A 72,089-nucleotide genomic window follows, 5' to 3' on the forward strand; every position below is an offset into this window, starting at 1 on the left:
ACTACACATACTGGACGACATGCAAGGTGACAGAACTTACGTAGACTCAATTTTCGCACTTAATCACTTCGGGAATTAAATCTAAACATCAAACTTAACTAACAACTCAGATCGAACAACTTCAAATGAAATCATGCTTCCAACACTTAGAAACAACCGCAACAACTAGATCTAAGCTACCTAGGCAGAATGAAACAGATTCAAACCGAAAAGAGATGCATAAAAACAACTTCATTGCATAAAACGTTTGGATCTAAACGAAATACTTCAAAAGATAAACGAGAACTAAGTTATGCAACAAATCCAACGAAAGAAAACAAGTAAAGGTTAACTAAGAAAGCGAATAAAGATTGTTTTGCCACTCCGGGCGATGGAACTGCTACGACTACGAAATAGACTGGCTGGAACGATGGAAGGCGAATCTCCGGCGAACTGATGGAACTTCAGGTGACCATGGCTGTGGCGAGGAATGAGAAAACGTAGGGCAATGCTGAAGGAACTGATCTACCGAGAGAGGATACTCTAACTAAGTGTGGATGTTGATTTTTTCTTCTTCTCTCCAAGTGGCTTCCTTTTATAGGGAGGCCCGCCCTTAATTTTTAGGGTAGACTCTCTTCGTGAAATGACTCTTTTGCCCTTGTTTGTGGTTGATCCTTCCCAACAATCATTCTTCTCCATCTCGAGCCTTTTTGGCATGCATCCTGGTCAGTATTGCACCCCCCTGGCGCTCTTTTCACCTGAGTTATCCGAACCTTTTCATACTGACTAGAACCCTTTCCGTGCACACTTTAGCAACTGTTTTGCAGATATAATCCAATTAAGCACGTTATACTGACCAGTAACCAAGGCCTAGAATTCAGATGCGGCCCGACTTGGCGTTGCGAGCATTCGGGCCGGACCCAGACCCCAATTCAAACTTTTTTTTAATTCAAAATTTTCTTATAAATATCATCTCATTCCACGCTATTTTCATTTCTATTTTACTTCATTTCTATCCCTCTTATACCAAATCACCCAAATAGTTTGTAGTTTGGGTGATTTTATGTTTTAATGTATTTATCTATATTTGTAATTTTCAATTTTCGAACGAAGAATGAGTTTTCCGTGTTATAATTGCTGAACGTTTTCTATTTTTACGAGTAAAATAGTTTATGGTTGTGAATAGTGCAATTTAATAGTTGGGGCCTACAGAATTGTACTAAGAATTATAGCTTGGCGCAGAAAATGAGGGTAATGATATAACAGAGGATGGGGGTTGATGATGCTCTAATCACACGTAGTCTTGCCAATATGTTGCCCTTTGAAGTGTGATTTGGGCTAGCAGTTGCAGAACTTGTACAAATCTGTTAGGTGGGTTCCACGTTGGTTGTTGGGCTTAGGTTGGAGTTGGGCTTGCATTTATAACACCAGCACATTCACATAGATGCATATACTTCCTATAATTCTTTAATTCTTTTGGGAGCTATAACTTGGGACTGTAACAGTAAGATATTAATCCATGCTCCCTCCGTCTCATAAAAATATGGACAATGTGTATGACATAGGAATTAAGATAAAATTGATAAAGAAAGAGAAAGGAAGAGAACGGTATGGTAAAGTAAGAGAGCCGAGGAGAATAATACTGTAGTTAAATTAGTGTTAGTAGATAGTGTTAATTATGGAGCCTAAAATATCTCCTACCATGTTTAGGATTTGTTTCCTTGAAGTATATTTCCTTGTGATAGATTTATTCCTTAAAAGATATTTCCTTATGGAATATGTTTCCTAGTTTGACTAGAATTAGGGCTCTCTAGTTACTTATAAATAGAGGTGCTCCCTCATTGTTAAATCATCCTGAAATTATATAGTGAAATCCCTGGCTTGGCATCGCCCCCAGACGTAGATACACATTGTATCGAACTGGGTAAACAACATCTTGTGTTCATTCTCTTTCATATTCGTGATTGCCTGTGTTTATTTCCCAACAACTGGTATCAAGAGCCTAGGGTTTAAGAGGCAGAAATCACGATGGGGTTGACGAGAAAATTGCTGTAGAGAAGTTCGATGGATCTGATTTCGGATTTTGGAAGATGCAGATTGAGGATTACCTGTACGGTAAAGATCTCTGGAAGCCTTTAAAAACCAAACCCGAAAAGATGGAACATGAGGAGTGGGAGCTGCTGGACAGAAAAGCGATGAGCGCGATTAGGCTATCGTTGTCCAAGGATGTGGCTTATCACACGACTGCAGCAAAGTCGACAAAGGAGATGATAAAGATCTTGGAGGACATGTATCAGAAACCATCAACGGCAAACAAGGTACATCTGATTAGACGATTGTTTAATTTTAGAATGCAAGAGGGAAAGCTGGTGCAACAACATCTCAACGAGTTCAACATGATTACTTCGCAACTGAACTCGGTTAATATAAAATTCGATGATGAAATTCGTGCCCTGATTTTGCTATCGTCTCTGCCTGAGAGTTGGGCTGGCACAGTGACAGCAGTTACTGCTGCAGAGACAAAACTAACAGTTGACAGAGTAAGAGATCTGATGATTGGTGAGGAAGTATCAAATTCCAGAGGAAGGAGTCAATCCAAGAAGGATTTGGATAAAGTTAAATGCTGGAATTGTGATGAGTTTGGGCATTTTAGAAATCAATGTGAGGCACCGAAGAAGTATAAGAATAAGGATCAGAAGGACAAGAAGACAGCAAACGCTACCATGTCTGATGACGATGGCGAGGCGTTGGTCTTGAGCGTCAGTAGTCCGATGGAATCGTGGGTATTGGATTCTGGGGCGTCGTTTCACTCCTGCAGCAATGTGGAGATAATGGAAGACTACGTTTCTGGCGATTTTGGGAAGGTACATCTGGCTGATGACGAGCCCTTAGATATCGTGGGAAAGGGAAACGTGAAGGTAGTGACGTCCAATGGATCCGTAATAAAACTGAATGGAGTCAGACACATTCCTGGATTGCAGAGAAGTTTGATTTCGATTGGGCAGCTTGATGCAGAAGGGTACACCGTGACGTTTGGCTGCAACAATTGGAAGATTACCAAGGGAGCTATGATAGTAGCTCGAGGTAAGAAGGAGGGTACGTTGTATACCACAACTAACTCCAAAGATTGCATTGATATTGCAAGTGAGACAAATAATGCAGATTTGTGGCACTGTCGTCTTGGCCACATGAGCGAGAAAGGGATGAAGATAATGTGCTCAAGAGGTTTACTGCCTGGCTTGAAAACTGTTGAAGTTGTCCTGTGCGAGGATTGCGTGTTTGGGAAACAGAAAAGGGTGAGTTTCTCAAGAGGAGGCAGAAAATTGAAGACACAGAAGTTGGAGATGGTCCACACTGATCTATGGGGACCAGCACCTGTGAAGTCCCTAGGAGGCTCTGAATATTATATGACTTTCATCGACGACTCTACTCGAAAGCTATGGGTTTATTTTCTGAAGAGTAAATCCGATGCGTTTGACGCTTTCAGTAAATGGAAAGCCCTTGTTGAAACTGAAACCGGGATGAAGGTGAAGTGTCTAAGATCCGATAATGGAGGAGAATATGAACTTGCAAAGTTCAAGGAATTCTGCGCCGAGAATGGAATCCGCATGGAGAAAACTGTGAAAGGAACTCCACAGCAGAATGGAATCGCAGAGCGCATGAACAGAACGTTGAATGAGCGAGCAAGATGCATGAGGTTGAAAAGTGGATTGCCAAAGAGTTTTTGGGCAGATGCAGTCAACACAGCTGCATTTCTAATTAATAGAGGTCCATCAGTTCCCTTGGAGTTTCGGATACCCGAGGAGGTTTGGACAGGAAAAGAGGTAAATCTATCTTTCCTACGCATCTTTGGTTGTGTTGCTTATGCTCATGTTAGTTCCGTTGAGAGAAGTAAGTTGGATGCTAAATCTATTAAGTGTACGTTCATTGGTTATGGAGGCGATGAGTTCGGTTATAGACTCTGGGATGAGCAGAACCGTAAGGTTATTCGCAGTAGAGATGTCATCTTCAATGAACAGGTATTGTACAAGGATAGATTGGAGGCGTCAAGTCCCAGCAGTTCTGAGCCACAAGTGGTCGAGCTAGACATCTCAAACTCGAGTGGGAGCAAGGAGAGTCAGAATGCTGAAGAGGTGCTTGAAGAAGAACCAAGCACTCCACCACCGACTATTCCGCTGCCTAAATCGACTAGAGAGCGACGTGCACCTGATAGGTACTCGCCCTCTAATTTCTATTTGTTACTTACTGATGGTGGTGAGCCCGAGTGTTATGCAGAGGCAGGAGAAGGCCCTGATAAACGAAGGTGGAAAATTGCCATGGATGACGAATTTGCCTCTCTTCTCCTAAATGGCACATGGGAGCTTGTGGAACTTCCTAAAGGGAAAAAGGCATTGCATTGCAAGTGGGTCTATCGAATCAAAGGTGAAGCTGATGGTAGCAAGCGCTACAAGGCTAGGCTGGTTGTCAAGGGATTTGAGCAACGATACGGTATTGATTATACAGATGTGTTCACTCCTGTTGTGAAACTAACTACTATTCGTTTAGTGTTGAGTATGGTAGTTGCAGAAAATCTATTGTTACATCAGATGGATGTAAAGACGGCATTCCTTCATGGTGATTTGGAGGATGAGTTGTACATGACACAGCCTGAAGGATTCATAGTAAAAGGAATGGAAAACCTTGTATGCAAGTTGAAGAAGAGCTTGTATGGTTTAAAGCAAGCTCCAAAGCAGTGGTACAAGAAGTTTGATGGATTCATGATGGAGATTGGCTATAAAAGATGCTACGCTGACCATTGTTGTTACTACAAGAGGTTTGACACGAGCTATCTTATTCTGTTATTATATGTTGATGATATGTTGATCGCAGGAGGTGATCAAAAGGAGATGGATAAGTTGAAAAGGCAATTGTCTGAACAATTCTCCATGAAAGATCTTGGAGAGGCTAATCAAATTTTGGGCATGAGAATCGAGCGTGACAAGGCGGCAGGAAAATTGTATCTTTCGCAAGCTGCTTACATTGGTAAGGTATTGGAAAGATTCAACATGGATAATTCGAAGCCAGTAAGTGTGCCTTTGGGCAGTCACTTTAAGCTGTCGAAGAAGGAGTCGCCGAGTACAAAAGAAGAACGTGCTGAAATGAAGAAAATTCCTTATGCTTCAGAAATTGGCAGTATTATGTATGCAATGGTGTGTACGAGGCCTGATATTACACAAGCAGTGGGAGTAGTGAGCCGGTTCATGGGTGATCCGGGCAAGCAACATTGGGAAGCAGTTAAATGGATCATTCGATACTTGAGAGGTACTACAGAAAGCGTCTTATGTTTCAATGGCAAGAATGTCGAGCTGGCAGGTTATGTGGATGCAGACTTGGCGTCCAATAATCTTGATGGGAGAAGAAGCACAACCGGGTATGTATTTACTTATGGTGGTACTGCTATTTCATGGACTTCTAAGTTGCAGAAGACTGTTGCTTTGTCTACTACGGAGGCTGAATATGTAGCTGCGACATAGGCAAGCAAGGAGATGGTGTGGTTGCAGAGTTTCTTAGATGAACTTGGGAAGGAGAACAAGAGTAGCATACTCTACAGTGATAGTCAGAGTGCTATTTTCTTGGCGAAGAATCCAGCGTTTCATTCTAGGACAAAGCATGTGGAGTTGAAATATCATTACATCCGACACCTAGTGGAGATGAAAATCCTGCAACTTGTGAAGATACTTGGAAGTGAGAATCCTGCAGACATGTTTACTAAGGTGGTGACCTTAGAGAAATTGAAGCTATGCATAGCTTCAATTGGCCTTGGAACTTGAAGAGAAGGTTAGGCGATGCTAAGCGGATGAAGGGATGAGATCACGAGGAAATGGTTGTTTAGGAGTTGTTAGTCTCCAAGTGGGAGATTGTTAATTATGGAGCCTAAAATATCTCCTACCATGTTTAGGATTTGTTTCCTTGAAGTATATTTCCTTGTGATAGATTTATTCCTTAAAAGATATTTCCTTATGGAATATGTTTCCTAGTTTGACTAGAATTAGGGCTCTCTAGTTACTTATAAATAGAGGTGCTCCCTCATTGTTCAATCATCCTGAAATTATATAGTGAAATCCCTAGCTTGGCATCGCCCCCAGACGTAGATACACATTGTATCGAACTGGGTAAACAACTTCTTGTGTTAATTCTCTTTTATATTCGTGATTGCCTGTGTTTATTTCACAACAGATAGTGAGACCTACATTATTAAATTGATATAGCTTTCCAAAAATAGAATGCACATATTTTTATGGGATGGAGGGAGTATTTGTTTAAGTGGATCTTTAAAAGATTGAGCCACATATAGAACTGCCCAACTAAAGAATAAAAATTTTAACATTAAATTGATTGAATTTGGGTATTTTCTACTTTTTACGGTATAATGCAATTATCAATATTTAATCAAATTTGGGTATTTTTCTACTTTTTACGGTATAATGCAATTATCAATATTTAATCAAATTTGGGTATTTTCTGCTTTTTACGGTATAATGCAATTATCAATATTTAATCGAATTTGGGTATTTTCTGCTTTTTACGGTGTAATGGATTGATTGCGTACATGGTCAACTATCAATCTAAACTTGTTCAAACCATAGCTTGATAAATCGACACGAATAATAGTGGCTCTAGTTAAAAATCAACCTTGGGATGTATGTTTGGTAGTGTTTGATCACAATAAAATTAATTTTAAATGCAGAACTCTGAACCAAAACAGAGTAGGCCATTGTTATAACAAGAAGTTCATAATTAGTGAGTTTTTAGTTCATTAATATTTTTTAAATGAACTAAAAACAAATTAATAATGAACTTTGTGTCTCCTAACAATAACAATGACCTTCACGTAATTGTTCTATGTTGTGTATTTACACTAATTTTGCATATAATACAACCGTATATTTAGCTACCCACAAAGTTAACCCCTTCTTTAACGTGTTTATGTTAGCAACATAGAGTATTTTCCACGTCTCAATCTATTAGAATGATTTGATAATTCAAAATTTCGATCTCATGTCTAATGTATTAGGAGCGACAACTTCTCATATTGCTTGTTCATTTTATAGTTCAAATCACTTTTTGTTACACAACATTATTTTAGGCCATCATATCTTCAAATCTAATGATCAGTACTCCATCCATCCCTAAAAAAATGAACTTTCTAATTTTAGATTAGTTAAATAACACATTATCCTTACACATCATTTTTACAAGTTATACTATTACACTACACTACTAATGATGTGGAGCACACTATTACAAATCAAAGATAAAACGAACGCAACTCAGTTGATGAGAAGATAGGCATCGACGAGAGTGCAGAGAGTAACGACAAGAGGAACATAGAGTTGAGGAGGAGGAGAAAGAATAGTAGCTTTCTCATACTCAAAGCTCCATTTTGCCAAACCATCATTCACACTAAGAGTCGCCTTAAAACTCTTATACACTTGCAGAAGATCTCCTTCCAAAGTCGAAAATGTCATGATTTTTGCAGCAGCATCTATTGCCTCTGTCAAAACCTTGGCAGTTGTTGGAATTGCTCCTGTCATCAAATAAATATAGTACTATGCATCAAACTATATAATATCCACCAAAAAATATGATTTAATTTGTGGAACATTTTATACCAACAATATAGTGCCAGATCTTGATGGAGCCAACGGCGCCCTCCTTGGATGAGCTCAACTCCGGTGAAGGCGGCCGGGAAAATCTTGACAATGTCGCTCATGTTGAACTTGAAGAAATTGTAGAATTTATCAGCTGGGCATTTGATTGCAGCGCTAGCAACTAGGGTTTCTACCTTGTTTGCCATTTTGTAATGTAGTTTAGTGTGTTTGGACTTGCAAGACTATTATCTTCTGAATTTATATTGCTGTGGCAACATTATTTAAATAGTATTGGTTTGTATCATTCATCTAATCCACACCTAAAAAATCTTATAATTAGTGGCCCACTTTGAAATCGTAGAAGATATCTTAGCTAACGATTCATGATAGTGATTATTGGGATAAATAATTAGTGGATTGAGATAATAACTGAGTAGTTATACTTCAAATTTAATAAGTCAATTTTAACTAATGAAAGTTGATAGTTTTTTTATGCATGTATGATCCATCACTCTTAGTTTTTCATGCATGCATGAGTTATGGATGTGACTTAACTCTTAACCGATATATTATACTCAGGTAAGTCCGTCGATATTTGTCACTATTTTCATTTTTGGTCCGTGCGCCAATACATGTCGCAGTTATCTTTTTCTACTTTTGGTAGTAAACTTCATATTTCACTAACTCATTTTCACTCGCATTTTATTATATTCCATGAAAGTATGACATATATTCCACTAACCTTTTCAACTCACTTTCTATTACATTTCTTAAAATCGATGCCGAATGAAAGCGTAACAATTAATGACGGACGGAGGGAGTACTATAATTATTGATGCTAGCCCACTACCACAATCCACTCACATACATTTAAAATCTCGTCTTTAAAGATTTAACACTACAAAAAACACGCTAATTACCAATGGATTTACTGAGAATACAATATCCGTAGGCATTTACCAATGGATTACCAAGGGATCTATTATTGATAATTTACCGACGTCATTTCCAACGTATCTGTGACGGAGTTTGGCAGTTTAATTTACCAACGGCCGATTCCGTGGGTAAACCTATTATATTTTTAAAATAATTATTTTATAAATAAATTACCTAGGATTTTGCCGTCGGAAAACTTAAAGTTATTATATTTAATAATTATTAATTTATAATTCAATTACTAAGGGATTTTGACGTCGGGAAACTTAAATTGTATATGTAGTATATATTTCACCTCTCTACTTCTTTTTTAACCCTAGCCCTCTTTTCACTGCCGTTCGTCTCCGATCTGTGAAGTCGAAGCCCACCGGAAAATTGCTCCGTTCAATCTCTCCAATCCGAGAAATCAAAGTCGACCGGGAAATTGCTATGTTCTGTCTCTCCAATTTGCGAAATCCGACCGGAAAATTGCTGAAAAATCAAAGACTATTGCTGTACTACTCCTCTGTAAGTTAATCACAAGCATTAATGCATGTCTATAAAATGGACAAGTATACTAATTTACTAAATTACTTCTGAATTTTCAATCGCAAGTATTTTCTGAGCCACTACCACAGTCACTACTCCGGCCGCCGCAGTTTGCATCGGCGTCGGCGACGATTCGCTCGGTGTCCCAACAGTTGTGTAACTTCTTTTTGACTAATTCAAATACGATTTAGCTTTCAAAATGTAGTAAATCTTTTATACTCCTTGCTACTTGCAATTCATCATTAGGGATTGCATTTACATATATAGATATTAAGATATGGTGATACTTCACAGTGCTAATCCGATTGGGAATTCACGGAGAGCGCTCAGAAAATTTTACAGTGACTCCAGTAATTTGGCTTTACTAACACGATGCTGTCTATGCTCTCTCTCCAGAATTAGGATTTTTGGCACTCAAAAGAGATAAAATTCTGTAAATTAGCTAAGTGTGTTTATGAAGTTTTTAGGGTAAGTTGAGTTGCTATCTGGGTTAGATATAGTTTATGTACTCATACTGAATGCAAGAAGTTTGGCATACTCATATACAGGGTAAGATATACTTGCTGATGTGGTGTGGAGATGTTTGTGAAAAAATATACAGTATGTTTTTTTAACTCATCCATTGTTTTTCATTATGCCAAATCAAACCTTTGTTTTTTGCCAAAATAAAAGCTGATAATTAAAAGCTCTTTCTGTGCTGGCAATTAGATAATGAGGATTTTACTTTATATGCTTAGTCATTACATATTTATTCATATTGCTTTGGTGAAGGAATTTAAAAACACGTCTATTGACATAAATACTTGTAAATTATTATAAATTATTTTTTTCTTTTGTTCAATGGATAACTCATATTAAAGTCTTTTGAAGCTATGTATCAACGTCCTTCTATCTTACAGGGCATTGTAGGATTTATATGTGCTGAGGAAGAGCTAGACAGTTCGGGGTTTAACTCTTCAGCAGATGCAGGTGTCTTCTGCTTCCATACATATTTCATGTCTGCTAATCTGATTGTTTCTAGCTAGACAAATAAATCATTCCCACAATCACTATTAAATTGAAAATTTTCACCATGGGTACATTACACTTGTTTACTGAAAAGTAAACACTATTAAATTGAAAATCATGTCTACTCTTTCTGCTACTATATATCATCAAAAGTATGCATTACTATGAGGTACACTTGTTTACTGAAATCTTCCCAAGATTGGGGAGCAAGGGCCATTGATTGAAGTTTCCTTGGTTTACTGAAATCAGGAATTATTACTCATTTTATAATTTCATCATCATTTTCAAAAGTTGGCAGTCAAATAAGAATCTACATCAGGACGGCGTGTGGAGATGTTAGTGTTGTTTTGGTAACTATTGCTTTTATTTGACTTATTGATTTTGCCAATTAGCAATGCTTAGTTCTTGTGTCATGAGTTTGTATTGCCAAGACACAAGAACTTAATATGAGACTTATTTGTTTGACCGTAAAATATATCAAGGGAGCTTAGCTTTCACAAATCTGTTGACTTGCAGCATTGAATACGAGATGAACTGCGCCAAGAGTTGTGGCGCGAAATGCATCCAAAACTATGCGAGTAAAAACGGGAGATGAAAGAAATGATGAAGTAGTATGACGTCCAAGCAACCCCAACAATCAAGTCACACTCCTGATTATGATGATGAGTTGATATATCTCATGCACTCACTTGAAATCTTGACACTTTGTTTATTTTTGCTTTGTATGTTGGTTGTATTTTGACTAATACTTTTGAGGTTTATCAATGATGATTTTCATTTTGTTGGTCATTATTTATTTGTTATTGATTGCATGGTGAAGCTAGAACATGATATGGTGTACAGGTTCACAGAGAAAAATTAAAATGGTTCAAATATAGATTTGAAAGATTACCAACGGAGAAAACTCGTTGGTAAAATTGTAAAAAAAATCCAGAATTTCCAACGGCAATTTCCGTTGGCAATTAACCAAAACTTTAATAGACAATTACCCACAGATTTTTCCGTTGGGAATTTTCCAATGGCTAATATCCCTTGGTAAAAAAAATTAGCGTCGTGGCTTTTACGTATGGCTAGTATCCCTTGGTAATGACATTCTCCGACGGATATATTGATTTTACCCACGGATATTTCCGTTGGTAATTTGCTTGTTTTTTGTAGTGTAATCTAATAATAAATCAACTTGAAATATTTAACAGAGGCTTAAACTCATCAAAACCTATATGTGGATTTGGGTGGATATTGTAAAACAGACGAGACTAAATATAAAATCCTGTAAATAAAATTTTTTTAACTCGTAAAAATGTACTATTTTGATCACTAATGATATTCGTATGATTTATCCTAGTTAATTATTAACAATATATTTATTGTGATCTAAATTATTGTGTTTGAAAATATAATCGACACAACAAAACATGTGTCGCCGTCAATGCTGTCACGGTTTCACCTATACATATAGTATTTGATTATCGATGAGGAGTGCAATTTGACTATTATAAGTTCGCTTACTTAATCTCCGGGAAAATAAAAGGTTTTCGTACTTGAAATAGTAGCGCATATATATAGGGGTGCACTATGGTCAATAAGTTAAATCCTGTTAAATATCAAAGTAAATCTCAACCCTTGAATCCTTAGATTGGATGGTTGTGATAATAATATCCGAGCTATATTATTACACTAAAAGCGTTATATTATTAGCAGAGCTACATTATTAGACTACACAATCTACATTATTAGAATAAAACGCGTTACATTATTAGCCGAGCTACATTATTATACTACATAATCTACATTATTAGATGACACGTGACATTCATCTAACGGTTACATCAAAAGATCCAATGACTGAGATTCGCTTTGATTTTTGACAGAATTTCACTTATTGATCTGATCACACCCCTACAAATGTATATGTATAGAAGCAACAAATAATCCTAAAACCTTTATGCTATATATTCGTATTAGTATTAAACCTTCATTGCAATAAATACGATTTCACTTTCACATGTTCAACCGTTTTTTGTTTGAAACTTTATTATACGAATACAACAATAATTATTAAAGTTTGATCTTAATTCTATCTTACACTCCGTCGTTAAAAAAAAATTTCTCTAATAAACATTATAATTCTAGAATAGGAAACCTATCTCTCAATTAATTTAGAAACTAAGTACATTATTTTTCTCAAATATATAAATCTATTAGTCTTAAGTAACGTGAATCACGAAATGGGCGTAGTATTTGGTAGTGAAAAATAATTTTGTATTGTAGTGATCTACTCACCAGTTACCTACCCATCAACTAATGCTAACTCAGCGATGAAGAACTGATGTTTTTATTTGTAGCTTGTGATGGATCAATATCACAGCTGCGATAAGTCTAGAGCTTAATCGAGCTCCTTAATACGGCTGTGTTCAGTAGTCGTCCGATTGGGATTAGTTGGGAGCTTTTAATCTCAGCCGTTGGTAGATAGATAGCCGTTATGTTTGAATACATGTATAAGTAGTTTGTTTGAGCTTCAGTTAGCTCACGATTTGTATTCCCAAATTGATCTGCAGATAATAAGAGTTTCTCGTTTCTCAAATCTCCATCTTCTTCGAATTCCTTCACTGATTCTAACAATTGGCGCCGTCTGTGGGAACCAAAGTTGCCCCATTGAGTGAGAAGTCAGTCGATATTGTTTCTGTTGGAATCGGATCCGCGACGCGAAAATGGCATCAAGATTTGAAGCTGAAAAGTTCACAGGCAAGAATGATTTTGCCTTGTGGAGGATGAAGATCCGTGCTCTACTTACGCAGCAAGGATTGTCTTCGGCCTTGACGAAAGGGACGAAGGAGGGGAAGGAGGCAGGGGCGGCCTCGGATGCGAAATCTGCTGCGAAAGATGATGAGATCGAAGCAAAGGCATTCAGTACGATCGTTCTATGCCTCGGAGATAAGGTTTTGAGAGAGATTTCCAGAGAAACTACAGCGGCAGGTATTATGGCAAAACTTGAAGATTTGTACCTTACAAAATCTCTAGCCAATAGATTGCTTATGAAGCAGCGCTTATATTCATACAAATTTGTGGATGGAAGATCAATTTTAGAGCAGCTCGAGGATTTCAATAAGAATGTGGACGATCTTGAAAATATTGATATTTCTATTGGTGATGAGGATAAGGCTATATTACTGTTGAATGCGCTTCCTAAAAGTTATGATCAGCTACGGGATGCAATTCTTTATGGCCGAGAAAGGACTATCACACTTCTTGAAGTGCAATCGGCCTTTAGGTCTAAGGAACTGCAGAATGGAAATGGAGGTCTTGCTGATTCAGTCTCGGAGAGTTTGAATGTCAAGAAGTTCAAAGGAAAGAAGCCATTCAAGAAGTTTAATGAGCCTTATAAGCCTACACCACCAACTGATCAGAAAGGGACTCGTTCTTGCCATTGGTGCAAGAAACCCGGTCATTTGAAGAAGGATTGCCACGGTTGGAAAAGGAAACAAGTGGAGTTGGGAGGTAAAACTGTGAATACCACTCAGGAAGTGGTTGATGATGAAGCTCCAGTAGCTTTGAATGTTATGGAGCAAGTGGAGAATGGTTCTTGGATCATGGACTCCGGGTGCAGCTTTCATATGACCCCCAATCTTCACTGGTTCAATGATTTGAAGGAGATAAATGGCTCTGTGATTCTTGGGAATAACCAAATTTGTGAAGTAAAGGGCATAGGGACAATAAGGCTGAAGGCTGAGAATGGCCGAATGATTATCTTAAGTTCTGTCAGGTTTATTCCAGAGGTTAAAAGGAATTTGGTGTCTCTGGGGTCTCTTGAGGGTAGAGGATGCAGAGTGGTGTCTGAGAATGGGGGAATGACAGTGAGCAAGGATGGGAAGGTGCTTATAGAAGCCAAGAGAAAGGGCAGTTTGTATTACATGAATGCTGCTGTCATGGTGAAGGATCAGAATGAAGCTCATGTTGCAGTGTCTGATAGCCTGGGTATTTGGCATCAAAGACTAGGCCATCCTGCCATGGGGACAGTAAAGGAGCTGATCAAGAGGGGTTTTGTGCAATGTAGGGATTCTGGAAGTGGTCCTACAGAGTGTGAAGAGTGTGTGTTGGGCAAGGCCAAGAAGCTACCCTATCCAAAGGCAGTGCACACCTCAACAAAACCTTTAGATTACGCCCATAGTGATTTATGGGGGCCAGCTCAAGTGAAGTCAATTGGAGGAGGCAAATATTATATGAGCATCATAGATGATTTTTCAAGGAAAATTTGGATCTACATATTGAAAGAAAAGTCAGAAGCCTTGGCCAAATTCAGAGAATGGTGCACTGAAGTTGAAGCTGAGAAGGGAATGAAGCTTGGCTGTTTAAGGACTGACAATGGCTTAGAGTATGTGTCTGGGGACTTTGATGCATTCTGTAAAGCTAAGGGCATCAAGAGACACAGGACCGTGCCCATGAATCCACAGCAAAATGAAGTGGCCGAGAGAGCCAACCGCACCATTCTTGAGAGAGTAAGATGTATGTTGCTGGCAGCCGGATTGGAGAAAAAATTCTGGGCTGAGGCAGCCTCTACTGCAGTGAAACTGTTGAATATGTGCCCATCATCAAGTATAGATGGAGATATCCCAGATGTGAGGTGGTTTGGGAGACATGGAAACTATGAAAGCCTAAGGACCTTCGGTTGTAGAGCTTTTGCACACATCAAGCAAGGAAAGTTGGAGGCTCGGGCTCTTAAATGCATCATGATAGGATACCAACCGGGAGTAAAGGGGTACAGGTTATGGTGTGTAGAACCTGGAAATGGCAAGGTTGTCATTAATAGAGATGTTATCTTTTGGGAGCATGATCTACCTTTTAAAGGGAAATCTGATGTTTCTGAAACTGAGCATGTAGTCCTTCCAGAAATTGAGGTGGAACATGGTAAAAATGTTCATAGCCAAGATGATGAAATCACTAGTATTCATGATGAAGCCACTGGTATTCCACAATCTCCACAGCAGATTGCACATCAGTCCACCCCATCCACTGGAAGAAGCTGGAAGTTGACTAGAGATAGAGTCAGGAGAACTATCAAACCTTCAACAAAGTACTCTGATGCTGAATTCCTCTTTTTCTGTTTAATGGTGGCAGAAGAAGTGGAGTACTCAGAGCCTGGTTCATATGAAGAGGCTATGCAAAGCAAAGAGTGGGAGAATTGGATGCAAGCAATGGTGGAAGAGATTGACTCACTGCTCAAAAATGGCACTTGGGTATTAGTTGAGAAACCAAATGGAAGAAGGGTAGTGAGCTGTAAATGGGTCTTCAAGAAGAAGATAGAAGGTGCTGATGGGGATAAGATGAGATATAAAGCCAGATTAGTGGCTAGAGGGTTCACCCAAGAATATGGCATTGATTATGAAGAGGTTTTCTCTCCTGTGGTAAAGCACACATCAATAAGGGTGTTGTTGGCTATTGTTGCAAGAAAAAACTGGGAGCTTGATCAATTAGATGTCAAAACAGCATTTTTGCATGGTGATTTGAAGGAAACAATATACATGGCCCAACCACAAGGGTTTGTAAAGGCAGGAGATGAGAAGAAAGTATGTCTGCTGCAGAGGAGTATCTATGGACTGAAACAAGCAAGCCGACAGTGGCACATGAAATTCAATAATCATGTGATGAAAAATGGTTTCACAAGATCAGCATATGATGAATGTGTTTACATAAAGAGAGCAAGTGGAGCTGTGGTTGCATATCTACTATTATATGTAGATGACATGCTCTTAGCTGGAGCTGATTTGGAAGAAATAAGAAAAGTGAAATCTGATCTCAAGGTTGCTTTTGAAATGAAGGATCTGGGGCCGGCAAGAAGGATCCTTGGAATGTCCATAGTGAGGAAGAGAGAAAGCAGGAAAATCTTACTGACACAAGCAGATTATGTGTCAAGACTGATCAATAAGTTCAAGATGAGCAATGTAAGGGAAGTATCAGTGCCAATGGGGCAACATTACAAGTTGACAACTGAGCAGGTGCCTAAATCTGATGAAGAGAGGAAGGAAATGCAGAATATTCCCTATGCAAACATCATTGGGAGTGCTATGTATGCAATGATTAGCACACGGCCAGATATAGCTCAAGCAATCTCTGTGACCAGCAGATACATGTCAAACTATGGAAGGAAACACTGGTCTGCTCTGAAGTGGCTGATAAGATACTTGAAAGGTGCCACGGATGTAGGGATCATGTTTGATGGAGGAGCTGCATTTGAGGGTGATGCTTTGGTTGGATGGAATGATTCTGACTATGCAGGGAATCTTGATACTAGGAGATCCCAGTCAGGTTACTTGTTTACACTCTACGGTTCTGTAATAAGTTGGAAGAGCAGCCTTCAAGGAGTGGTTGCCTTATCAACAACTGAAGCGGAGTTTCTGTCCTTAACAGCAGCAGTAAAGGAAGGGTGTTGGCTGAGGGGAATTCTGGAGGATTTTGGCATAAATCAGAAAGTTGTGAGCATTGGTTGTGACAACAACAGTGCTTTGTGTTTGGCAAAGCATTCAGTCTACCATGAAAGGAGTAAGCACATTGATGTGCGGCTACATTTCATAAGGGAAAAAATTGAAGAAGGAGAAATAAGGGTATTCAAGGTTGATACTGCTGAAAATCCAGCAGATATGTTAACTAAACCTCTACCAAGATCGAAGCTGGACTTGTGCATGAGGTTAGTTGGTTTACAGAGAGAGGTCAAGACTGAGTGGTGATTAATGATTGATGATTGAGCCATCAAGGTGGAGTTTGTAGCTTGTGATGGATCAATATCACAGCTGCGATAAGTCTAGAGCTTAATCGAGCTCCTTAATACGGCTGTGTTCAGTAGTCGTCCGATTGGGATTAGTTGGGAGCTTTTAATCTCAGCCGTTGGTAGATAGATAGCCGTTATGTTTGAATACATGTATAAGTAGTTTGTTTGAGCTTCAGTTAGCTCACGATTTGTATTCCCAAATTGATCTGCAGATAATAAGAGTTTCTCGTTTCTCAAATCTCCATCTTCTTCGAATTCCTTCACTGATTCTAACATTATTAAATATTAATTGTTAATTATTATTTCTCTTTACATGGTTTCATTATTAATTATTGTGATTGATTTTTGCAGACAACACGTGATTATCATGTCAACGGTATATACGTATTAGATGCTAGGATGATTGTCTCGACAATTAGATTTTTAATATCTCGTCATAACCACCAATATAGATGAGATTATAGAAGCTGTGATGATGTGTAGGCTATAATTAAATGGATGAGAACAGCTATTATATCGAATTAATGCTGCAGAGTATTGAGAAAATTCAACTCGCATAACGCAGAGATAACAACAGTGACGGATGTAGAAAATATTTTTAATTGGAGCTCCATTGTGTATATATTTTGTGTATTCAATATAATAATTCAAAATATAACATAACAAATGTACTTCTTGTTGAGAAAACCGGGTAATTTTCTCTCAAATAGTGAAATGAACCGATTCAGTAATTTTAGAGTTAACTCAATGGAGTCTACTCGATAAAATTACTTCTCCAAATAAATTCTCAGGACAAGCTGGTGGGACACTGTCCCTCTTAAATACCAGACTCCTAACAGAATTTATCAGTCGGGGTATTTATGACAATATAAAAACACCCAAAAGAACCGTACAAAACACTACTACCAAACTCGCAAATAATATTGAATACAATATCACAATAGAAGAGAAAACCCAGAAATAAATGCGGAACAAAATAAATAATAAAGAATGAACACATCCGAAACTTTGATAACGGAGTTCGGCCAAATTTCCTACGTCTCTGAGCACCCTCTGCAGAGTCCACTTATATATAGACGGAGAAGAGAATATAAATGTTTGAGGATGATTTACAAAATTGGGGTGAGTTCCTTTTATAGGCAGCCACTCCCTCAAACTTCCTACTCCCCACTGGGATGGCAAAAGTTTGCCAAAAACCAAAAGTCCACAATTGTGGGCTACAAGTTAACACTTCTTACTTCTCAAGATAAATTTTTACGTCCCAAATTAAGTGAGAAGCTTCTTTTTCTCGCTCGTTTTGAGAAAATGATACTCCTTCCGTTCCATTACACATGACACATTTCTTTTGAGCATACGTTTTTAGGTAATAGTCACTTATAGTGGGACTGACGGAGTATAAAATAGGTAATGTGGAGAGAGTGTAAAGTAGAAAGAGAATAAAATAGAGAGAAGTAACTGAGACGCTTCTTTTTCCGTTTCACCAAAAGTATCGTATTCATTTTTGGGATGTCACACCTAAAGTGAGTTATTTCATTATAAGAAATATAGTAGAAAGTTGGTTGAAAATGTTAGTGGAAGGTGGGTCCTACTTTTAGTTTTATAGTACTCCCTTTGTTCCGCGGTAGTGGTAGCGTTTCTTTTCGGACACACGATTTTAGAAAAATTGTGTTAAGTGAGTTAAGTAAAAGAATAATAAAGTATGAAATGAAAAATGTGGAGAGATAAAGAGAGAAAATAGTAAGAGGGGGTAAAGTAAGTGAGAAGAAATTAAATGTGTGACTTTTACTAAAAAAGGAAATGACTCCACTACTATGGAACGTACCAAAATGGCTAAATGATTCCACTACTATGAAATAGAGAGAGTAATGAAATGTTCGTAAATAAATTAGTGAAATATGGGGTACATTACCAAAACTAGTAAAAAGCAAATGGTAGTTTATTGGTGGACGGATAAAAATGGTAAAATGAGAAGTTTATTGGTGGACGGATAAAAATGGCAAAATGAGAAGTTTATTGGTGGACGCACTATAAAATAAACCATTTAGAACATTTTTTAATGCAATTAAAGATGGTAGTTTTTGTTTCTAAGTCTACCACATACGCTTAAAAATGTCCTTATTGTTGGTGTCCCGACTAAAATTAGAGGATGCAAGTGGAAGCGTCCTAAAAATGCAAAAGTTTAAGTTAATTTGTCCTTAAATTTTGGAACACTTTCTTTTGCGCCTTAAATTGTTGTTATTTTAAAATTTTCAACGCAAGTGATTGCGTCTCGATTTTTGTATCCTTAAAATATAAGTTTTTTGTAGTGACGGAGAGAGTATATTTTAAGGACATAAAAATTAAGACGCAATTACTTGCATTGGAAAAGTTTAAAAACCAACAACAATTTAGAATCTAAAAGAAAGCGTTCTTAAATAAATAATAAATTAACTTGTTCTTTTGTTTTTTAGAATGCTTCCAATTGCGTCCTCTATCGGGACTATTGAAGCCGGAGAGAATTTCCATTTTCTTGGAAGCTCTTTTCTGAATGCACTAATTAAACATGTACTCCCTCCGTCCCATTAAATATGCAACATTTGGGAATCGGCACAAGTTTTTATCTAGTGTTGTTTTGTGAGTTAATGAAGACAGAGTAAAGTAAGAGAGATGAAAAAGTAGAGATAGAGATGTTTCCATTTTAGGAAACGTTTCATTTTTAATGAGCCAAACTAAAAAGGAAAACATTTCTAATGGGACATAGGGAGTATATATTATGGAGTTTCCATAGTAAAGTAAACAACTAAACATTGTATTTCCACTTATACTAAAGAAAAAATAACTAGATAAAATGCCACATATACAGTAGTAAAAATCAATTTGCAACAAACCATGCCCCACAATGGGTTTTATTTAATAAAATTAAAATACATAATCAAATAACCATTCCAAACAACATAACATTAACACAATAAAATGGTCGTCATGACCATCAATACACACATAACCAACCCATTGCAATTTTAGTTGATGAGGAGGTAGGCATCCACAAGAGTGATGAGAGTCGTTAAAATGGGAACATAGGCCAGAGGAGGTGGAGTGAGAGGACTTGTTCTCTCATACTCTATAACCCATTGTGCCGAACCCTCACTCACTTTAAGTGTGCATGCAAAACTCTTGTACAATTGCAACGCATCTCCTCCCAACATAGTCAGTTTTATGGTTTTTGTAGCATCATCTATCACTTCATTTAGAACCTTCATCCCCATTGAAATCTCTCCTGCATGCAAAATTAGGTTTAATATCAAACACATAGAAATTGGATCTGAATATTAGTAGTAGTGTCTAAAAGAAATTTATACCGAGAGCATAAGTCCAGAGCGTGATGCAGCCGACGACCCCTAGCTCTCCTTCGATGACCTCAGCACTCTTATAAACGGCGGGATATATATTGACGATATCGGTTAGATGGAATTTGAAGAAAGTGTAGTATTTTTCAGATGGGGTTTTTGTTGGAGAACTAGCAACTAGGGTTTCTACTTGGTTTGCCATTGCTTAATTTTGGTGCTTGAGTTAGTAAGGGGTTTTATCTTCTCGATTTATAGTGTTGTTGGAACAATTTTTAATTGCTATTGGTTGGATAGTTGGTGTAACCTTACACCTAATATGTTTATACATGGAAATTTTTTAAATCTGAATTAGATAATTAATAATTGTTGATGATAATTGGACGTAGTTAATCGATTAATATACAACCTTGGATTCCTTAAAATTACGACGTTTAGGAAATTTTCTTGTAAAATATGTTAAAAAGAAACTTTACCGTTCATAACTGTTTAAATATATAAAGTACTACTCCCTCCGTCCCAAAGAGGATGGCACACTTGGGAGATGACACGAGATTTTAGGAGATGTTGTTTTATGTGTTAATTGGTGACACAAAATATAAATTTATAATTAATGTGAGAGGAAACTTTTTCCAATAGAGGAAATGTGACATCTTTTGTGAGACAAACTAAAAAGGAAAATGTAACGTCTACTATGGGACGGATGGAGTACTATTTACAAAAAAAATTAATATTACTACTAATACTATTATAGCAACTGAGTAGTCGTCCAAATAGTACTCATTAAATTTTGGGTGATTATATAAACGGCTAGTTGTCCAAAGAAAAATCCATACACTACAAAATAAACACTCTAATTTGGTAAGCATGATTAAGGTTTGTAATAGGAGCTATTCTATGACACTCTGATAATTTAGCTAATTAAGAATACTAATTAGGCAGGATGCCGCACTTAAAATACCAAAAATAATACGAAAATATTGAATCATTTCTCAATTGTCATGGCTAAAACTAATCAACACCTAGATGTGACTTGTATTAGCAAAGCGATAAGAATTAAGTAACTCGACTGTTTTGCAAGTTGATTACATATTTAGACAGTGAAACAATTTGTATTTTATTACTATAACAATCGAACAGAAACTGAAACATTCCTTTCAACTTTAGAAATGCGAAACGGAATTCTGTCTCACCCATATTCGGAAGTTAACAAAAAACTCTCTCATGCATGGATTTTTTCCCTATTTTAATCTAAACCATTAGATTTTGGGTAACTAAATGGGTAATTTGCCCAATAAATCTAAATTTAGGTAAGTTAATTAATCGTTTACATATTTCGGATTATATGCAATATTCATTATGAAGTACCGTATAGTACTATAATTTAAGCAAGATTAGGTAAGTTGATAACATATTTTATAATTTGATTTCCCTCGAAACAATTATTTATTCTCTTCCCATGTGCAATGTCAAGTAGTGTATCTTTCTTTCCCTTTCTCCATTCCTTTCCTTGTCTCTCATTGTATTTAAAAAATTGGTTAATTGTATTAGCTTTCACCTTATATAATAAATTTTGATTTATTTTACTTTATAGTCCGAACTTTGAAAAAAGTTTCAACAATAACCTTCATTTAGATTAATATTTTATACTACCTCCATCTTTTAAAAATAGAAACTATTTATATTTTGATATGTCCCTTAAAAATAGAAACTTTTTAAAATTTTATTTTAGAAACTGGACCCAAAATCCAATATACTACTTTAATTACTTTTTCTCTTTCTCTCACTTACTTTATTCATTTTTCTCTTTATCTTTTTCTTTCTTACTTTTACCAATTCTTTTCTAATATTTCTATTTTTCAAATACGGAGATAGTAGTAACTTTTGAAGTTTCATTTATAGCCTTAATTTTGAGAATTTATTGAACTGTAGTTTGCACAGTCAACAATATCAAATTTGAGGTTAATCTTCAATTATTTTATAGCAGGGTTTATTTATTTGATACATTTATATACTATGTCAGCCAGCCAAACCAAATATTTTGACATGCTAATGATCAAAATTCTTGGTTAAGTAATGATGATAAATTACTAGAAAGAGCGAAGAAGTATTATTGTCACAGCTTCCTTAAAATTTGTGCTCAGTATTTAAACAAATATTGCTAGGTAATACACTTAAATCCAAATATTATATGGCTGTCAAAGTTCATGCATCAATCGAATATTGTCAGAAAAAGTCAACATTTATTGTTGTTTATGTAAGGGCATCCACAACCCTAACCCGCGTTTAGGCCCCAAGTCTCATCCATGCCATCATTCCCCTAAATTTCAATCGCAGACCACAACTTCTCTAACCCTGCAGGCCCCATCCAGGTCACAACTATTAAATTGCACTTTTCAAATTTTACAACCTATTTTACGCGTGAAATAAAAAATGCCGAACAATTTAAAACACGGAAAAGTTGTTCTTCATTCGGAAATTGAAAATTACAACATAAAAATTTAAAAATATAAAAAAAATATTAAAACATAACGTCAATGCTGGAAAACGTTGGTGTGTGTCCAAATTTCTTCAATTAGATCTGCTTGGAGGCGGGTGTGTGCTTCTTCTTGGCGCATCGCAGCTGAACGGGCCATGTCATTGTGCATGTCGGGAGGAACACCCTACACGGGCGGGTCGGTGACAACGTGGTTACTAGCGGTGCTGGAGCTTGCATCATCGCTTCACAAAGTGACATTTTTTCCCTCGTCCTCAATGATCATGTTATGCATTATGATACATGCATACATGATGTCGGTGATTAGTGGACGGTGCCAACCACGGGACGCTCCCTTCACCATAACCCCCCGTGATTGGAGGACTCCGAATGCATGCTCCACATTTTTCCGAGCCGCCTCTTGCTTTTGGGCGAACAATGACCTCTTCGGCGTTGTCGGACATGTGATAGTCTTCACGAACATAGGCCATCGAGGGTAGATCCCATCTTCCAGATAGTACCCCATATTGTACCGGAGATGGTTGGCCGTGAACTCTACGTTCGGCGCTCGCCCGGCACACAGGTCGTTGAACAATGGAGACTCGCTCAACACATTGAGGTCGTTGTTCGACCCAGCGACACCAAAGTAGGCATGCCAGATCCAAAATAGTTGGTCGGCAACGGCCTCCAACACGATCGTCAGATGTGTGCCCTTGTGCCCGCTAGTGTATTGTCCTCTCCAAGCCGTTGGACAATTCTTCCACTGCCAGTGCATAAAGTCGATGTTGTCCAGTATCCCCGAGAAGCCATGGGTCCGCTCGCGCATGTTCACCAACCTCTGGGTGTCGTCGGTCGTTGGCTTTCTCAAGTATGTATCCTTGAATGCTTCGATCACTGTCCGGCAGAATCTAACTAGGCACTTGCGTCTAGTTTGCTCGCTTACATGGAGATACTCATCAAACATATCTGCAGTAGTTCCGTAAGCGAGTTGGCGTATGGCGGATGTGCATTTCTGCAAAAGTTGATATACTTTGCCGCCCAACAGCATCAGTGGTTTGCATGAAATACGAGTCACGAGTTACAACTGCATTGACGATGCGCATGAATAAATGTCTCTGCATCCGGAACCGACGACGGAACATCTGATCACTCCATCGAGGATCTTTAGAGAAATAATCTATGAAAAGCCGCAAACCAGCTTGTTCACGGTCTCGGAGGGTATACATCCGAGTACGTGGTATGTTTGCTGTTCGTTCCACGCTTGAACAACAGCTTGGTAGCGAGCAACCTCGTTGTTGATTTCCTCTTGGATTGCAGGCATCGCCTCCTCTAACATTCTGGCACTTTGAGCTTCGATTGCTCTTTGACCACCATGGCGAGGAGGCATTTTTTACGGATATATTTGCTAGTGATATAGTGTGCGAGAGAGAGAGAAGTTGAATAGATATGAAAATGGAGTGGTATTTATAGATAAATTTCGAATTTTATAAAATAAAAAAAATCGAAATTGTGGCCCGGGTCCGGCCCAAACCCCCTCCAACGTTGGGCCGGGCAGCGACGAGGCCCGTCCCGGGACGAGATAACGCTGGGCCGGACTGCTCCATGGCGCGGCCCAGGACGCAGATTCCTCCCCTCCAATGCGCTGGGCTGGGGGCCAGTACTATGCGCGGTCCGCCCGCAAAGTTAGGCATGCTCTAAGGCATTCAATGTGCAGCCCCGCATGGGGTCAATGGTAGAACCATGTACAAACTATGAGGAGCTTTATTAATCCCCTATTTTTTTAATTTTTTTTAATTTTTTTTATTTATATAGTAATATCTTTAAATTTATGGTATTTTATGTAAATCATTATGCAAAAAGTCCCTACAATTTTAAAAATTATGAACTCTAATTTTAGAATATAGCCCATACCAAAATATTTTCTGCATCCAAACATGCTCGGGGCACCCGCCTAGCGGGACTGCATCCCAGGTACTCTTCTCCATAAGGTCGTCGGGCTTTACACCCGATGTCCGGCCAATTCGCTGGCTTCCGTGTGAATTTTTTATTTTTTTTATTTCGTGTTTGTTTTGTTAATAAATTTAATGCTCCATCAGTCCCCAAAAAATTGACTAAGTTGTATTATGAGGTCTACGTTATTAGTAGTTTAAGACTTTCCTTATTTAGACTTTGTCCAATTTTAGGTGACAGGCCAAAAAAAATCAATCTGTTTTTTGGGACTGGAGGAGTATATAATTATTTTCGCTATAAATACATATATTTCCTTCAAATTTTCACACCTCACTCTCTCTTTTCACACTTTAAATCTTTTATCTATCTTCAAATTTTTTGTAAATAAATCAAAGTGCTCAAAAACATGGATTATTCTGAATAAATATACCATCGATTTGACGAATGCGGTTGTTATTGAAACTTCTGATATAATAATAAGAAGAGGCCCAACCTCCTAATTTCAATTACTCTCTCCGTCCCATAATAGATGATACATTTGGAGAATGACATGGGATTTTATGAGATGTTGTTTTGTATGTTAGATGGAGAGAAAAAATAGTATATTTATATTAATGAAAGAGTGAACTTTTTCCAAAAAGAAAATGTGACATCTTTTGTTAGACAAACTAAAAAAAAATGTGACATTTATTATAGAACGGAGGGGATGGAGTACCATTTTTCTATTTTTTGTTTAAAAAAAATTGGGAAACATCAACTAAATTTTACCCGCAGATTTCGAATGTGAACTGACGGCCCATTAAAATCCAAAACGAGTCAAGAGGCCCAGCCTCCTAATTTTGACCCGATTGCATATACAGATACAGAGCATACAAATGTCAAAATCCAAACCCCATCCCCCTTTTCTTTATCTCTCTCTCTCTCAATCCAACCATTCCACCACATACTCCGGCGGATTAGCGATTACCATCTCTCTGATCCACGCTATGCTCCATCTTTCTCACCATCCAATTTGTGGTGGCTTCATCTAATTTTTTCCTCGGTTCAAATTCCAAAAACAATCACGGCTTCATTTGATTATCTCTTCCAACCGCCAACCATCCACCATCTCCGGAGATCTTCTCCGTCCAGTCTTACGGTGGACGACAAGGGCCGGATTCCTTCCCCGCACGGCGGCCGGGGTGCCTTACCCTCCGAAGGCGGCTCCCCATCCGATCTCCTCTTCCTCGCCGGCGGCGGCCCCTTCTTCTCTTTCGCCGCCTAACTCTGACTTTTTTTAAAATTTATTTCTCGTAATTTTCATCCTACCCCCTTCGAGTATAAGTGAGAGTGAGTCGTAAATATGGTGTCTGTATTAGAGAGGAAATTGACGATAAAGAGGGTGGCCACCGTGGTTTCTAACTACCAGGAGAATGCGTCTACTGATGACCTCGAATCTATGGCGCAGGGCTGCGGCCGCAATTGCCTCGGAAGCTGCTGTTTGCCGGGTACATTCTCGTCTATCATTTGCGATTTTATGCTTTTAGGGTTTCTGAATGTCATTGTAATTTGTAAGATTAATTTTATTTTATTTGGGCGATATTATGTAAATTGGCTATGGATTTATTTATTTTCCGGTATTGATACATGTTTTTGTTAAAGTTCCTTGGCATGGAATTTGGAGATATTGCTGACTTTTATCGTCAAGATTCCATCTTTGATATTGTTTTTTCGTTTTTGGAGATTTGGTTGTTGAATGCTCCTTTTTCAGCAAGTTTGTTTATCAATCGCATTGGTAGAATATTTCTACAGAGGAAGACCTTGTGATAAATTTTTGTTTGGATAGCGATTCCGGTTTTCTTCTTTTCTGAGTAGGTTTAACTTGTCTCAGTTTCAAAGCTGCCTCTCTATGCATTCAATACTGATGCGGAAGAGCAAGGTCACGACAAAGTTGATGCATCTTGTGATGGCAAATCTCCTGAAAAGTCCTATTTAAACAATTTGTTGCTAGGGCAGTGGGAAAATCGTATGACTCGGGGGATTTTCAGGTATGATGTTACCTCTTGTGAGACTAAGGTTATTCCTGGAACATATGGCTTTGTGGCACAGCTGAATGAAGGACGTCACCTTAAGAAACGGCCGACAGAGTTTCGGGTTGACAAGGTTCTCCAGCCTTTTGATAAGAACAAATTCAACTTTACAAAAGTGGGTCAAGAGGAAGTGCTCTTCAGGTTTGAGCCAAGTGAAGATGGAAAAACTAGTTATTTTCCTTGCTCTCAAATTGATCCCGAGGGAAACTCGGCCAGTGTCGTTGCAATCAATGTATGCTATTTCACTACCTTTTTAGATTTCTGATCTGATGCTGTCTTGCAATGGCTTTGTGTATGTTTCTTCTTGTAGATCATAACATCTTTTTTCAGGTGAGTCCCATTGAGTACGGACATGTGCTTCTAATTCCCCGGGTCCTTGATTGCTTACCCCAGAAAATTGTTCATGACGGCCTTATGCTTGCTCTGCACTTTGCTAAAGAGGCGTCGAATCCCTTTTTCAGAGTGGGCTATAACAGTTTAGGTGCATTTGCCACCATCAACCATCTTCACTTTCAGGTATAAACTTCTTGAGTCATCTGGCTCTTAGTTCTTATTGCTATGTTGCCGTAACATTGCATCAATGGCAGGCATACTTCTTGTCTGCACCTTTTCCAATCGAGAAAGCTCCAACATGCAAAATAATGAGCAGCAAAGATACTAGGGTGATGGTCTCTAAGCTGCTGAATTATCCTGTCAAAGGACTTGTCTTTGAGGGTGGAAATAAGTTGCGTGATCTATGTGATGCCGTAGCAAGCTCTTGCATCCTTCTCGAAAGTAACAATGTTGCTTTCAATCTACTTATTTCTGATTGTGGAAAGAGAGTATTTCTACTACCTCAGGTGATCTCTTTTCCAGTCCATCCTTAAATTTTTTGGTCTCGACCAATGTATTATGAATACTAGTTCCTATATTTGCACGATAAGGCAAATCCAATAGTTAGCTTGTCAACAATCATAGATTCCTCTGACGTCATCATTTAGATTTTACTCCTATAAGGTCCCAATGCATTGAAATGCCCAATCATTGGTCTACTCTATCATCAGCTGATGGTCTAGAGAATTATGATTTGGTTGTCGAATTTGACTAATCAGATTGGTCCTTTTTAGTGTTTATGGCGTTCTAGTTACCATCAAATTTCATGCTTAACAATCATACTTAACGAATTACTACTAGTTTTATCTTCTGGCCACTGTTGAAATATTTGACGGAAGCCAAATTAGTGCTGTGCTGTAGCAACTAGCAACTGTGGATCTTTGATGCCTTCTCATCTCACACACCAGTAATTGTTATGTTCAATTATTGCCTTGGACACCTGGTTTCTTACCTTGCAGCTATATAGAATTACTGTACATAGGCTATTGTAATTGTCAAATGTTCCTGAAAAGGAGATTTATAGTCTCCGTTATGATGGATTGCAGTGCTATGCTGAGAAACAAGCACGTGGAGAAGTAGAGCAGGAGCTTCTTGATACTCAGGTGAACCCCGCTGTCTGGGAAATAAGTGGACATATGGTGCTCAAGCGGAGAAAGGATTATGATGAAGCTTCTGAACAATATGCATGGAAGCTTCTCTCGGATGTTTCTCTCTCAGATGAGAGATTCCAGGAAGTGGAAAAGTACGTCTGCGAGGCTGCTAATTTGCAAGAAGACGAGGACTTTATCAGCACAGAGGAGACTAGTTATGGCTCTGGCACTACACAAGTCTCCCGACATCTCCCTCAAGATTGCCTTGTGTTGCGTTAACTGTTAGCGTTACTTACGCATAGCTCGCTATGCTGATACGTGCTGCCATTTCCCTAGAGGTAGTTGGTGTGTGCTTTTCCTCTCTAGATGGTAGGTGGTGTGATGCATACAGTTAGTTGGTGTTTTCAAGCAGGATATTGCTTGAGAGTTGTATTACCAAATACTACTTGATAAATTATTGAAAAGGGATCCATGGGTTTTGTGTATTATAGTATATGGTGAGAATAAATTAAGAAACTACTTTAAAGTTATATTCGTATTTTACGTTTTGGGAATATGTTTGGTTGCATGTTACGTTAAATTGCGCTACTGTCTGAATAATTTGCAAAAATATTCAAGAAAACATTTTCAGAAATTAAATCCAACGGTTTGGCGTCAAGGGTTGTAACGTAACGTCATGATCTGATTATATCTTTATGGGTTTGCCGGATATAAAATTAACCAAAAGTCACTTTATTTTGGTCTAACTAATCAAATTCAAAATTAAAAACCTTGATATTGATTGTGCAGTGCTACTACATATGCTTGTTCCTTGATTTCGCATGGTAAAGCTGGAATTAAAAAACTTTCTAGGATTTAGATTGGTGCTACTGATATTTATACATCTCCAGCTCTTAAAACCATTTCTTTAGAGCGGTCACAATAGTGGCGCCGTCCTGCCGCTGTGTGGAGAGCGCCCCCGTCGGTGCCTATTGGAGGCGCAGGGCCGGAGGACGGCGCTCGGTGGTCGCTGCGGGGAAGGGCAGGGCATTTCGGCGCCTATTGCGCACCGTCCAACCACCGTCTGCTATTTTTCTTTATTTTTTTTTATCATATTTTATTATTATTTTATACACACAACTCATTGCACTTTTTTTTTAATATTTGATAAACATCAACAATTAAAATGAATTAAGTTGGAAGCTATGAGATAAAATGATGATGTGACAGGGTGAATTTTTGAGATGGTTCTCCCTATTGTGAATGCTCTTAGCTATACTACAAATTAGGTTGGTCGCTGAACATGCCAGCAATCAGAGAAAAGTTGTTACATTCTCTTTTGCCTAATTATTTAGATTGATGGCATAGTAATTATTATACAGATGACACTAAGAAGATCAAGAAGTTGAATGTAAATTTTATAAAGGAGTTCCAAATGAAAAATTTCAGAGCTCTATAGTATTTCTTGGGCATTGAGGTTATAAGATCAGCTAAAGGAATATTTTTGTGGCGGAAAAAAAAAAGATCTTTTGGATGAAACAGGGATACTGGATGGATTGCAACTCAACTGGACCCATATGATTGTCAACCATGGAATGCAGATAGTGAAGGCAGCTGACTAGGGATATCAATCGGGCCGACCCGCTCATGTTCGGGCCAAGCCGTTCGGGTTGTCGGGTTATTCAGTGCGGTCTATTCGGGTTGTATTTTTCGGGGTATATTTTTCGATCCTAACCTTAATCCTTCGGGTTTCGGGCTAACCCACCGGGCTAATCGGGCCAAAGAAAATTTAACATTGCTTTGTTTCATTAAAACGTAGAATTCGTTTCTACTACTTCACATAACAAAGTAAATGAACTACTTATCTTCTCTATTTGTAAACAATATAATTATTAATGATAAAACAATTATTGTACTCCCTTCATCCCGTAGCATATTTTTTTTGGTTCATAAATTAGAATTAAGTAAATAGTGTAATTAAATTAATAATTTAAGTGTATTAAGGGAAAACTTAATAAGAGACACTTAACTAACTCTAATATTATAATTAAATACTATAATTCTAACCTAAAAATAGAAATAGTGCAAATAGTTTAGAACGGACCGAAAAAGAAAAAAAATGAATAACATGGGAAGGAGGGAGTATAAAATAATAATAATAATAATAATAATAATAATAATAATAATAACAATAATAACAATAATAATAATAATAAAAATAATAAAAGTATGTATTTATGAAATAATAATATTTTAAATATAATCTCAGGACCTTTAGAAAAAATAATTTTAAAACTAATGTATTAATCATTTATTCATAAAGAATAAAAGTGTTTAGCATATAATTGAGTTCTTTTGTTTTCATTAAGATTTAAAAAAAAGTTTATATTGAAATGTTATATACTTAAAATATTATGAAAGCAAGAACTCATGAAATTATTAAAATATGATCTATATTCAAACAGTATGAGAACGACTATTTAATTTTGATCTCTCACATTATGTAGATTCAGTTAAATTCAATCAGATATTTCATCAAACAATCACAAACTATATCAACTTAAATTACGCATTCTTACATTACTCGTTTCATTAAGGTAAATATCCTTAAAAATTAGTACTTATTTAGGAAAAGTAGGTTGAGTTGTTACCTCAGAATTTCTTATTCTGGCCGATCAAATGAATTTGTGAGAGATAGGGAGGAGAGGATGGTCCATTAATATATTTTATGAGAGGAGTAATAAGAAAAGAAGTATAAAAAAGAGAAAAACTCAAAAAACCCTTATTACGAAAAATCTGCACACCTCGATCTCATTTTCTGAAAGATCAGCGAATTTAATCCCAAATTTCGAAAGGCCAGCGAATTGAGACCCATATTCCGAAATTTCTCTCTGGGCTAGCCCATATAGCCCGTTTCATATTCGGGTTGCAAAAATATAGCCCTAACCCTATAATTTTATCGGGTTATTTGGGTCAACCTGCGGATTTCGGGTTGAATTGACATCCCCACACCTAAGCTATGAATTATCAGCATGTAATTGGGAAATTCATATCTCACACTAGGTCTAGTATCCCACACCTAAGCTATGAATTATCAGCATGTAATTGGGAAATTCATATATTTTTCTCACACTAGGTCTAGTATTGCTAATTCATTTGAAGTAGTAAGTCAATTTATGTATTAGTGTCAGTCAGATCATTTGGACGTTGCTCTGAGAATTATTAGATTTCTCAAAGAACTTATGACCATAGTGTTGTGTTTGGAAAATATGTGCATTTAGACATTTAAGGGTACACAACTGAATTTTGAGGCATAAAGAGTAGAGATGTCAATCCAACTGAATTAGTGTCAGTCAGATCATTTATGTATTAATGGGTTAAGGCTATAATTTTGTAACCCGAACACAAAACGGGCTAAACGGGTTAGCCCGAATGGGTTGGTAGGTTAAACGGGTCGGCCCGAAGGGTTGCAACTTTTAATTAAAATATATTAAGTTTTAGGGGTTTTTGGTACTTTTGAATTTCATGTGGCACAATAATTAGCCTTCTTCAATTTTCATTCTACACTATTCCACTCGATCCCACACTATCAACTTTCAAGTTCCTCCACGACTCATTATTCCATCGTCCCATCATTTGCCACTATTGTCTTACCACCACCAAAGCCAAGCAAGACAAAATTAAGAACTAACACACTAAAATCTCAATATATTTATCATTTTAATAATGATTCATATAAGATATGATTTTTAATTTTCATACTGAATTACTGAATTAATTATGAACAATACCAAAATAATGACACGAACACAATCTGTAATTCAAATTGATTGATTTTTTAACGAGTGACACCGTTTGTATAATAATGACACGAACACAATCTGTAATTCAAATTGATTGATTTTTTAACTAGTGACACCGTTTATATAGGAAGGAAAACGAGTAAAATTTTATTGCACAGAATCTAATATTATGCATGGTGTGTCTATAATATGCTATTAACCGTGTGAAGATTATGAAGATCATCTCTAAGAGAGTGGGCATTGCCAAGGGGTCAAGGAGAGGAGGATTGTGGTGAGCATTAGAGCATCCTCATCCGTGCTCTTGCCAACGAGCACGGATGTGGGCTCGGACCTACTTTTATTAGTTTTTTACTCTCTGCTCTTAGGCAAGAGCACAACACACACATCCGTACTCTTCCGCAAGGACAAGCTCAATGGTCAAACTATTCTATTATTCAATTTAAATAAAACCATTTCCACAAAATTAAAATGCATTAAAAATACCCGGAATAATATTACAAATTACAAAAAAATTAAAATTACATAATTAAAATTCTAAAAATTAAAAATTACATAATTAAAATCCTAAAAATTAAAAATTACATAATTAAACTCCTTAAAATAAAAATTACATAATTAAAGGCTAAAATACCCCGTGGAAGACTATTCATCCGACTCTACCTCCAATGTTCTTTGGAGACCCCGTATCATTGCTACATCCGATCGAAGTTGCTCGGGGGTCATATTTGACCTATCGACTAAATTGAGTTGGGCCAAAAACCCCCCACAACGACTCGGTGGGGGGTTGAGGTGGCACAAAGGGAGCGGGGGCGGATAGAGTCGCGGCGCGACGGCGGTTGGCCGTCGACTTCTTCCTTCCTTGCGGCCGGCGTTGGGAACTACTCAGGCCGGCGTCGGGGCTACCCTAGTTAGCACCGGTGAACTGGGTGGACACCTCATCAGAGCCGGCGTCGGATAGGGATACCGACCTCAACCGTTTGTCGGAGGAGCTAGAGGAAGATGCTACGCCTCCCCTCTACTTCGGATGCCCACGCACTTCCTGCCAAACATTGAGGTACTTGAACGGTTTGTAGTGTTGGGATTGGTAGGTCGCCAATGCGGCACTGATGATGTCGACCTCGCTTCGGCCGCTCCCCGCCGACCGCTCTTCCTGGAGGTAATACCCCTGGAACTTTTAGATTTCTTCGTTTGCTATGTATATGGCATTGCACACCATACTCTCGTTGTGCTCGATTGTTCCAGCCGGCCGGTTTTCATTGTACCGGCGACATATGTGCCACTAAAAATGGTCCCCGGATTGGTTCGTGCCAATCTCCGGATCTTCGGAGATAGATAAAAATGCTTTGAATAATTGCTCCATCTCCCGCGGAGTGTACGGGGTACGGACACCATGAGTAGGAATAGTAGGAGTTTGAGTGTCGTCGCTCCCTCCCGCTCTAGGTACGGGTGCCCACCCATATTGCCCATCGGAGGCATCTTGGTCGTCGACCGGGTAAGGCCGGTAGCCACCCGGAGCTTGCGAACTTTGGGTTTGAGGAGGGGCCGAAAATTCCATTTCCGGACTAGGAAATGGTTGTGAACCGAACCATTCGTTGTTACAAAAGGTTGTATCGCCAACCCCAGGCGCCCCCCACCCCCGGCCCGACATTAGTGAGGGGAGGTAAATCACGGTACTCAGCAGCCCACTAGAGGGGAGAGTTCAACCCACTGTCCCACCGGAGACCCACCTCCACAGAGGCCTCACGCTTGTGCCCGAGAGATGGCAGCCTCCTAACGGTGGTAGTGAGATTCGAACACCCGCTCATTGTTACAGATATCCACCCCTGGAGCCAACTGAGCTTGCCTGTGCGGGCATGTTCCAACCGTGGGAGCCGGAGGGGTGATTGTCGGAGCCGGACATTTTTGTGTTAAGTGTGAAAGAAAGATTGAGAATTGTAAGAATGGAAATGAGAGAATTTATATGAGAATTGTGTAGTGTGGTGTGAAATTTTTTGTGTGGAAGTGGGGGTATTTATACATGAAAATGTGTATTTTTGGGGTAAAAAATTGAAAAATAAATTAAAAGTGGGGAGAAAACGGATATAATTTTTTGGGAAGTAGGAAAATATTTTTTTTATTTTTAATCGGATTTTTTTAATTAAAATCAGATTTTTTATTGTGTACTCCATTTGTCCGCTATTAATTGGCACACTATGACCTGACACAGGTTTTAAGAAATCTAATACAAAGTGAGTTGAAAAAGTTAGTGGAATATGAGTCCTATTTTTACATACTTCCTCCATCCCATTAAATAAGAAATATTTATTTTCCGGTAAGAGATTTTATATAGTGTTATTTTGTGAGTTCATGAAGAGAACTAAAGTAAGAGAGGAAAAAGTATAGATGATATTGTTTTCATTTTCGGAAATGCTTCACTTTTAATAAGACAATCCAAATATGAAAAGATTTCATTTTTAGTGGGATGGAGGGAGTATAGTTTTATACTCTCTCTATTCCATAGTAGTGTCATTTTGCCATTTTGGTATGTTCCATAATGGTAGAGTCATTTCTCTTTTTAGTAAAGTCACATTTCTTCTCCCTTATTTTACTCCCTATTACTTTATTCTCTTTTTATCTCTCTACCTTTTGCATTTCCTACTTTATTCTTCTTTTACTTAACTCACTTACAAAAAAATTTCTTAAATCGTGTGCCAAAAAGAAACGTCTCCACTACCGCGGAACAAAGGGAATATTAAATAATACTCCATACTAATAAAGAGTTGACTACAAAAATGATACCTAGAAAATGGGGTTCACGCCTTTTTTGATCCAATGTCCAAATAATTAAATTTATGGTTCAAGACGACGGATAATTACATTTTCGGTGCAACTTTTTTTTTATCATTTTAACCTTATGGCCCTTAAGGGCATATCGGTCTTTTACCTAGTCAGTTAAGACACCTAATTTGTGATCTTACTTAAATTATTATAAGTTTATATGGCCTCGGTAGACCCAGACTTACGCCGTTGCAGAAGTGCACGGTTGCACTCCGGCAGTTGGCCTACGGCACCACGACGGACATATTCGACGAGTACCTTCACGTCGGGGAGACAACTGGCCGCGAGTGCCTGAAGAGATTTTGTAAGGGAGTTGTGGAGGCTTACAGCGACACATATTTGCGAAAGCCGACTGTTGTGGATTGTCAGGGCCTGATGAAGATGCATAAGACGGCACACGACTTTCCTGGGATGCTAGGGAGCATCAACTGTATGCACAGGGAGTTGAAGAATTGTCCGAGAGCGTGGAGAGGCCAATTTACTAGTGGATACAATGACAGCCACCCGACGATAATCCTCGAAGTCGTCGCTGACTATCGGCTCTGGATCTGGCATGCTTACTTCGGTGTAGCGGGGTCGAACAACGACATCAACGTCCTCAACTCATCCACCCTCTTCACCGAGCAATGCAATGGCAACGGCCCGACCATCGAGTTCACTGCCAACAGGCGCCAATATCACATGGGGTACTAATTGGCCGATGACATATACCCAAGGTGGCCTGTTTTTCTGAAGACGATCAGCTGCCCATGGGTGAGAAGAGAGTTTTATTTGCGTAAAAGCAGGAGGCGGCGCGGAATGATGTGGAGCGGACATTTGGTGTGCTCCAATCACGGTGGGCAATAGTGAAAGGGCTGGCGCGTCTCTGGTTCAAGGAAGTCATCGCCGATGTATGTATGCGTGCATAATCTTGCACAACATGATAGTCGAACACGAAGGTGGAAGCGTAACTGATTGGGCCGATGATGAAGGTGGATCTAGCTCCAGCACGGCGAACACGCCCCACGCTCGAGGATTACCGACGGGCTTCAATGAGGTTCTGTCTAGACAGGCCTCAATGCGCAACAGACAAGACCATGCTCAGCTCATGAACGACATGGTTGAAGAAGTTTGGGCCCGTAACCTCCGTCGTTGAGAATGCGTATTTTTTTAATTCGTATTGTAATGTATTAATTTTAAATGAAATGAAGATTTTTTTCAATTTTTGTAGTTATTTAAATATTCAAATAAAGAAAATGCTTAGGACGGCCTTTAGGGCGGCTTATAGGGCGCCCCACTGCAGGTGGAAGGGTAGGAGCATAAAATGCTGACATGGCGGTGCATAGGGCGGGCTTTAGGACGTCCCTTAGGACGCTCCATTGCTAATGCTCTAAGAGCATCCACAACGGTGGTGGGAGTGAAGGCCGCCGTCCGTGCCAGCGGAGAAGACGAGGACCGCCGCCGCTGGCACGGCGCTGCTCGATGCATCGAGCAGCGCCGTGCCAGCGAGCAGGCGACGTGGCGGCTTATGATTGGGCAACGGCATAGCCGTTGCCTTTGAATTATTTTTTTATTTTAAAAATCGTTTTTAAATTATATAAAATGATTAAAAAAAAATTCCAAATCCCAAAAATATGGCCATTTTTTTCCCGTTTTTTCTGAATTTTTTTGATTTTTTTTTGATTTTTTCCCCCAAAATCATCTATAAATACACACATTCATCATCCATTTATCACATCAATTCATCTCCCATTCATCTCTCATTCTTAATTCTCATACAAACTATCAACACATTCATCCCTCATTCAAAACCTCAAATGGATTTCACCCATATTATGGCGGAAGCGGAACGCGAAGAACAAGAATACTACGAACAACATCGTGCCGCTTACGAAGCATATGTCGCGGCGAATACCCCCGCTCCTCCTCCTCAACGAACCAGATCAAATCGGCGCTACATTCATCGTGACCGGGAGGGAGCCCACGAAAGGCTCGTTGCCGACCAGCCGCGGTTTCCGGCGGATTACTTCAGGCGCCGTTTTCGCATGTCAAAGCGCTTGTTCATGCGAATTGTCAACAATTGTCCGCACGTGTTGAATTCTTCCAAACAGGTCCAGATGCAGCCGACCGGCAAAGTATCACGCCGTTGCAGAAGTGTACGTGTGCCATCCGACAACTCGCTACTGGGCAAACGGCCGACATCTTCGATGAGTATTTGCATATCGGTGAGTCCACTGGAATCCTTTGTCTAAAGAATTTTTGCGAGGGCGTTCGTTCAGCTTTCGGGGATGAATTCCTTCGGGCACCCACCACCGATGATTGCCAACGGTTGCTTCGTCTTCATGAATCAGTCCATGGCTTTCCCGGAATGCTTGGCAGCATTGACTGCATGCATTGGAGGTGGAAGAATTGCCCGACTGCTTGGAGGGGGCAACACTTGAGCGGTCACAAAGGCGGCTGCCCAACGCTTATCCTTGAGGCGGTCGCCGACTACCGCCTATGGATTTGGCATGCATATTTCGGCGTTGCTGGATCCAACAACGACTTGAATGTACTATATTCTTCACCACTCTTCACTGATGTGATGAATGGTGTAGCACCGGCGATCGACTTCACCATCAACGGAAATAGCTACCACATGGGTTACTATCTCGCCGATGGTATCTACCCAAGGTGGTCGACTTTCGTGAAGACGTTCAACAACCCGCACGATCCGAGACGGGTTCTTTTTGCGCAGCGTCAAGAGTCCGCACGGAAAGATGTCGAAAGAGCTTTCGGGGTCCTTCATGCCCGATTCAACATTGTGAAGTCCCCGGCTCGGCTATGGTACGTGAATAATATCGCCGACATCATGTTCACGTGTATTATCTTACACAACATGATTATAGCCGACGAAGGGCCGAGGGCGGCTAGCTTCTACGACGAGGACGAAGCCGGAAGCTCAACAACGAGGTCTCCCCCACGCCGATGCGAGCATACGACGGTCGGCCAAAGAATCGAGACAAGGCACACAATGCGCGATACCCGAATCCACAATCAACTACAAGAAGACCTAATCAAACACATGTGGGCGAAATTCGGCAACACGTAGTGGTTTTTTTAATTTTTAGTATTTTAATTATGTAATTTTTAATTTTTTAGGATTTTAATTTTGTCGTTTTTATTTTATTTGTCATTTGTAATATTATTTAGGTTTTTTTAATGAATTTTAGTATTATTGAATTGTTATTGTTTAATTGAATTTTAAATTAATTGTGCTCGTCCTTGCGGAAGAGCACAGCTGTGGGTGTTGTGCTCTTGCCAGAGAGCAGGCAGAAAAAGTGGGGTCGGGCCCACAACCGTGCCGCTGGCAAGAGCACGGTTGTGGATGCTCTAAGGCCTTGCTTCCATTGTTGTGGTTGAGGTCCTAAGGTCTTAAATCTAGTTATTCATCATATACACTTCTTCCACTTTCTAATCTTCATCAATCTCATTTTGGATCTAGTTTTTGTGGCTAGATCCAACCTATTTGAGAATGGGTTTTATCTTGAGTGATTCATATGGATCTAAATCACATGGATCCTTAATACATTATAAACAGTAAACATCATTTAAAACATTCAAAAAAAAAATTCCGTAGGATAAATTAATCTATTAATGTTTTCATCAGCCAAATCTCGAACATGTAAAACAGATATTAATCTATTTTAATCTATTAAGATTTTCTAGATTTTAAGTTAATAAAATATATTTTTAAATAAATAAACAAATATATATTTTCTAGATTTAATATATTTTGAACTTTTAAGATTATCTTGATTTTAATAAAATCAAATCTTAACCAAATAGATTGATACTACTATCATATTTAACATTATTATTATTAAATATTCAAAATCTATCTAGATTAAAATTTAATCAAAATCTACTAAATTAAGTAATGCACCTTGATTATTTCATATAGTAATTTAATTAAATTTCTTAGTAGAATGAATTTAATCTATCTTATACATTTAAGATCTAAGATTTTAATAAAATCAAATCTTAAATATCCAAATAATCACTTATCATTATTAAATACTTAGGATTTATCTAGATTAAAATTTATTCTAAATTCAATAATGAACATTGATTATTTCTATGATTTAATATTTAAATCATTTAGGACTTTTTAGAATAAATCTATCACAATCCTAACTTTATAATTTATAGGAAAAATTAACTAGGATTATCTACACCTTTAATTACTTAAGATATTATCTATTTGGATATAATTGCACAAATATCTACATAATCAAGATACAATCCAATTTCATCGAATTATGAAGTGGGGAACTAAATTCCGTTATCTTTCATTAACTCCATGATTTAATAATAATTAAGGGAACCCTAGGTACAACTTTAGTGTTTTATCTATATCTTTAATTAAACTAGATGTTATTTAGATGGATTTAAATTTTAATTCACCTACATCAAATTACTTTATTTAAACCATGAAAACCATAGATTTATGCATTCTTACTTTCGAATTAACTATGTCTTTAATTAAGATATGATCTATTATTATTAAATCAATAAACATCAATAAATTTAAAGACAAAATTCATATTAATCGTAAATTAAATTATGAAAGAATTACATACAATATTCTTTATATATTCATTTGTACATTGCATTTAAATATGAAAACTTAGATTAGACTAGATCAAATATTAATTGAATTATCATCATTATTATTAATTTAAATAGAATATAATAATAATAATAATAATAATAATAATAATAATAATAATAATAATAATAATAATAATAATAATAATAATAATAATAATAATAATAATAATAATAATGATTGAATCAACCACGATTAGTCCATAAAATGCCAACATTTTATTCACAGCACACAATAATATTCACAACTCATCAATAAAAAAACAAACAATGTGTCTGTTACCAAAAAAAATAAAAACAATGTGTCTTATCTCAATTTTCCTAGAGAAAGATGTTGATGGAATCATGTGAAATGAGCGCTTAAATTAAAAGAAAAAAAGACAAGTGTAGCGGTTTGATGAAATTCTGATGGTCGTAATTTGCCGGCTTGAATGAAAAGGTCGATCAGCGAGGCAATGTTGATGAAACAACTTTATAAAGGCATGTCAACAATGGAAGAGAGATTTCAGAAAAAAAAGGTTAAATTCGTCGACCTTTAAGAATAACGGATTTTTGAGTTTTTCTCTTTTTTCTATTCTTTTTTCTTATTATTTCACTTACAAAATATAAGAAATGGCCAAACTATCCAATAATATATTCACCCCCAATTCGTATATACCCTATGCAGAGCTCGATCTTCATCTAATTATGATAACTAATTCTCTGCACGCAACCGAATGCAGCATTTGAGCACCATATGTGAAAATGTTGGAGATGGGAGTGTATGGTTTAGTTGGTATAGGATTTGCACATTCATTTAGTGTATCGTATTTATGTCTAGGTGATAATGTGACATGTTATGATTCCTCCAAAAGATCCCTACATAAAGGCGAGAGTTTTTGATGGTATTGACGAGATTGCACTGAGTGATCAAGTAGCCAACTTAGCGCAGCATGCCATCATGTTCCTGCGACGAACTGATACTGAGCAAATAATCACTCAGGTTTTTTGTAAGTGAAATAACAAGAAAAAAGAATATAAAAAGCAGAAAAATTCAAAAATCCCTTGTTTAAAAATTCTCGTATTCCGAAAGTCGACGAATTTAATCTCAAATTTCGAAAAGTAAGCGAAATTAATCCATTTTTCTGAAATCTCCCGCAGTGGACAAAGCCAAAACACATCAACCTAATAGAAATATACCAAAAACAACAATTAAAATAAATATATATTAAATTGAAAAATAAAATGAAAAATGAAAATGAAAAATTTCTTATGATTTATGAATGAAGCATAGCAAGAAAACATGATTATTAAATGTTTACAAAGATAATTGACTATATGCTAACATAAAATGAGATACTCCCTCCGTCCCAAATTACTTGATTCGTATTCCATTTTTGGTTGTCCCAAGTTACTTGAGTCATTTCTCTTTTTTGGCTAAAAACAAAACATATAATCGCACCTACTTTATTTTTTCTTTTACTTTACCCTCTCTCTTCTCTCCTACTTTATTCTTTCTTCTACTTTATTTTACTTCATTTAACTCGCTAAACACAACTTTCTTAAATTTCGTGCCGAAAAGAAATGCCTCAAATAATATGAAATTTCGTGCCGAAAAGAAATGGGGCTGTGATTGTCTGTGCCCAATGATTTGTGAGCTTCGTAAGTTAAAACAAATGATTTGCAAAGCAGATCACTCAGCCACTCAGTTTCCCCAACAATTATTGCTCTTTTCATTTTTCTTTTCTTATCTCTAAATTTAAGTTTGTTTTGCTGGAAATTTTTCTTCTTGCATCGATTAATCCAAGGTTGTGTTGCCGCGCCCCCTTTCTTTATCCATAAATTCTAACGCCAAAATTAAGAATTGATCGTTCCCTCGAATTCTACGAACTGAGAAGTCACAGTGAATTACTACTCAAGTTTACCCTTTTTTCCCTTCCCTCTCAATTTTGCAGTAATTGAAATAAATGGCTCTTCATAGTGCTGCCGTGAGCTTCTGCTGTGTCTCTTTCAACCCTCAAGCTTCTCTCTTCAGGCAATGCAGCATCAAACCATCAAGATTATCTTCCCCATCGCTTCCAAGATTCAGAATTCAAGGTGAGAATCACTTCCCCTTTCATCAATTTCTAGTGTTATTGTTACATATCCATAGTTATTAGCTACCCTAATAATTTGTGCTTGTTTAGTGGTTGTGGAGAGAAAATGTGGTTAGTTTTGGGATTTAACAAAGAATCTGAAAGCTAGAAGTTGCATTGTTAAATTGTGTTGGAATGGATTGCACATCACTTTCTTTGCATCAAGAAAGGGAATTGCTTTTTTTATTGATTGATTGGTTTGGTAAATTGTTTAGTCTGATTACTTGATTCATAGGGAAAGCAGTAGAGAGTGGTAATGGCCCATTTGAAGTAGATGATTCATCTCTCGTGGTTTGCTTCGGGGAAATGCTTATCGATTTTGTGCCAACCACAAGTGGACTTGCTTTGGCTGAAGCACCGGCGTTTAAGAAAGCTCCCGGAGGTGCACCTGCTAATGTGGCTGTTGGCATTGCTCGACTTGGCGGTGCATCAGCATTCATAGGGAAGGTACTTGTGATAAGCTTGCTTCATCTTGCCAGAATTGATAAGTCGTCATTCGTTATGGTGATTCAGATTGAGATTAGTAAGAAATGAGAAAGTTGTTGCTGAAAATGTTTGGAGGAGAACTGATGTGTGTGATTTGTGCTCAGGTGGGAGAGGATGAATTTGGCTACATGCTTGCAAATATTCTTAAGGAGAATAATGTGAATAACGAAGGAATGAGGTTTGATCCCGGTGCTCGAACTGCACTAGCTTTTGTAACTCTCAGGAAAGATGGGGAACGCGAGTTCATGTTTTATCGCAATCCCAGTGCGGATATGTTGCTCCAGGAGGCCGAACTTGACATTGAGTTAATAAGAAAGGTAGCAACTCTCTCATTTTCTCGAATTCATTGTGCATTAGAAATCTAAAACACCTGTCAATTATTTCAGTTAAGTAAAAATTAGCTGAAGACTCTGTACGGTTTTATGATCTTAGACGAACAAATGATCATTGATTATTAATGTCATTCAGGCCAAAATTTTCCACTACGGCTCTATAAGCTTGATTACAGAACCTTGCAAATCTGCCCACATAGCTGCTGCGAAGGCTGCAAAGGAGGCTGGTGTGATCTTGTCGTATGATCCTAATTTGAGGCTTCCATTGTGGCCATCTGCAGAAAGTGCCAGAGAAGGCATTCTTAGCATATGGGATACAGCAGATATTATTAAGGTACTCATTTGGTCCTACTTGTTACCCATAACTCCAATGGGTTCTAACTCTTATGTTATGGATGATGTAAAAACATCAGATCAGCGAGGAGGAGATAAGCTTTCTGACTCAAGGAGAAGACCCATATGACGATAATGTAGTTCGGAAACTGTACCATGAAAATCTCAAGTTACTCCTTGTAACTGAAGGTCCAGAAGGCTGCCGATACTATACCAAGGTATCCTGTCTTTACAAGTCAATGTCAAAACGGCAGTAAATGGTGTAATTTGTCTCTCAGACCAAGAGTGATGATATCGTTTCATTTGGGTATTTATATATTATCAAGGATCGCTTATTGATTCGTATAGATAAAGTTGTTTATTGCTAATATTACACTTTATATATGCTGTCTTTGCAGTGAAACTCAATTTGATGTCCAACAGTGGTTTCACATATGTTGGATCTCTTATTGGTTCGTATAGATAGGATCTTATTTTCTGGACTGGTCTGCAAAATCAATCAAGCACGGTTCTATTTCAACCATTGATTGGTTTCTATATTTTCCATAACATGAAAAAGGTTACCTTTAGGAATTAGATAATTTTCTAAGTCATGGAGTTAAACTACACCGGGTCCTTTTAGTCTGATAGATTCCTTTTAGTCTTATGTATCTATCATTCCCTCACAAATGACATACAGTTTGAAGATTAAATCTTCAGATGCATATTCCAGTGGAGGATTATTGAGAAAACGTGCTGCGTAAGTCATTTAACAACTGCTTATACATGATTTTCCATTACCAGGAGTTTAGTGGAAGGGTGAAGGGTCTGAAGGCGGAAGCTGTTGATACAACAGGTGCCGGGGATGCTTTTGTGGCCGGAATCCTTTCACAGTTAGCTCTTGACACCTCGTTGCTTCAGGTAATAATATTGCTATCTATTTGTGTTACTCTGCAGCATGTGTCTTCTGGTCCTACTCATTATGGATTCACTTGTAAACAAAACAAATGATGATTCACTAATTGTTTATGTTGAATACAAGAAGCCTCTAGAAAGGTAATTCTAAAAACTCGAGCAAGTCGTATATACAATTATCTGACACAATTTAAGTTGGAGCAGCTCTTAATCCAGTCTTGATTTGTTACTGAGAAGCACTATTATTTTGTCGTTTTCTATTGGTTTTTCTGAAACATGTATGCAAATATAACATCCACCATGACCCGTTTACAGAATGAGGATCGACTGAGAGATGCACTGAGATTCGCTAATGCTTGTGGAGCCTTGACCGTGATGGAAAGAGGCGCTATTCCTGCTCTGCCCACGAGAGAGACAGTGCTCAACGCCCTGCTCAAGCCTGTAGATTAGAACTCCTTTCCAAGGTATCGCTCTTTTCCCGTGTAGAGAGACTGATTTGATTGTTGTTTTCACGGATGTTATCTAGGATAGACTTGGTCGTTTCGAGTTTTCTTGCAGACATCTTGTATTGAACACAAATATGACCATGAGCTTGGTCACTAGCTAAAGGGTCAGGCATGATTAAGTTTGAACTTTGCTTCTTTCTTTTATGGAAGCCCGAACGATTATTATCGAATCATGATATTCTTAGCCCTTGGCTTATTTACAGCTCAATACACAAGATTTTGAACTCCATTCTTCTCGATCTGGGATGGTTTGAACCTATGTGTTCGATAAGAGGTCGTAACGTTTAGTGTTCTTGAATTGACTATTTCGAATTTTATTGTGGCGTATGGCAATTAAATTTGGAAATGATAGGCCCAAGTGAAATGGAGTAGTATTTTGAGTTAAGAAGGTGAAATTGGTGGAATCAGGGTTAAGAAGGGGGGAGATGAGAAAATCCATCTCTTCATTTTTATAAATATTTTTTTGTTTATTAAGCATGAATTAGTATATTAATTGGGTCAAAAAAATATTGACCACCAAGTTTTTGACGTCTACCTCAAAATTTGACAAAAAATGATCAAATAGATAAGTCAAGGACAAGAAGGTATCAAACTTAGTATTCTAGCTCAAAATCATAAAACAGACACATGTTTAAGACCAAAAACAGTAGACTTTAGTCATTTATATATTCTCTGCAACTTTTGACTATATTCATGAGCAAGAATAGTTTATATAATTATTATTACAAGATTACATAAATGGGGACATACAAGATGTCAGCGCCAAAATGTTCTCTGTTTTCAGAAACATGCATCGAATATGATACTATTTTCACATATTATTCCTATCATCAATTATGGGAATCACATGGTTGGTTCAATTAAAATTTTGAGTCAAAGTTAGCACATGTTCATATTGTATTTAAAGAAAAATTTATTCTACACTATTATTAATTGAGGGTGCATGTTTCTTGAATCGCTAAAGGAATTGCTTTTTTCTTATCTATTTGACCATATAGGACTCCCTAAATCATAATCAATAAACATCATCACTTGATCATATAGGACTCCCTAAATCAATTAAAATGCACAATGTGATGATATAAGATATATGAGATAGAGAAATTGAAATATGAAAATGACAAGTTTGGGAAGAAAAAGTGGATGGCCACATACATATATAGTAAATCCACCCCTACTAACAAGGATGACCTTATGCTCTCTAACCAAACCACATCATAATATTAACCTAATGCTTTCCACATTCTCACATTCCGTTAAAAAACAACACCAAATTTCCCAAGAAACAAAAAATGGCCGATGATGATCCACAAGATGTAGCCGACCGCGAGCGGCTCTTCAAGCATTTCGACGCCAACGGTGACGGCCAGATCTCGGCCAGCGAGCTCGGCGACGCCCTCAAGACGCTGGGATGCGTCACCCCCGAAGAAGTCCAGAACATGATGGTCGAAATCGACTCTGATGGCGACGGCTTCATCTCCTACGAAGAGTTCACAACCTTCGCTCGTGCAAATAGGGGACTAGTCAAGGATGTGGCCAAGATATTCTAACTTGTTCATTTTTTTTCCTTTCAAATTCATTTCACTATATATTCTTTTCTTTCTTTTTATACATGACTATAATGTTTTGTTTGATATCAAATGCATGCTTGTTTTATTTTATGTCAAGCGTTTTGCACATTCCCTTATATATGGAAAACACAACAACCATAGCGCGAATAAAGGCGCGCAACGTAACTTACACAACAGGCAGGCGTGTTACACGCTGTGTCGAGCGTTGAGCGTTCTTTAACGTTGCGTAAAATTTTCACACAAGCGTTGCACATGCCCTTCTATACGGCACACACAACTCACATTGTGCGAAAAAAGGGTTATCAATTGTAACAAATGTATCATTCCAAAAATTATGATACCACAAAAGTCCAGACAACAATAGGGGCTTTCTATACAAAAGTCAAACTTGGTGTGCCTAACCCTAAGTTTCTCCTTAAAACTGCCTAAAAATAAGAAAAGGGCAATGTGAGGCTGCGGATCACCGGCGATCAAGGCTGTCTTCGTCGTCGAGATCAACTCCGAGCATGGCCAAGGCGAAGTGATTTTTCATTTCACTCTTTGTCCGCAGCAACTCAAAGTGAGAATCGTTCATGCTATTCTTGAGAGTCTTGCTTCTGGTTAAGGCACCGGATTCGTCTCCTTTTAATATCGTGACAATCTCTCCCATCTCCGGCCTCCTCGACTCGATGTTTATGCAAGCGGCTGCAGCTCGTGCCATGCGCGTAACTTGACTCGTGCTCTTCAGGGTGAATACTAGCCGCGGATCTAGCAGTTTCTCTACACCTCCTTGCTGCAATAGGGGCTTTGCCTGCCATGAACAGATGGGAACAAATACATCATTTTCATGTGGTAAACATCATCAACACCACTCATTAAAAACTCGAGATATTCAAGATTCGAAAATGCTAAAAACGCAGCTCAAAGACATAGCTAAAGTCGAGACCCACCCACTGAACCAAATTCTCTTCTCCCGGCCCTCTGCTGGACTCAATCGGCTTCCTACCAGTAATGAGTTCCAACAGCACGACGCCAAAGGCATATACGTCAGTTTTATCCGACACTTTCCCGTGCTGGAAGTATTCAGGAGCCAAGTACCTGAACAACGAAACAAACTTCCACTATGAAAATCAAGAAACATGACAATAGTACGCATTTCTTTCACATAAACTACGAAGATTCATACCCAAATGTTCCTTTAACGGTTTTGCAAAGGAATGGCACCGAAGGCGCAGGAGTCCATGTTGCCAAGCCAAAGTCACACAACTGACAAAATAATTTCGAAGAACGTTTAGTTAGCACTAAAAAAAACAAGTTAAGCAAGATTCACAAACGAGGTTTTTCCCCTTACTTTGGGCGTCTTCTTGGAGGAAACGAGGATGTTTGAGGGCTTTATGTCCCTGTGAACAACACATCTTTCAGTTCCATTGTGCAAGTAGTCTATTGCCTCAGCAATCCCCACTGCGACCTTGTACCTAACCGGCCATGGCAGAGCCGGACAACCCCTCTTCTTCCCTGCAATTCGTAAACAACACATTTCAAATCACTAAAGCAGATTGGAAGCAAGACCAACGCTACGAATAAACACTGAATAATTGTACCGTGCAAGGATCGTTCCAAGCTTCCACCGGAGACGTACTTGTACACCAAAAACAAGCCCATCTCAGCATCTAAACAGAACCCTACCAGTGGAACAATGTGAGGGTTATGCAAAGAGCTAGCAATCATCAATTCCCTGCAAAACGCCTTGGAAGACTCCTTATCGTCCCTCTCCAACCTCTTGATTGCCACAGCACGCCTCATGAATCCCACTCTCCCTCTAAACACACAGCTCAATGCCCCTCTCCCCAACACCCTACCTACTCAACACAAACAATTTCTGATGCAATCATCAAATTCCATTCATATCAACATTAAATTTCAGAAACATTGAAAATGAAGCATCTAATTACCTTTGGAGAAATTTCTGGTGGCAGAGAGGATATCAGAGTAGCTGAACCTAATCAGAGAATGAGCCAAGGGGGAAATTCTCCTCTCCAAAGACTCAATTCTTCTCCATTTCAAATCTTCTGATTTAGAATCAGTCAACAAACCATTATTCAAATTCACCATCAAAACTGTGGCAGAGTTGCTTCGATTCACAGCCATGGACTCCAGCTCAACCTGAGAGCACAAGCTGAACCTGAAAGAGGAGTGAACCGAGTGCGGCTCCTCCGCCGCGCAGCCGCCGGACTCCGCCAGCAGCCAGGCCTTGTTGTGGTCCAAACCCCGCCCACCCTTCTCCTCATTCTTGCCGGAGCTCCGCCGCTGGCGGCGGGGGATCACACAGCCCAGACCGAAATCCCAGAACATCTTGTGCAGCAAAGACTTGAACTTTACCTCGCAATCGTCCAATTCATAGCTCTCACAGTCATACAACAGCTGATCACCACATAAAGCTTCAGTCTTTACATGAAATTGCGGAGGCTCCGTGGCGTCGATGCAACTATTTCTTGAAAACCCCATTTTTATCCAGAAGGGATCTCTCAACACGAAAAGAAAAGAGCACAGAAACCCAGAAACGGGAAAGCAAGATAAAGGATGAAAAGATGGGAATCGAGTTTGCTTTAAAGGAGAGGAAATAAGTCAAGAGTGAAAAGGAAGATAGAATTGGGGAAATTGATGCAAATGTGCTTAAACAACCTACTAAAAAAAAGGGAGTCTGGTGAATCTCTATACAGAATAATGGGAGAAGGTGAGAGATGGTCCCAATTTCAAAACCCAAAACGAAGAATAAATTGCACTAGGCAAACCCTTTTTCAGTCAAGAGATTAGATTCTGCAACTACCAAAAATTAGTAGAACACAATGTCTGGAGTTGGGATTTGGAAGAGACAATCAGAATCCATTAATGTAAGAAAAAGAAATGAATACTGAAAAATGAAGAGAATAAAATAAGCAGGGAGAGTAGGAGGGGAAGCTTTTGGTTAAGTGATTGTTTGATAGAATTATTAACTTCACATTATTTGCGAAGAGGCAATTAATACTATTTGGTATAAAAATAATAATTTTTGGAGGTGCAATTTGAGTTTGGTGACCACCCAATTAATTTATTGGAATTATTTCGTGATCGGATCGAAATACTCTCAACAACCGTTCTTGACAGAGGAGATCTGTTCTTCTGCGCCTTCGAATTCATTAATGTTTTGCCCCTAATTATGTGTTTGATACTAATATGATTCTCAAAAGGAAATTAATTTCGCCTAAATTAGTAGATTTTTAAATTATAATTAATTGGATGCTTTTTAAAGTGAGAGAATGAGAATGACAAAGAGAAATAAATTATTCCTAACCTTTAACATATGATATAGTACTCCTGCCGTCCCAGTCCCTCAGTAAAAGTTACTACATCCGTCCCTGAAAATTTATCTCATTTTACTTTTACCATTTTTAGTAGTGGACCTCATATTCTACTAACGCATTCCTATTCACATTTTATTATAAAACTAATATATAAAAATAGGACCCACAATCTACTAACTTTTTCAACTCAGTTTCCATTACATTTCTTAAAACTCATGCCGAGTCAAAGTGGGACAAATTTTTAGGGACGGAGGTAGTATATTTTATCATTTTAGTCCGTCAAATTCTCCAATATACCTTACTTACATTTTATTATAAAATTAATATAAAATAATGAATTTTATATTTCCCTAACTTTTAAAACTACTGATATTTACATATATAAGACGTAAAATTCAATTAGGATATGAAATTGATATAACACTGTTAAAATTATCATATCAAATTATTTGAATAAAATGCCATAATGATTGCCAAGTGTACATATGATTTTATTAGGTTATCGAATGCGTGTAGTTTATTCTACTGGACATGGCCCTGTTGCGATTTGGGCTTGACACCGAGGTTTATGGGTCCCAATTATGTAGGTTTAGAATTTTATTTTTCATCTGTATACAACCTAAACAACAAGTCCTAGTAAGTGGATGATTTGAATTTAATAAAAAGTTGAAACACAAACCTAACACAAAACATAATGTTTTAGTTACCCTTACAAGTATCTACATACTACTATTCTCACATTTTTTAAATCCTAAAAATATTTATTTGTTACCTTTAACAATATCTACATACTACTCTCATATTTTTGAAATTTTTGAAATTTGTTTGTTATAATAAATGTACTTATACTTTTTGACATTTTTGTTCTAGGGCTATTCATGAAGAGAATGACTTCGGTACTTCTACACAGTGACAGATGCATGAGGATCGGGAGCGACCCCCCTGACGAACAATTTCCCTTAACCCCGCCAAATAACCGCCATGGCCGCCCCTCACTTGGCCAATGTCGCTCGAAGTAGATCTATTTTGTTTCTTCATGTGTGTGTGACTTTGGGTCACAATACTAGCTAGTCGTAGTCGTGCAGAGCGATATACCAATCATCCTGATTTTTTAAGAGTAAAATTTTTTATTTGATTTCTGATTTTGGTAAAATTTTCAGTAATTTTTTAAACTTGATTTAGGTATAGGATTCAAGAGAATAGAAAATTAAGTATAGGAAGCTTTAGATTAATTAAGTAGAACGAATTTGGTAAAATTCTAACTTGGTATGATTTTATAAAAAAATGTTTCAACAGTTTTGTATTATATGAAGGGAAAGTACGTTGATGCTATTGACATTTTTAAAGAGAAACACGCCAATACTATTGGTGTGCTCAAAATTTTATTTTATAGTATATTATTTTATTTTCTAACACGTCTCTAATACGTCGATGATGTGATTCTCTTATAAAAACACCATTAGCATTGACATGTTTCTCTTTCACAAAATACAAAAAAAGAACATTAGGGAACTTTTTTTCAAAAATTACTCTAAATTCAAAATATTTGAAGGAATTCAGGTGGAAGAAAAGAGACAGAGATTGAATTTCAAAATGGACTCTTTAAATGAAAATCATGCCTAGCATTTAACAAAGACCGATCCTGATCCACTGGATCTAAATAGCGAATATGGGTGAATCTGTATATTGATCCATGCAAAGGGGTATGATTGGAAATTCCTTCAATTTCACCTTGAAATCACCATCTCCAAATCTAATCCCTCTCGAAATTGAAAAGCTTATTTTTTAAATCTCGCAAAAGTAAGAGTCGCGTAATTTAATTGGAGACGTGCAAGAGCTATGTGAGGAAGACAAGCAACACGACCTGTTCAGCACCGACACTTCCTAGTTCCTCCGACGTTTCTCGATGCTCAAAACCAAAACATGGGACCTCATCACGCTTCGATTTAGGCAATAAATTCAGCCACACTCGGTTCGGCACCACGTTCCTCTGCATCGAGAGGAAGACGTGCAACAAATTCTCCTGCAAATCCATAGATAAAAAAGGGATTTGTTGCAAAAATATAATACGACCCGACATCCACCTTATTAGACGCATAACCCTTATGCATTCATCGGCTAAGCATCTCCTATTAATGAGACAGTTATCCGTCTTATTTTGCAGGAATATTAAAACTAAACTTCCTAAATTGGGAATCTTATTAGCATAATAACCCAAAAGAGAAATTTTCCATTCCATTAGCTGATGATGAATGTTACTGTTAGAAAAGGAAAGATTGTGATTAGAATCGATTACTCCAATTAGATGATTGACAAAATATTTTGTAATTAAGGATCTTATCATGTACATTGCTTCCTACACCCTATTTAAAAGGTCCTCTATACAATTGAAAGATCATCTCATTCAATACAATCAACAGTGTTCTATAATGTTCTCTCCTCCCCAATATGTCGATTAAATCATTTCACATGGTACCAGAGCAGGTTTGGACTCAGAAAAGGTATAATCATCATCCTTGATACCTTTCTCGGCCCTTTCCCGTGTTACCTTTTCCATTCCTTTTCTTTCCATGTACCTGTACCAGCAAAATATGTCAGAAGAAGAAAACCGAAAACTAACAAAAACTTCCAACCAGTCCATGGCGGACGAATTTGCCTGGCAATTTGCCAATTTCATGCGCAATAGTTTTGTGATGAACCAAAACCAAATCAACCCACCAGAAACTGTTGTTGTGTCATACAAAATCGACACACGGCCCCTCCACATCGGCGGGGACAAACTCAACGGAGAGAATTTCGCTATCTGGTCCATACTTATGAAGGCGGCGATAAGCGGTCGGAGAATGATATCTCACGTGACCGGAGTGCCTACTCCCCACCACGAACCGATCCAGCCACGCAGTGGAAACAGGCTGACCACTATGTGTTTACATGGCTGACTCAAAACATCGAGTCTCGACTAGTCAGTCGAATCTCACAACATCCGACGACCAAGCACATCTGGGATGCGTTGGCTGCCACATATGGAAGCGGAGGAAACAGAATCCAGGTGTATGATCTCCTGTTCAAAGCAAGTACACTAAGACAGGGGAGCAGTTCATTAGATGAAATATGGAGCAGGTTGCAGGAGATATGGATCTCAATTGATCAAAAACAGAGTAATCCAAGTAAATATCCAGAAGACATTGAAATCCATGATAAATTCATACAAGATCAGAGATTGTGTCAATTCGTCTATGCAATTGATAGCAAGTATGAATCAACCAAGAGGGAAATACTGAAATTGTATCCACTTCCCCCAGTAGATTTCACATACAACCTAGTCCAGTAGGAGGAGACACGCCTCCGAGTATTGCAGATGGCAAACAATGGTGGACTACACCACTGATGGAATCGGGGCGGGTCTCGCTATCCGAGGGTGGCAGAACCACACCGGCGGCTCGCGGGGTGGTGGTCGGGGCGGTAATGGAAGAAATCGGAGGAGTGATGAGGAGGACAAATCGAAGTTAGTTTGCTCCTACTGCATACGGAAAAAGCATACAAAAGATTCATGCTTTGAGCTCATTGGCTATCCCGACTGGTGGGAAGAGAAGCATGGCAAACCGCCACCGCCGCGAGCACCCTGGAACCGCGGTGGGCATGCCGCCGCAGCGGTCGGAGAAGATGGAGGCCAGAAATGGGAGGTGTTGTCCAGCCAGCAAATGGGGCCGGTCACGCCACTACCCAGCGGGCGAACAGGACCGGGACGGCGAATTTCGTCGTCGGAGGGAGTGGGAGCATTGTCCATGAATGGAGTGAGGAATTGCGTGGAGAAGAAGGAGAGGAGGCGGCGCCCGCTAGGGCTTCAGGTAAATTAGAATTTGGGGTCTCATTTATTGGGGAGCCCCAAACTTCTAATAAATTCTAAAAAGTACCCCATCTTTCTTGTAATTCCATAAATACCCCAATTTTATGCAAAAACCAATTTCAGCCCCTCGGAAAATACAGAATTGCGTGTCAGGTGTCTAGTGTATATGAGAAAAATGATAGATGGATATTTGATTGTGGGGCGGCTGATACGATAACTTATGATGCCTCAGATCTTACAGGGATTCAAAAACCTCAGAAATCCCATATTCAGACAGCTAATGGGGAGTTTACAAAAGTTGAGGGGACGGGAACTGTGAAAATATCACATACCCTTCAATTATCTAACTGCTTTTACATTCCTTCAATGTCTCATAAATTGTTGTCTATTAGCCATGTCACGAAGGAATTAAATTGCACCTTATTGATGCAACCTCATTTCTGTCTGCTGCAGGATATCCGAACCGGGGAAATAATTGGACGTGGCACTGAACGTGATGGATTGTACTATGTAGATGAGATAGCTCAAAAAATGACCGCCATGCTAACTCACGGGTCTGCCGATAGGAAAGCTTGGCTTTGGCATCGGCGCATGGGACATCCTTCTATCGGTTACTTAAAATTATTGTTTCCTAATTTTGTTTCTAAACATGATGAGTATTGTGAAACCTATTTTTTGGCCAAAAGCCACCGAACCTCTTAACCTTTGAATAATACTCGCGTTGATTTCCTTTTTTCCTTAATTCACTCTGATGTTTGGGGGCCCGCACCTTTTATTGGGGGGCAGGGTCTTAGATACTACTTAGTTTTTGTAGATGACTGCACTCGCATGACTTGGGTATATTTCATGAAACAAAAATATGAGGTTTATACACATTTTTCACACTTTTTTAACCTTATCGAAACCCAGTACCAACACTCTATAAAAATCTTGAGATCAGATAATGGGAGGGAATTCGTTAATTCGGCCATGAAACAATATTTTCAAGAAAATGGTCTGATTCATCAAACCAGTTGTGCATATACTCCCGTTGAGGCTATCCAATGTAAGTATTGATAACTCTGCTCCTCCAGTTTCCTTTACTACTGATGATGTAAGTGTAGAGGAAGAAGCATGCCCCGATGTGGAGAACACAGATGAAGAAACTAGTGGGGTAGAAGAAGTCGAAGAAATTGACTCAAGCATTTGAGAAGGCACTGTATGAGGAGGAAGAGATCCCACAGTCATGGGAAGAGGTTATGCGGCCTTAAGCACTGGAGAGAGGCAATGCAAAAGGAAATAGATGCACTGATCCGGAACAACACTTGGGAAATATGCATCTTACCTAAAGGGAAACGGCCTGTATGATGTCTATGGGTCTTCACTATCAAGATGAGACCAAATGGCTCAGTTGAGAGGTACAAAGCACAGCTAGTCGTGAAGGGCTATACTCAAACATATGGGGTAGATTATTCAGAAACTTTCTCCCCAGTGGCCAAGATGAACACAATTCGAGTCTTATTGTCTGTGGCGGCAAATAAAGATTGGCTACTGCATCAATTCGATGTGACGAATGCATTTCTTCATGGTGAGCTAAAAAAGGAAGAAGAGGTGTATATGGAGGCCCCTTCAGGATTTGCAGCAGACTTCAAGATAGGAGAAGGATGTAGGCTGAGAAAAACTTTATATGGGTTGAAGCAGTCCCCAAGAGTATGGTTTGGGAAGTTCGCCGGGGCAATGATTAGTTATGGATATAAACAGAGTAACTCTGATCATACTCTGTTTCTGAAAACGAGAGGAGATAAAATCACTTGCTTAATCATATACGTCGATGACATGATTATCACAGGTGACGACTTGGAAGAGATTGAGAACTTGAAGAGGAATCTGTTTCAGGAGTTTGAGATGGACTTAGGGGATCTCAAGTTTTTTCTTGGGATCGAGGTGTTAAGATCACAGGGAGGGATCTTTTTGAGACAGAGAAAATACATTCTGGACATCCTTGCAGAAACGGGTCTCCTAGAGTGTAAACCGGCAGATACGCCTATAGCAGTTAATCATGGATTGCAGATTAATGATAAAGTCGAGTTGACCGATCGAAGTCGATATCAGCGACTAGTTGGAAAGCTCATCTACCTATCGCATACTAGGCCAGACATTGCCTACACCGTATGGATCGTAAGTCAGTTCATGCATAAACCACAGACGGATCATATGGAGGCAGTGCTCAGAATTTGTCGATATCTGAAGGGGACAACAAGAGATGGAGTGCTATTCTCTAAAAGTGGGAACCTTGAGATTCATGGATACACGGATGCTGATTGGGCGGGGAATCCGAATGATAGGAGGTTCACCGTGGGGTACTATACTTTTGTTGGAGGTAACTTGGTAACTTGGAGAAGTAAAAACAGAAAGTGGTGGCTCTCTCCAGTGCTGAGGCAGAGTTTCGTGGTATCAAAAGTGGACTAACTGAGATAATGTGGCTAAGAAGATTGATGAATGAACTTGGTCTCTCTCCAAGTAAGAAGTGCCGACTATACTGTGATAACAAGGCCGCCATAAGCATCTCAGAAAACCCGGTTCAACATGATCGAACCAAACACGTCGAGGTGGATAGACACTTATCAAAGAAAACATTGAAAGGGGAATGGTTGAGCTACCATTTGTTCGCTCAGAAGATCAGCTTGCCGACTTATTGACGAAGGCAGTCAGTACGAGAGCCTTTGAAGATGCTCTTTGCAAATTGAATATAGGAGATCCCAACACTTAATTTGAAGGGGAGTGTTAGAAAATGAAAGATTGCGATTAGAATCAATTACTCCAATCAGATGATTGATAGAATATTTTATAATTAAGGATCTTACTATGTACATTGCTTCCCATGTCCTATTTAAAGTTTCCTCTATACAATTGAAAGATCATCTCATTCAATACAATCAATAGTGTTCTATAATATTCTTATCTCCCCAATATGTCGATTAAACCATTTAACATTCCCGTGAGACCTTTCCGTGGTATCTAGAGTTTCAGATAATCGCTAAATTATCCGATTGATTTCACTTGTTGCTGCAATTTGCCGCACTATAAAATCGAAATCCATGAGGAACTCAAGGAAAAGATCGCAAGACGAAGACTCGTCCTCTTCATCATCGTCTAAACTCGATCGACACAAAAAACCCCATCACCACCGATATCCCGATTTTAATTTTGGGGACTCCTACAATCAATTCACCCCGCATCTCGATCCCGGCCACCGTGTATTTGGTAAGCGATCTAATTCCGCTCCGTATCATTAAGCACCTTCTGTAGCCCCAAAGTTGAAAATTTTATGTGAAATTGTCGCTAAAACCCCTGCTACGGCTGTGGAGAGTGTGCTAGAAGAATCTGGTGTTAGGCTTTCTCCGGAAGATGTGGCGAAGGTGCTTAAATTGAGTTACGATTTCCCTGGATCAGCCGTGAAATTTTTCCGGTGGGCGAGTTTACAGTTGAATGAAAGGCATAGTGCTCAAGCGTGGGATTTGATTGTTGATTTGTTGGGGATGAATTGCTTGTTTGAGGCAATGTGGGATGCAATTAAGTCCATGAGGAAAGAATTTTTGCTCTCCATGGCTACTTTTAAGTCAGTATTTGATAATTATGTCGTTTCTGATCGCGTGCACGATGCTATTACGAGTTTTGTGGTCATGGATCAATATGGCATCCCACGTGATGTTGCAGCATTGAACTGCTTGCTGTATGCAATCTGCAGTCATGGAAAAACTCAACCGGCTGAGAATTATTTTCGGATCGTTAAGGAGAGGGTCAGGGTTGATGCTGAGAGGGAAAGGGAAGTGGGCAGAGCGCAGGTTACTTTGTCGGAAATGGTGAGTGATATTGGATGGGATAAGAGGAATGCGCGTGCTTATGATTCGTTCCTGTGTACTCTGATTGAGGGTCCTGATGGAATGCGAGAAGCGATGGAAGGATTTTAGTGCGATGACTGAAAGGGGCTGTTATCCCGGGATGAAGTTTTTCAAGTTTGCCGTTGATGAATCTGTTAGGAAGAGTGATGTCATTGATTGTGGGGAAGAACATTTGTCTTCCAAATGCAGCGATGTACAAATCATTGATTTCATTGTATTGCAGTACAAGGGATTTTGATGCAGCTGAGAAGTTATGCAATGGTATCATAGTTTTTGGTATTAACTGACATTTTCATGTGAAATTTTCTGATCTGAAAACTACCATGGTCACAGATATTCTAAATTTTACTTGTGTGTCTTGGATTAGTTGGAAAAGATGTGATAGTTTCAAATTTTGCTTTTCCTCTGGCTAGTCTTTCTTTTGTGATAAAAGCTGTGCTTGTGTATGTGGTTCTGTAATTTTTTAAAATTTTGGTATTATTAGAGTTGATGCTAAAAATTTGGTGAGTTTAAGCTTTCTCGTGGAAATGAAACTGCAGGATGTTATGGAAATTTGTGAGTATTTACTTCAAAGTTATGCATTTGTATGCATGCTTTGGTCTAACTGTGGAAGTTGCTAACCATTTTTATCACTTTGGCAGGGTAGATAAACAAGGAATTCTATGAAAAAAAATATTCATAGTAGTATTTGAATTAGATAATGGCAAAAACAAAAGATGTTATTTTTATAATATAATTGTAGTAGATAACAAAATTAGTTTACTAAAAATCTTAAAATTTTTAAATGCAAGACGTTTTTTTGTCTTATGCCAAATGTAATCTATCTATACATATATAAAATGTGAGTTTTGACCTTAATTAGAATATTTATGAATTTTGGGTATGAATTTTAAATATTTAAAAATTTAGGGTAAGAGTTTAAATATTTATGAATACAATGCGGTGTGGAACGAGAATGGACGCCTACTAGGAGAAAAATAAAATTAAAGGCAAATGTTAATGAGAATTTATTTGATGTAAATTATGTAATCATCTATTCCATGTCGTTAAATTTAAAACAGTTTCCCACTAATGAAATGAGAGTTAATTTGACAGCCATTTTATTCAACTAATTAAATGAGTGTTAATTGAGCGTTAGTTTAGGCAGCCATTTTTTACTAATATGTCAACCGTTATATGTAATTTTATTAATTTAGACTAATTAAATTGGATATTCAATTTTGGAAAGATTCAATAGCCAATTAACGTTTAATTTGAAACGCTCTTAACTAATTAATGAAAACCGTTGCACCCTTGAACATCGTTACTAATACAGAATTAATATATCCAATTTAAATCCGTAAATATAACCTCTATAAATACCAATGAAAAAATCCAACCAAACAAACACGACACGAACATCACCAAGTTTTGTTTTAAAATTGGTGAGTATTTTCTAGAATTTAAGAAAATTCCTACAGTCATGAGATAGTAGTATGGAGTAGTTATATTCATCTATTTAACTTATTCTTTTTTTATGTTTTGCTAATATTGTAATCTTACAAGAAGAAAAATGAAGTCATGGAATTCATCTTCCTCAATGATCTACAATCTTACATAACTTCATCAATTATCAAAGTTCGGTGTATGTATTTTTAAAAAGACCAAACCTGGACGACAAATCAAATGTTGTCAGCTTGGAATGTGTTTTCCATGATTTTATGGTGTGTGTTTTAGCATTTTTATCATAGTATATTTTTTAACTATTTATGTAAAATCATTAATTATTAATTTTTTATCATATTATGTGTTTTAGCGTTTTTATCATATTATATTTTTTTAATTATTTATCTAAAATCATTAATATTTTTTTTATCATGCAGAGCCTTAGGATTCAATGAACATTTCCCAAAATCATTACAAAATTAGTTTCTTGATCAAATTATGGAAGGAGCAATTCTTTCTATTTGCTATTTGGACGGTTGAGATTTGTTATTGGTTTTGTTGAGCATTAGGATTCAAGAAACATTTCCCAAAATCATTACATATTAGTTTCGTGATCAAATTATGGAAGGAGTAATTCTTTCTGTTTGTTATTTGGACGGTTGAGATTTGTTGTTGGGGTTTTGCTAGGGTGGGTTATTTTTTTTCTTTCTGTTTTTGCTTTTTTTCTCTTTTTTTTATTATAAAAATAGTGGAAATTGGAGTGAAAATTATAGTAAAAGAATTTTTATTTTTATACGAAATTTTATAATTGACTTTTTTACCTTTTGATATCTTATTTAGGCAAACTATCAAAAGAGGACTAAAATTATACAAATAGCAAATATTTGGTGTTGGGTGTTAATTAACTTCATCGTATATGTGATAAATATAAACAGATAAAATTTGGAATATCTTAGGCTAATATGGTATTCTTAAAATATCAAAATAGGTAAATTATTGATTATGTTGTTTTCATTTTATCATTTAATTTGAAAATTACTCATATTATAATAGTAAAAAATGTCTTACTCAAATCTTTTATGGATTAAAAATGTTATACTACAATTTTGAACACCTTTTTTTTGGTAGAACTTAAAAAATGACGGGATATAATTATGCATGAGTGAGATAATATTTAACCAAAATATGATAAAGCCGAGACATTTTTTTACAACTATAACAAGATATGATAATTTTGAATAAAATGTTGAAATGATAGTGCACCTAATCAAATACTAATTTAATGAATCCAACCAAGCATTAAAACAATTCTTTATTTATGAATGGTTAAAAGTGAGGAACTATAGTATCAATATCAAAATGTGAGGATTAGTTGGTTAGACCGTTGCAACAACTATCTCACTAAACCAACGGTGGATTTGCTAATGTTCGAGGTGATAAGTGATATACAATTATCATAACTAACTAGTGAATTTATTAAATTTGTTTTGAAATATAAACACTCGAAATATATTATTAAATCATATTTATATTTACTAACCAAAAAATTTATATATTTAAAATATAGAATTTTCTTTAATAATACATTTATTAAATAAATTGAAACATATAATTTAAGATATTTTAACTTGGAGCCACAATGTATATAGAGGTCGAAAAGTGTTCTAATTACCGTTTGTTTTTTATGCAACTATTAGTTTTTAAACTTATTTAATTATATAAGTTTTTGTTGGTGTAATAAATTATTAATATAATTTGTGAGTTTAGAACTTGATATAATAATATTATTTCTCATTTCATAAAAGTATATCCACATTTTTAAAATAGTGCAGGTAGAAAATTAATTTAGTCGTTTGCGCTCTTGCGTGTTTGTTGCCACTTTTGTTCACAAATTTGTAACAACTTTTTTTATATTTATGAACAGGTTGAGAGTCCGTCTAATCCTCTGTGAGAGCATCCGCAATAGCGGACGGACGCACGCCCTAGCAACCGGCTCGCCTTCTTCCGCTATTAGAGTCGGCTAGAGGGATGGGCAAACGCAAGCGGTCGGGCGCGGCCATAGGGCGTTAGCCGATCGCTCGTCCGCTATTGCGCAGCGTCGATCGGCGAGCGATCAGCTAGCGCAATGTATAATTTATTTTTTATTTCAACTATATATATACAGCTCGTTGCAATTCATTTCATTTGCACCACTTGTATTAACGAGTTTCTCTTCATTCTCCATTTCTCATCTGATTTGTAGATAAAAAATAGTTAGTGATGGTGATGCTGACGACTCGCGGTGAATTAACGAAGAGTTGTGGGCCTATACGTCCGTGGAGATAAATAGGTTGGTGCGAGAGCACTTGCGCCAGGAGCAGCAGCCAGCGGTCCCTCGTCCCATCCATCATCGAGCTGTAGTCCCCGGGACCACCTCGGTGCCCACAAACAGTTGTTGGACGACTACTTCACTGAGCAGCCGCGGTCTGGGAGGCCTTTTTCTGGTGGTTTTTTAGGATGCACCGACCATTATTTATGAGTATCGTGTCGGCTTTAGAGCGTCGGTACACGTATTTTCGGTTCAGGGAGGATGCGAGTGGTAGACCCGATCACGCACCGATACAGAAGTGCACTGCCACAATCAAGCAGTTGGCCTACGGAGGCGCGACCGATATGTTCGACGAGTACTTTCACATAGGCGAGACGACTGCCTGCGAGTATCTGCAGCATTTCTGTTGGGGCGTCATTCACATATTCGGGGATAAGTATCTTCGAAAGCCTACATCCGAAGACTGTCAAGGTCTGATGGATATGGACGGAGGGTGCACGGGTTTTTCGGAATATTGGGCAGCATAGATTGTATGCGTTGGGAATGAAAGAACAACCCCACCGCTTGGAAAGGGATGTACACGACCGGCTTCAAAGGCAAGAATTCCATGATGATCCTTGAAGCCGTAGCTAACTACTAGCTATGGATTTGACATGCGTATTTTGGGGTAGCCGGGTCGAACAACGACGCCAACGTCCTCCAGTCGTCTCCCCTTTTCAACGAGCAGTGCATGGGCATTGGTCCGACCATCAGTTTCGTCGCCAACAACAACCAGAACGATATGAACTACTATTCGGCGGATGGGATATACCATAGGTGGCCCGTCTTTGTGAAGACGATCAGATGCCAAACAGATCTAAAGAAGATTTACTTTGCTCAACGACAGGAGGCGGCGGGCAAGGATGTGGAGCGGGCATTTGGTGTGCTCCAGGCTCGATGGGTGACGGTGAAGGATCCAACACGTTTGTGGTATGACGACTGCATTGCTGATGTCATGTACACATGTATTATCATGCGCAACATGATCATCGAAAATGAAGGTCCAGAACTGATAAATTGGGCCACTAAAGATGCTGCCGGTCCAAGCCACGGCGTGGAGACCGCCAATGTACGAATGGGGATACCCCGGGGGGGGGGACGCTGAAAGGGTCCAAGCATTTGCCGATATTCGTCAACAAGAAACTCATATTCGACTCCAGCATGACATAATTGAAGAGTTATGGGCGCGTAGGATTGCACGTTGATATAATGTAATTTGTTCGAATCGTTGTTTTTTTTAATTTTACTAGACTATTTTTTTAATTGTAATAGGTTAATTTTTTTTAAATGAAATTATTATTGCACTTGTGTCGAATTTTTAATTCCGTATTTATGAATTTGTTTGATTAGCTAGTGCGTCGGCTAGTACTAGTGCTAGGCTATTACTGGAATGTGGGAAGTCTCGATGATGTGGCGGGTTGTGGGAAGTCCTAGTGATATGGCAGGAAGTGTTTTTTGTTAGTCCCAGTGCTAGACTATTGGCTAGCCCGTCTTATTGTGGATGGTCTCAGGAAAGGTGTTTCAATTAAAAAAAAGATTAGGCTGGAATCGTACACAGAATGTAAAAAAAGCCATGAGTCAAGACTAATCTTTTAGTATTTCGTTTTCCTATTATTTATAACACGCTCAATAATTTCAACAAATATGTCGTACGTTGTTTTCTAAACCAAATTATTAAGCAAGCCCAATTATTAAGGTCAATGTTAAACCCACTAAACAAATATTGCTATATCAATTTCCTTTCATGCCCCTTCTCTTTTATTCTGCACACTCTATTTTTTTATAAAGTGGTAAACAATACATTATAAAAAAAATATCCAAAATAACTTTTGAAATATAAAATGTACATAAATATATTGATTAGTGAAAAAATTAGAAAACATGCTATGAACGGCTACCTATATTCGTTTTTTATTGGACCTTGATGCAAAGAGAGAGTAAGTAAAATCAATTTGTCTATAAATAATAAGATAATTTAATTAAATAACCTAATTTAGAAAATTAACAAATAAATTCATCTTAATCAAATTTATTTAATTAATTTCTTTAGTTCTTTATTAAACAAATGGTCCAATTAATTAGAATTAGCTAAAAAGTATTATACTACTAATTAAGAATTTGTTAGGATACACTAATTAGAATTAGTGTATCATATGGGTTCATTAAAGATGGGTTTTCTTTAAGATTAAATACGTATTAACTTTATATTGTTGTTTGGTTGATTCGACAATATCTAAGATAATTTTAACAAAGTGTTTGATCGATAAGATTAAAATTTTAGATCCAATTAATTTATAATAATAGATTTTGAATAAATTTTTCTTAATTAAATAAAATATTAAATGTAGTATATATTGATAATGACATGTAAAAAATTTCAAACTAGAAATACTCTTCAAAAAAAAAATTAATTTAATTTAAAATCCATAACAGACAAGAGAATTAAACTAATGGATAAAAAAAAATTAAAACACGGGAAGAATTGTAAATCAAAATGGAACCTAAATTACTCGTAATTATGGGATTGGACGGGAGTTCAATATTATTTTTTATAGTGCCACAAAATAATATTCCATTTGATATATATTAAATTTTATAGATTTAATTAATTCAATTAAGATATATCCCATGGGTTGGCCCAAGTCTAGCCTCCATGGATCCCTAATCTTGCCAATTAGACAACTCAACCTTATAGAATGAAACAAGAAGAGCTAATCCTCACTCTCCTAACCCTAGCCACCATATTTTCGTCCACTATTTGGTAAAAGGAAGAAGAGAAATCTTCTCTAAATCTCTCTGAATTTCATAGGATTGGATCTAGATCTAAATTTTAAGTTCTTCATAGTATAGGGTTTTGTCTTTAGATCTATCAATCATTATTGTTTTTCAAGAAATTCGCTCACATGAATTGAGAAATCAAATTTGGAATAGGTTAGAAGATTCATGGTAGAGTACGAAGATCATCACGAGGAGAAGGTGCAAGCTACTTTGATTTTTTGGAAAATCAAAGATACACGTTAATTATCTCATATAGTTTGCTTTATGTTAATTTATGTGATATTTGCTTAGATCTATGTTTATTACCCAAAATCGATATTAATCACGTAATCACTGAAAAAGATCCTTAAGGATCCATTTGTTTCCGCAATCTTCCGCTTCGCGATCGCCAACACCATCATCATCGATTTATAACATTTATAATACTCCCTCCGTCCACGAATAGGAGTCACGTTTTTTTCATTTTAGTCCGTCCGTGAATAGGAGTCCTGGTTCACTTTTACCATAAATGGTAATAGAGTCCCACATTCCACTAACTCATTCCACTCACATTTCATTTAAATCATTTAAAACTAAGAGTGAACTACCTCAAAAGTCCTTAACGTTTCCAGTTGTGACACTGCAGGCTCCTAATAAAAAAAAATATCGCCAGACAACCCTAACCTTAAACATAATCACATATCGTATATTTGTAGCCATTTTTCGGACCAAATTGCCCAAATGCCTTCAGGGGCATTTTAGTCAACTTACCTTTAACCTGGGGACCTACACTGCAGACCTCAACTGGCGTTGCAGCCCTACCCTCTATAATCGCACAGTTCATAACTCATTTCATTTCTCACACTTCAACTTTCCCGACGATATATACAAATTGTAAGTCACAAATTCTCACATTTTCATTTCTCCATTTTCATTCCTGCACTTGCAATTTAGGGTTAATTCATCCCTATCGCTGAGTTTTACATCGCAATTTAGGTAAGTTCTTCCACTGTGACTGGTAAAATGTAAGATGATTTTTGTGAGTTCCTGCGGCTGATTTTGGTTGTGTTCAATTTAGGGTGTTTTCATCCCTATCGCTGAGTTTCACATCGCAATTTAGGTAAGTTCTTCCACTGTGACCGGTAAAATGTAGGATGTTTTTTGTGAGTTCCTGCGGCTGATTTTGGTTGTGTTCAATTTAGGGTGTTTTCATCCCTATCGCTGAGTTTCACATCGCAATTTAGGTAATTTAGGATTTTTTTTGTGACCGGTTAACTGTAGGATGCTTTTTGTGAGTTCCTGCGGTTGATTTTGGTTGTGTTCAGTTTAGGATTTATGTCTGTCGTTTCAATTTTGGGTTGTGTCATTCCAGTTCTTGGGGATTCGTTTGACAAATAATAGCGTATGAGTTATGAAAACATTTTTTATTTTAATTTTGAATTCAGGTCCCTGTTGCAATGTCTTCTTCTAGTTCTAAATCTTTCGGGTCAAGTTTCAATTGGGATTGGCCTCGTCCACAGATTGTGAACTGTAAGCATGATCTTGAGGCCGAGCTAGTGATATCTAGGACGGCTGCTAATCCTGGTCGACGTTACTATCGTTGTCCAATATGGAAGGAAGATGATTGCAGATTCTTTCATTGGTTTGATGCGGGTCTATCGCCAAGCCAAGACACTTACTTTCAAAGAATCAAGCTCGAACGGGACAGGTTTGAAGAACAACTCCGATGCATGAATACTGAGGTGTGTTCTTGAAGATAAATTGCGCTTGAAAAGTGACGAATATGAAGAGCTGAAGTTAAAACTGAGCATGAAGACCGAGGAGTGTGTACGTTTTAATGTAGAAATTGTTAAAACCACCAAAATGTGTCGAAATATGAAGATTGTAATATTGTTGTTATGTGTTGTAATTATTTTCCTAATGTAATGGTAACACTTTTCTTTTCCAATCAATAAGAGGAGCTTTTTCAGTACTAAACGTTTGAAGTTTCACTGCATTTATAAGGGGTAGGTAAATAAGAGACACTTTAATTGTTGTACACGAATGAAGTTCCCGAATGAAGTTTGAAGTTTCACTGCACTTACAGTCACGAATGAAGTTCCCGAATAAAGTTTTATAATAACGACTTAAGTACCCAGCTTTTGGTGAAATACCACCGAACGTACAAAATGTTTTGTTGAATAACACTCGACGTACTAAACTTTTTGTGAAATAACACCCTACGTACAAAGTTAAAATAGGCAATACTCAATTAATAACAACTGACTACAAGACTTTTTGTGAAATAACATCCTACGTACAAAGTTAAAATATGCAGTACTCAATTAATAACATATGTATAGGTTGTTATCAACACAGAACAAGGGCCTTCTCCCATAAAGGATACACAAAAGTACAGTACAAAAATACAGACAAAAAATACAGTTAACTACAAATGCATACAGGAGCCTTCCCATAAAGCATAATGTTTGTCAAAAGGAATAATGTTTGTCAAAAGGCAGTTAACTGCATACAATAGCACTAACAAAAAACCAACACCATTTTTAGACTTTTCAGGTTCCCAAGCTTGATCACCGCGATTATTCAATCCTGATCCCCGCGACGGCCACAACGTTGCGGCTGAGCCCTGGTGCGACGTGTGCTAGGCCTTGTACCAGTGGGATTGGTCTACAACAAACAACAAACCGGTCAAATTGACTACCAATGGTTAGGAAATGAAAAGTGAAAAATTGATACCGAATACTACCTCTATGTTTGGCCACGTAGACCGACGTGTGCTAGGTCGTCCCCGACGAGGTAGATTGGTCTGTAACAAACAAACCATTAAAATACATGCCAACGGGTAGGGAATTCATATAATCATGCTGAAAGAGTACCTCTTGATTTTGAAACATGGTAGACGACTCAGCCCTGTCACCGCCATCCGTCGTGGGTGGCTCACTGGGCTCACTGGGCTGTGAACTCTGTCCAACTTCGGTTCGAGCATCTACACGGGGATCATTGGTGCATGTCCTCCTGATATGACCAGCTTGTCCGCACCGACGACATCTTAGTACAAAGGTTCGTCGTAGTGACTCAGATCTATTCTCATGACGACGAACTTGGGGCTCTTCACGCCTCAGTTTCTTTGGCCACGCTGTCGCTTTGTCCTCGGGGGTGCCAGTTCAAATCCAACTTCAGAAGTCTTGGGCCAATTATCCATCCTATTGATTCGATACAAGACATTCTCATACAGAAGCGACATTGTGGACCGCAAATAATAGCGGGAGACATAGTCTGATACATCCTTCCTATTCTTGTTAATTGTAGCGATGACATGAGTGCACGACGGGATCCCAGTCAGCTTCCATGATCTGCACGAGCAAGTAAATTCATGCATGTTCACTACAAACTGGTCTGACGGTCCCGACACTTGGTACGAATCCTCTCCGTTCCATGTTGATCTCCAGGAAGAAGCCGACACGTACAACTTATCCACGATCTCTTTGATAACGGGCGGCAGTGCGTGATCGTATGTCTCGATCCACTGGCCTCTTATCTAAATCCTCTCCATTTGACCCGTCCGGATCTCCTCTAACATGATGATAATGGCCAACTCGCGAGCTATTGCTATCTTCGAATTAAAGGTCTCGCAGATATTGTTGAGGATAACATCACAGCAAACATGTGAAGAGAAATATGCCTTCACCCATTTTTCTTTTGGAGCAACACCGAGTAGGTATTGATGCGCTTGGGGATATATAATCCAGGACGCATCCATCCTCTCCACGTACTGTTCGTGGGTTGTACTCGATGTAAGCTCCTACAGTATTTGCTTAAAATTCTCCCCGATGAATCTCTTCTTGAAGTTGTTGTAGATGTGCTAAACACATAAGCGATGCTCGCTCTGTGGGAAATCCTCAACGATGGCTTTTGCAAAACCCTACCAAATTCATGTAACACAACACCCATTAGGACATGTATAAGACACAACACAAAATCTATAATCACAAACGCACTATTAATCTATAGGGTTAAATCACAGCTAAAGTATACACTTTTAACTGAAATTACAATTGCAGTATACACTTTTAACTGAAATCACATTACTCGTACCTTTTGCTGATCAGACATGAAGACAAATCTTGAGGCATTCTCATGTATGTGAAGGTCCTCTGCTAGGTAGCCGAGGAACCATTTCCACTGATCATAGCTCTCAGCCTCAGTCACCGCCCACGCAATATGCCACCAACCGTTGTTTGGATCAATTCCCATGGCCGTCATAAGTTGCCCTCGGTACATACCTCTCAAGAAACAGGAATACAAGAAAATAATTGGACAGCAAAAACGCATCCAGCCATTTTTCAACGGCCCGAGGCAATAGTAAAACCTCAAGAATCTCGGGCCGTCAGCTTCAGGATCCCTGAAATTTTCGTAGTGTATATGTACACTCGAACCAGGATGTGTCCGTTCCAATTCAGATTTGTAGTCGAATAGTCTCCGGTATTTGAGTCCCGCCTTGCCAAAGATACCTTCTAAGGCACTGTCTCTTGCGCGGTATGCCTTCATCCTACCAACTTTCAGGCCGAACTCCTCATCCGCACACTGCCGTATAGCTGCCAATGGATTTTCTCCATGTAACGCTCAGCTAGCCACTTGGCTGTGAGCCATCTCTAAGCCAACACTTGGGCATCAACCTTGAGGAATTCAATTAGGTGTGCATCCTCCACAATGGGCATCAAAGGACCTCCTATTACTTTGGCCTCACAGCCAGGACTATACTTTGGATGACAGTAATAAAACTCGCATATTGTCTTCCTGTCATACCTCAACTTAAGTAACATACTAGACAAGTCTATCAGCGCGAAGTGGTTAATGTCGCAGTCGTCGAAGAAAGTCAAATATCCCCAAACATACTTCTTCTCTTCTTGGTTTCGAAGAACGAACCACCATGATGGAAAGGAACGGAAAACTTCCCAGGAGCGTCCCATGTTAAGATTATTCAAAATCAGATAAAAATTAAATAACCTAACTTCGGACAAACTACGAAATGGAATTAAATCAAACCAGGACATGGATCTAAATTACCAAAATATACAAATTTCGGAGCCCTAAATCACAAACTGAGACTATCTATCACTGAAATTGTAAAATGCGATTTTCAACCCTAACTTACTGTATTCTTCTTCGGGATAGAAAAAATCCAGATCAGGATCTCGGACATCCCAGGTTTCTGTGTCGACATCGATGACCTCCGGTACACGTCTATGTGGTCGTGGTGGCGATGGCGGTGGTGCGGGATGTGTTTTACGCCGAGACCCATTTCGCGAGGAGGAAGCACCAGAGGACCTAGCCCGCTTCTGTTTTGGCTCCATTCATGCAAGAGCCAACAATGACAAAGGGAGGTTACTGAGTAGGGGTATGGGAGTTAAGTGGTGTGGAGGGAAGTTTAGAGTTAACTTGTGAATATTTTGAAATGGTTTCAAAATACCAACCCCAAGTTTTTATGTGAAAAATACGTAATGGCCGCCAAATCGCCAGCCAACCCAACCATCCCTTGCGTCAGTCACAGTAAACGTGACAGCATGCAGGCCTGGCCCATGCTAGACATTTAACTGAACTGACCTAAATGCCCAATATAGTCACAAAAAATACGATATGTGATTATGTTTAAGGTTACGGTTGTCTGGCGATATCTTTTTTTTGTTAGGGGCCTGCAGTGTCACAACTAGAAACATTAGGGACTTTTGAGATAGTTCACTCTAAAACTAATATATTCAAGTGAGACATTTATTCCACTAACTATTTTCCATCCACTTTTCGTAACATTTCTTAAAATCCATGCTGCCAAGAAATGAGACTCCAAATGGCGGACGAATGGAGTAACTTTTAAAAGCATCTACAGTGCAGGATTAGCGAGATGAGCCATGGCGAATGGTGGGAGTGGTGGGAGGCACGGTGCATTGTGGGGAGACAAAAAAAGAGTCTAAGTCTTCTGTGTAGCAGACTAGTTGTGAGCGGCGTTCACAGTAGGTAACTAAGTCAGTTCTGGCTGAAGAATACAAATTCACAATTTAGATAGGCTTTAGCTACATGCCGTGAAAACTTGTGACGTCAGTCTGAAAATTTCCCTGCCTTAGGAAATAGAGTTTTGCAATATACAAAGCAATTATCTAATTCGAAACATATTTTTTACTCCCTCCGTCCTATATAATTTATCCCATTTTTCCATTTCGGTCCGTCCCACATAATTTGTCCCATTTCACTTTATACCATTTTTTATAATGGACCTCATATTCCACTAACTCATTATTCGTTGTAGTTGGATCCAAGGCTCTACCTTGTTCTCTTATTTGAAACTTATCTTTTGTTGCGTGCTTTTAGCTTGTTTATGTTTAATTGTTTCCTAAAATCAAACCAAACTTTCCAGGTTGTCTAGATAGTAGTTAAAGTCGGTTCATGGTACTTGAGTATGCACAATTTGTCATTGTGGGATACGATACTCTTACTTGTTTTATGTTACACTAGCCCCGTACACTTGCGAGTATTTCTCATGTTTAAAATAATTCGAGTCAAGTTTTTGGCGTCGTTGCCGGGGACAATTTGTGTTTTTATAGCTTAATATCGTGGTAAAGATAAAGATTACTACTCTAGATTTTATTGTTTTAATTTTATTTTTGAGCTCTCAGATCTGTGTTGTCTTTTTCAGGTTGTATGCAAACACGCTCTAAGGATCTACCTTTAGAGCTTATCGATCTTGAGATCAAAGCATCGAATAGAAGGAGAAACACTTTGAAGAGGCTAAATCAAAGGATCCGAGTTTCTTCTCCGGTCTAGAGACGATCACCTTCACCAGTTCAAGAATCACCGTCACCAGTTCACTCTCCTATTCAGTTTGAGACATATCCTCCTATTTTGATGGAGGAAGGAAACGAGAACAGAAACGGGAATAATGGTCCACCACCACCTCCTTCAACGAATGCTCAGCATCAAGAGCAACTCATAGTATTGCAGAGGCGGTTAGATCAATGGCAAAATGGGATACCAGTGCATAATATGTTTGCCTATCATGGGGTAGAAAATCCACCAGTTGACAACAACGTGAATGCTAACAATTTTGAGCTCAGGATAGGACTCATTCAGATGGATGAGAACAGTGCTTTTAGAGGCCGACCCACGGAGGATCCAAACAAGCATATCACCAAGTTTATCCAGATCTGCAACACGAGGAATTCTACTGTTTCCTAGATGGGTACTCAGGGTACAAACAAATCCATATGGCACCCGAAGACCAACATAAGTTAGCCTTTATTTGTCCTTATGGTGTCTATGCCTATAGGAGGATGTCCTTCGGTTTGTGTAATGCTCCCGCCACGTTCCAAAGATGCATGATGTCCATATTTCATGAGTTGATTGAAAATATTATGGAAGTGTTTATGGATGACTTTTCTGTCTTTGGTGATTCGTTTGATAACTGCCTTGACAATTTATCTCGAGTTTTGCAGCGATGTGAGGAGACTAACCTCGTGCTCAGTTGGGAGAAATTTCATTTTATGGTTAGGGATGGCATGGTGCTTGGGCACAAGATTTTTGCAGGTGGCTTGGAGATCAATAGGGCCAAAATTGTTGCTATTGAGCAACTGCCTCCGCCCAGAAATGAGAATGGAGTAAGGAGCTTCTTGGGGCATGCCAGTTTCTACAGAAGATTTATCAGGGAATTCTCGAGAATTGCTAAACCTCTTTGTAATTTGTTAGCTAAAGATGTGAAATTTAATTTTTCCCCTAATTGTTTGCAGGCTTTGGAGACGCTAAAGGAGGCATTGGTGAGCGCTCCTATCGTTATCTCGCCGGATTGGTCTCAACCTTTAGAGATTATGTGTGATGTGAGTGGCGTAGCGGTGGGCTCAGCTTTGGGTCAGAAGAGGGATCAGATATTCCGTGTGATCTACTATGCAAGTCGAACTTTGGACCCTGCTCAAGTTAACTACACCAAGAAGGAAATGCTAGCAATGGTCTACTCCTTTAATAAGTTTCGCCCTTATCTCATCGGGGCCAAGACCATCATTTTCACCGATCATGCCGCAATCCGGCACCTCTTTGCGAAGCAAGACGCGAAGCCAAGGCTTATTAGGTGGATCTTGCTCCTTTAGAAGTTTGATTTGGAGATCCGAGACCGAAGAGGATGTGAAAATGTGGTGGCAGACCACTTGTCAAGATTGGAGCACATGAATGAAGAAGAGAAGTTGAAATAGGCCATTAATGAATAGTTCCAGGATGAGCATCTATTCTTTGTGGCTAAGGGGAAAGTGGCATGGTATTCCAATATTGTGAACTACCTAGTTCCCAAGGTGGTTCCCGAAGGACTTGAAGATTATCAAAAGAAGAAATTTTTCCATGATGTGAAGTTCTACTTTTGGGACAACCCTTACTTGTTTAGGAGGTGTGCCGACATGGTGATTAGAAGATGTGTCCCTCAAGAGGAGTAGGAGTCCGTCATTATGCATTGTCACGCCGCACCTAGCGGAGTGCATTTTGGAACTAACCGGACTGCCATGAAAGTGCTACAAAGTAGACTATTTTGGCCAAGTTTCACCAAGGATAGACCAGCGTATGTGAAGAATTGTGATGAATGCCAGAGAATGGGGGCCATTTCTAAGAAGAAGGAGATGCCGATGACGACAATTGTGGAGGTCAAGCTATTTGATGTGTGGGGCATTGACTTCATGGGGCACTTCCCTCCATCTAATGGGTTCTAATACATCCTTTTAGTCATGGACTATGCGTCAAGGTGGGTGGAAGTCATTCCTACCCAAACCAATGACTCGAAGGTGGTGATAAAATTTGTTCAAAAGAACATTTTCATGCGATTTGGCGCACCACGGGCAATTATAAGTGATGGAGGTTCCCACTTTCGCAATAGGTGGCTCGAGGCGGTGTTAGCAA

General features: G+C 38.3%; 5 protein-coding genes, 1 long non-coding RNA gene and 1 pseudogene across 7 annotated transcripts; 4 read left to right on the plus strand and 3 right to left on the minus strand.

Moving 5' to 3' along the window:
• Nucleotides 1–7,154: 7,154 nt before the first annotated feature.
• LOC121774623 lies at nt 7,155–7,827 on the minus strand. Its single transcript, XR_006044955.1, has 2 exons — nt 7,632–7,827; nt 7,155–7,546 (listed from the first exon to the last, which is right to left on the minus strand). It is a non-coding gene; the product is annotated as an uncharacterized LOC121774623 (long non-coding RNA).
• Nucleotides 7,828–19,805: 11,978 nt separating this feature from the next.
• On the minus strand, nt 19,806–20,404 carry LOC121774605 (major latex protein 146-like). The gene is made up of 2 exons (XM_042171466.1): nt 20,184–20,404; nt 19,806–20,101 (listed from the first exon to the last, which is right to left on the minus strand). The coding sequence occupies exons 1-2, from the start codon at nt 20,371–20,373 to the stop codon at nt 19,845–19,847; spliced, it is 447 nt and encodes a 148-aa protein (XP_042027400.1). The 5' UTR covers nt 20,374–20,404; the 3' UTR covers nt 19,806–19,844.
• A 5,073-nt stretch (nt 20,405–25,477) lies between these two features.
• Nucleotides 25,478–28,656, plus strand: LOC121773226 (GDP-L-galactose phosphorylase 1-like). Its single transcript, XM_042170041.1, has 5 exons — nt 25,478–26,081; nt 26,465–26,895; nt 26,994–27,179; nt 27,251–27,502; nt 28,082–28,656. The coding sequence occupies exons 1-5, from the start codon at nt 25,937–25,939 to the stop codon at nt 28,403–28,405; spliced, it is 1,338 nt and encodes a 445-aa protein (XP_042025975.1). The 5' UTR covers nt 25,478–25,936; the 3' UTR covers nt 28,406–28,656.
• A 12,368-nt stretch (nt 28,657–41,024) lies between these two features.
• LOC121775463 (probable fructokinase-6, chloroplastic) lies at nt 41,025–44,203 on the plus strand. 2 transcript variants are annotated; one of them, XM_042172542.1, is made up of 8 exons: nt 41,025–41,141; nt 41,289–41,430; nt 41,704–41,915; nt 42,059–42,271; nt 42,423–42,620; nt 42,700–42,837; nt 43,403–43,519; nt 43,829–44,203. In XM_042172542.1, the coding sequence occupies exons 2-8, from the start codon at nt 41,301–41,303 to the stop codon at nt 43,961–43,963; spliced, it is 1,143 nt and encodes a 380-aa protein (XP_042028476.1). In that variant the 5' UTR covers nt 41,025–41,141; nt 41,289–41,300; the 3' UTR covers nt 43,964–44,203. The 2 variants fall into 2 exon arrangements, with proteins under 2 accessions (XP_042028476.1, XP_042028477.1); XM_042172543.1 differs by having other exon boundaries at nt 41,032–41,430; nt 41,713–41,915.
• Nucleotides 44,204–45,288: 1,085 nt separating this feature from the next.
• LOC121774170 (polcalcin Ole e 3-like) lies at nt 45,289–45,624 on the plus strand. The gene has a single exon (XM_042171086.1). It carries the CDS (start codon nt 45,312–45,314, stop codon nt 45,567–45,569), a length of 258 nt encoding a protein of 85 aa, XP_042027020.1. The 5' UTR covers nt 45,289–45,311; the 3' UTR covers nt 45,570–45,624.
• Nucleotides 45,625–45,889: 265 nt separating this feature from the next.
• LOC121773415 (probable serine/threonine-protein kinase PBL7) lies at nt 45,890–48,322 on the minus strand. Its single transcript, XM_042170276.1, has 6 exons — nt 47,522–48,322; nt 47,171–47,428; nt 46,921–47,084; nt 46,756–46,835; nt 46,520–46,667; nt 45,890–46,380 (listed from the first exon to the last, which is right to left on the minus strand). The coding sequence occupies exons 1-6, from the start codon at nt 48,072–48,074 to the stop codon at nt 46,051–46,053; spliced, it is 1,533 nt and encodes a 510-aa protein (XP_042026210.1). The 5' UTR covers nt 48,075–48,322; the 3' UTR covers nt 45,890–46,050.
• A 7,305-nt stretch (nt 48,323–55,627) lies between these two features.
• On the plus strand, nt 55,628–57,118 carry LOC121773787 (annotated as a pseudogene).
• The last annotated feature ends 14,971 nt before the right edge of the window (nt 57,119–72,089 follow it).

This window comes from Salvia splendens, chromosome 17 (assembly GCF_004379255.2).
Source record: "Salvia splendens isolate huo1 chromosome 17, SspV2, whole genome shotgun sequence".
Lineage (NCBI taxonomy): Eukaryota > Viridiplantae > Streptophyta > Magnoliopsida > Lamiales > Lamiaceae > Salvia > Salvia splendens.

Excerpts from the sequence above, each read along its gene's own strand:
- LOC121773415 (XM_042170276.1), bottom strand. The coding sequence starts at position 48,074 with ATGGGGTTTTCAAGAAATAGTTGCATCGACGCCACGGAGCCTCCGCAA. Across the intron at positions 46,836-46,920 it reads CCTCCAAGAAGACGCCCAAA|TTGTGTGACTTTGGCTTGGC; the intron begins GTAAGGGGAAAA and ends TTATTTTGTCAG. Across the intron at positions 46,381-46,519 it reads AAGAGAATTTGGTTCAGTGG|GCAAAGCCCCTATTGCAGCA; the intron begins GTGGGTCTCGAC and ends TGTTCATGGCAG.
- LOC121774605 (XM_042171466.1), bottom strand. The coding sequence starts at position 20,373 with ATGGCAAACCAAGTAGAAACCCTAGTTGCTAGTTCTCCAACAAAAACC. Across the intron at positions 20,102-20,183 it reads GCTCTGGACTTATGCTCTCG|GAGAGATTTCAATGGGGATG; the intron begins GTATAAATTTCT and ends TTTTGCATGCAG.
- LOC121774170 (XM_042171086.1), top strand. The coding sequence starts at position 45,312 with ATGGCCGATGATGATCCACAAGATGTAGCCGACCGCGAGCGGCTCTTC.
- LOC121775463 (XM_042172542.1), top strand. The coding sequence starts at position 41,301 with ATGGCTCTTCATAGTGCTGCCGTGAGCTTCTGCTGTGTCTCTTTCAAC. Across the intron at positions 42,272-42,422 it reads ACATTGAGTTAATAAGAAAG|GCCAAAATTTTCCACTACGG; the intron begins GTAGCAACTCTC and ends AATGTCATTCAG. Across the intron at positions 42,838-43,402 it reads GCTGCCGATACTATACCAAG|GAGTTTAGTGGAAGGGTGAA; the intron begins GTATCCTGTCTT and ends TTCCATTACCAG.
- LOC121773226 (XM_042170041.1), top strand. The coding sequence starts at position 25,937 with ATGGTGTCTGTATTAGAGAGGAAATTGACGATAAAGAGGGTGGCCACC. Across the intron at positions 26,896-26,993 it reads CCAGTGTCGTTGCAATCAAT|GTGAGTCCCATTGAGTACGG; the intron begins GTATGCTATTTC and ends ATCTTTTTTCAG. Across the intron at positions 27,180-27,250 it reads TCAACCATCTTCACTTTCAG|GCATACTTCTTGTCTGCACC; the intron begins GTATAAACTTCT and ends CATCAATGGCAG.